Below are 72,089 nucleotides of genomic sequence, written 5' to 3'. Positions count from 1 at the left end.
TACTTTTGATTTTATCTACTCATGTGAGTTTTTTACTTTACTATTAAATTATTCCTTTTTACGGAGTTACGCTATTGTTTCCTTTCTTTCCCAATGTCATTGCCATCTTCCGAGTATTGATTGATTGTTGCCTGGGGTCAAGAGTAGATTTTCATTCACATCAGGCTGACACTCTGAGGGGGATACGAGTTTGGTGCTCGTGGATTGACGCCCACTTTCATTCATTTTAAGTGAGTGTACCATCTTTGGACCTACTCCTATCCATCATTGGAGTTCCCTCACAGTGTCACGCTATATGCACTTTTTGTGTTTATGTTTTTTCCATGATACATATATCGGCTACTGAGACCATCTCAGCAATAGAGGGGAGATTTCCTGTCAGTTTTCATATGCATCTAGATCCGTGGCATTGTAGCTGTTTGGTTACAACAGCAGTGAGGTGAGCTGCTAGTGCACATAGAGGTGAACATCACTGAAGAATTCATATAGCAGGCTGCATCTTTGGTGGACGTGTTTCATTCAGACACTGATTGTTGGATCATCTCTTCTTCGTTGTGTTTTCTTTTCTGGGACATTATTTATGATATTTTTTTGTTTGTGTTTTTTTACACGTGTGTGATTGTGCTCATACTACATATTTAGATTTTTTATGTATTAGTCTACATGCACTGAGTTTTTACTGCTACATTTAGCAGTATCCTAGTTTTCTTTTCACTGTACTGCCTCCACTCCATGCCCCCCTCCCTCCCCCCTTTTCCACACATCATCCACCCCATCTACCCCCACACCCCCCACTTCCTTACAGCGCAGTCTCCATTATTTTTAAATATACGTAGATTGGTTACTGACCTTCGAGCTCCTAACACTTTATCATTCCCCAGAGCTGTTGTGACTAGGGATGTCCCGATACCGATACTAGTATCGGTATCGGGACCGATACCGAGCATTTCCCCGAGTACTTGTACTCGGGGAAATGCTCCCGATGCTTCACCCGATACTTGGGCAGGCAGGCAGGGGAGTTGCAAATCTTCTCTCCCCCCGTGCTGTTGACTTCCCCTGTCCGTGCTGCTCTCTCACCTCCCCCTGTCCGTTAGTGCCGTTCTCTCTCCTCCCCCCGTCCGTCCGTGCCGCTCTCTCTCCTTCCCTTCCCCCGTCCGTGTCGTTCTCTCCCCGCCCCCCCGTCCGTCCGTGCAGTTCTTTCCTCCTCCCCCCCCCGTCCGTCCGTGCAGTTCTTTCCTCCTTCCCCCCCGTCCGTCCGTGCAGTTCTTTCCTCCTTCCCCCCCCCCTGTCCGTCCGTGCAGTTCTTTCCTCCTTCCCCCCCGTCCGTCCGTGCAGTTCTTTCCTCCTTCCCCCCCCCCCGTCCGTCCGTGCAGTTCTTTCCTCCTTCCCCCCCCGTCCGTCCGTGCAGTTCTTTCCTCCTTCCCCCCCCCGTCCGTCCGTGCAGTTCTTTCCTCCTTCCCCCCCCGTCTGTCCGTGCAGTTCTTTCCTCCTTCCCCCCCCCCGTCCGTCCGTGCAGTTCTTTCCTCCTTCCCCCCCGTCCGTCCGTGCAGTTCTTTCCTCCTTCCCCCCCCCGTCCGTCCGTGCAGTTCTTTCCTCCTTCCCCCCCGTCTGTCCGTGCAGTTCTTTCCTCCTTCTCCCCCCCCCCTCCGTCCGTGCAGTTCTTTCCTCCTTCCCCCCCGTCTGTCCGTGCAGTTCTTTCCTCCTTCCCCCCCCCCCTGTCCGTCCGTGCAGTTCTTTCCTCCTTCCCCCCCCCCCCGTCCGTCCGTGCAGTTCTTTCCTCCTTCCCCCCCCCCCCCGTCCGTCCGTGCAGTTCTTTCCTCCTTCCCCCCCCCCGTCCGTCCGTGCAGTTCTTTCCTCCTTCCCCCCCCCGTCCGTCCGTGCAGTTCTTTCCTCCTTCCCCCCCGTCTGTCCGTGCAGTTCTTTCCTCCTTCCCCCCCCCCGTCCGTCCGTGCAGTTCTTTCCTCCTTCCCCCCCCGTCCGTCCGTGCAGTTCTTTCCTCCTCCCCCCCCCCGTCCGTCCGTGCAGTTCTTTCCTCCTTCCCCCCCGTCTGTCCGTGCAGTTCTTTCCTCCTTCTCCCCCCCCCCTCCGTCCGTGCAGTTCTTTCCTCCTTCCCCCCCGTCTGTCCGTGCAGTTCTTTCCTCCTTCTCCCCCCCCCCTCCGTCCGTGCAGTTCTTTCCTCCTTCCCCCCCGTCTGTCCGTGCAGTTCTTTCCTCCTTCCCCCCCCCCTGTCCGTCCGTGCAGTTCTTTCCTCCTTCCCCCCCCCCCCGTCCGTCCGTGCAGTTCTTTCCTCCTTCCCCCCCCCGTCCGTCCGTGCAGTTCTTTCCTCCTTCCCCCCCGTCTGTCCGTGCAGTTCTTTCCTCCTTCTCCCCCCCCCCTCCGTCCGTGCAGTTCTTTCCTCCTCCCCCCCCGTCTGTCCGTGCAGTTCTTTCCTCCTTCCCCCCCCCCCCCTCCGTCCGTGCAGTTCTTTCCTCCTTCCCCCCCGTCTGTCCGTGCAGTTCTTTCCTCCTTCCCCCCCCCCTGTCCGTCCGTGCAGTTCTTTCCTCCTTCCCCCCCCCCCGTCCGTCCGTGCAGTTCTTTCCTCCTTCCCCCCCGTCTGTCCGTGCAGTTCTTTCCTCCTTCCCCCCCCCGTCCGTCCGTGCAGTTCTTTCCTCCTTCTCCCCCCCCCCGTCTGTCCGTGCAGTTCTTTCCTCCTTCCCCCCCCGTCTGTCCGTGCAGTTCTTTCCTCCTTCCCCCCCCGTCCGTCCGTGCAGTTCTTTCCTCCTTCCCCCCCCCGTCCGTCCGTGCAGTTCTTTCCTCCTTCCCCCCCGTCCGTCCGTGCAGTTCTTTCCTCCTTCCCCCCCCCCCGTCCGTCCGTGCAGTTCTTTCCTCCTTCCCCCCCCCCCGTCTGTCCGTGCAGTTCTTTCCTCCTTCCCCCCCCCCCCCGTCCGTCCGTGCAGTTCTTTCCTCCTTCCCCCCCGTCCGTCCGTGCAGTTCTTTCCTCCTTCCCCCCCCCCCGTCCGTCCGTGCAGTTCTTTCCTCCTTCCCCCCCCCCCGTCTGTCCGTGCAGTTCTTTCCTCCTTCCCCCCCCCCTGTCCGTCCGTGCAGTTCTTTCCTCCTTCCCCCCCCCCCGTCCGTCCGTGCAGTTCTTTCCTCCTTCCCCCCCCCCCGTCCGTCCGTGCCGTTTCTTTCCTCCTTCCCCCCCCCGTCCGTCCGTGCAGTTCTTTCCTCCTTCCCCCCCCCCGTCCGTCCGTGCAGTTCTTTCCTCCTTCCCCCCCGTCCGTCCGTGCAGTTCTTTCCTCCTTCCCCCCCCCCGTCCGTCCGTGCAGTTCTTTCCTCCTTCCCCCCCCCCCCGTCCGTCCGTGCAGTTCTTTCCTCCTTCCCCCCCCGTCTGTCCGTGCAGTTCTTTCCTCCTTCCCCCCCCCGTCCGTCCGTGCAGTTCTTTCCTCCTTCCCCCCCGTCTGTCCGTGCAGTTCTTTCCTCCTTCTCCCCCCCCCCTCCGTCCGTGCAGTTCTTTCCTCCTTCTCCCCCCCCCCTCCGTCCGTGCAGTTCTTTCCTCCTTCCCCCCCGTCTGTCCGTGCAGTTCTTTCCTCCTTCTCCCCCCCCCCTCCGTCCGTGCAGTTCTTTCCTCCTTCCCCCCCGTCTGTCCGTGCAGTTCTTTCCTCCTTCTCCCCCCCCCCCTCCGTCCGTGCAGTTCTTTCCTCCTTCCCCCCCCTCCGTCCGTGCAGTTCTTTCCTCCTTCTCCCCCCCCCCTCCGTCCGTGCAGTTCTTTCCTCCTTCCCCCCCGTCTGTCCGTGCAGTTCTTTCCTCCTTCTCCCCCCCCCTCCGTCCGTGCAGATCTCTCCGTCAGTCCGTGCAGTTTTTTTTGCAGTGCCGCTCTCCCCCCTCAATCTGTCAGGGGGAGAGCGGAGGTAGGAGCCGCTAAGCCCGGCTCCTACTTTTTCCGAATGAACAGAGTCGGTGGTCACCGACTCTGTCCATTCATATAACTGAGCATCGTAACCTCCTGTGTTTACGATGCTTCAGTTTATGAATGGAGGAGCTTCCCTCCATTCATTTCAGCTGAAGCAGCTGAGAAAGGGACTGGGGAATCTGTTTCCCTAGTCCCTTTCTCTGTCTTAAAGGGGAGATGGCAGAGGTCTGTTAAGACCCCTGAAATCTCACCAAAGCCCAACAGGGCTGATTAAAATAAATAAATAAATTGCAATAAATATTAAAAAATAAATAAAAATAAAATGTAAATAAATAAATAAATAAATAAAAAACACACTGACAATTCACCCCCCCCCTAAAAAAATAATAAATAAAAAAATCACTGTAAAAAAATAAAAAAAAATAGTGAAAAAAAAAAATACTGCCACTGTCACATGACATTTAAAAAAAAGTATCGGTATTCGGTATCGGCGAGTACTTGAAAAAAAGTATCGGTACTTGTACTCGGTCTCAAAAAAGTGGTATCGGGACAACCCTAGTTGTGACCCTTGATGTCCATAAGGCATTTGATTCAGTAGAATGGCCTTATCTCTTGTATATAATGGAGAAATTTGGATTTGGAAATAATTTTCTCACCTGGCTCTGTATACTGTATAACCAACCTCTAGCCCACATTAGGATTAATGGTATAATTTCGAAACCCTTCAAAATTCACCGGGGCACCAGGCAGAGGTGTCCTTTCTCCCCACTATTATTCGCGCTTGCTATAGAACTCCTGGCCAGACTTCTTAGGTCTTCCATAGATCTGCAAGGTATGTGGATCGGTACATAAGAGGAACGCATATCACTGTATGCAGGCGATATGTTACTTTACCTCTCTAATCCCGGGTCACGATACTTATAATGCTTCAACTAAGTATTAACTTTGGAACTTTTTCTGGGCTCAGGGTGAATTGGACCAAGTCCAGTGTGTTCCCTGTGGATCCCACCATCCCATTTGATCTTCCCTTAGACTGTCCGTTACACATCACTTCAATGTTTAAATACTTGGGAGTTACAGTGCAATTACCTCTCTCCAACTATATGACAAATAACCTTTTACCGTTCATAGCATCCTTTAAATGTAAAATGAAAAGCTGGGTGAATTTGCCATTGATGTTAATGGGTAGAGTAAATCTATTTAAATATATAGAGTAAAAAAGTGATCAGCGCTACAGTAAAAAGGTATATAGCAAAAAAATGGCTAGGAAGCCAACACTCTGTGAGCTAAGTGATAAAGGGATGGGCTCTGGTAGCAAAACCTCCAAAGAAGGTCCAGACAGGTGCCTGTCAAGTGGGCTACAGCAGCCAAATCCTCAGTGATCAAAACCAAGAAAATGAAATAAAAATAAAATAAACAAATGAATAGTGACAGTCTATTATTCCAAAAGGATCATTGTATGGATGAAAATCATAAAATAGGTGTACATGGGTGACATAGATAGCTGCAGAGTCTGTGCGGGTGCTCTGATGAAATGGGTAAAATGCAAAGAATAATAAAATCTTCTAAATGCAGTATCTCCCTCCAACTGTATGAATTAATGAATGAAGAACTTGTATAGCGCGGCACATGCAAACTAAATCGCCTCTGGGCGCTTGTTGTTCCTGTCTCTTTTGGTATCAGAAGAGATGAGTTTTGATCTTTCTCCTGAATGCTAAGTGGTTTTCCTCCAACCAGAGCTGGTTGGTAAAGCGTTCCATAGTCTGGGACCTTGGACAGCGAATCTTCTTTCTCCTTTGGACTTGTAATTGGCTTTTGGGATTTGGAGCAGGTTTTGGTTGGTGGATCGCAAAACGCGATTGGGATTATGAGTTTTTATTTTTTCGCATAGATAATGGGGAGCATTCCCATAGATACATCTATGCGTTAGGCAGAGTGCTTTAAAAGCAATTCTGTCTTTTACTAGCAGCCAGTGAAGGGCTCTCAGTGAAGGTGAGATTAATTCCCAAGGTTTTTTCCCAGTCACTAGTCTGGCGGCCGTATTTTGCACGACTTGTAGACGAGCGATTTGGTACTTTGGGAGACCGAGGTAGAGGGCGTTTCCATAATCCAATCTGGAGTTTACAATCGCTCCCACCACGGTCGCAATGTCTTCTTTGGGAATAAAAGGAGTGAGTTTGCGTAGTAGGCGCAGCAGATAGTGAGATCCGCTGACCACTGACCCTATTTGTGCGTCCAATGTCATGTAGGAGTCAAAGATGACCCCGAGACTTTTGACTTTGGCGCTAGGGGTGATGATTTTACCCAGAATGGGCGGGGGCAACCAAGTTGTTGCAGGTTGATTCGTACGCTTAGCGTGAAACAGGAGAAGTTCTGTTTTCGCTCCGTTGAGTTTAAGATAACTCTTTGTCATCCAGTTCTCTATCAAAGAGAGGCATGTCTCTAGATTGAGGTGGTGATCCTTTTTGTTGCAAATGTGGAAATACAGTTGCGTGTCGTCTGCATATGAGTGATAAAGCAGTTTTTGTCTGCTAATGATTTTAAAAAGAGGGCGAAGATAGATGTTAAACAGCACTGGCGATAGAGGCGATCCTTGAGGGACTCCGTGCGATAACGTGCGTTTCTCGGAAGTGAAAGGTCCCAATTTCACTGTTTGTGATCGGTTTTCCAAAAAAGAGGAGAACCAAGATAGATCACCTTCTGCAACTTTGGCTACGTCCGCTAGCCGAGTCAGTAATAGTTTGTGGTCTACGGTGTCAAAGGCAGCGCTTAGGTCCAGCAGAACCAGGAGACAAGATTCTCCTTCGTCTGCGGCCTCTAGAGTGTCGTCCCATATTTTGAGCAATGCTGTTTCTGTACCGTGTGTGGGGCGGAAACCCGATTGAAATGGATCAAGTAGATTATGGGTATCTAGATGCTGTTGCAGCTGTTGTACCACTACTTTCTCCATGACCTTGGAGAGAATGTTTAGGCCTGTTATGGGACGACGATGAAGTGGGTCCTTGGGGTCTAGGGTGGGTTTCTTCAAGATGGGTTGGACTATGCCCTCTTTTAACTGTGAGGGCACTATGCCTTCCTTGAAAGAGTGGTTTATAAGCTGCGTGATAGGAGGTGCCAGGATGTCGGCGCATTCCTTCAGCAGTTTAGTGGGAATTATATCATTCGGCGCTGTGCTGTTTCGCAGAGTACCAATGATATTTTTTGTGGCCTCGGTGGAGATGGGTTCTAGGGTGAACTTTCCAGATTGTGGTGAATTTCGGTGGATGTTGTGTGAGTAATTGCAGGGGGGGGTGAGGGGGGTATTGTTCTGCTGAATGGTTTCTCGGATTCCCTCAATTTTATTAATGAAGTAATCCGACAATTCATCGCAAAACTCTTGGGTGTCTGAATTGGGGCTTCCAGACAGACGGGATTCATGGTCTGAGTGACCATCTTGAAGAGTTCGCGGGGGCGATTTAGGGCGCTGTTGATAGCCTTTGAAAAATAGTTTTTCTTGGCTTTGAAAATTTCTTTGTGGTATTTTCTTGTTGTGGCCTTGTAGATGATGAGGTTTTCTTCTGAAGAGCTTCTTTTCCAGGCGGCTTCCGCCCTTCTGCGCTCTTGCTTCAATAACGACAGCTGGTTATTAAACCAGCTTGACGTGTTTTTCCGGATGCAGGTTTTCCGTTTTGGCGCTATTAAGTCGGCTGACTGTAATAGGGCTGTGTTAATGGCATCCAGTGTTTCTAAGGCAGTTTGATGAGGTTGAATTATTTTTACTTTTTCACTTAATGTGGTTTTGAAGAGTTCCGAATGGAGCTTCTTCTGACATCTAGTCCAGTGTGTTGTCACTGGTTTTGATGTTTTTGTTAAGGGGGAGATTTTGGAAATTGTGAATCTAATTGCATGGTGATCTGTCCATGGCAACGGTTCATTTTCCAAAATGTTTATTTTCAGATTTTGTCTGAAAATAAGATCGAGCGTGTGACCTGAAGTATGTGTGGGCCCACATACTAATTGCTGTAGCCCTAATCCTTCCAGGTGGTCGATGCAGGCGTCGGCAACGGGGTCTTGTGAGGAGTTGGCCCAAAGGTTGAAATCCCCGAGCAGCAACAGGTGTTTGCTGTTCAGGGTGTAAGTAGAGATGAACTCAGTCAATGATGGCGGAAACTGCGATTTTGGCCCGGGTGGTTTGTAGCAGAGTAGAATACGGACGGTCTCCTGGGGATTTGTTTGCAGTTGCAGAGTAAGGGTTTCCATGAATGGAAGAGGGTTTTGGAGGACTGGTTTAGTGATCGCCAGGTGATTCCTGTGGATCACCGCCAGGCCTCCTCCTCTTTGCCCTATTCTGTTTTCGGTTATGATACGATAATTTTCTGGCACCAGTTCTCTGAGAATGGTGTTACAGTCGGCTGTGAGCCAGCTCTCTGTAATGAAGAGGCAGTCTAAATCGTGTTGTAAAATGAAATCATGGATTTCTAGTCGGTGTTTTACTGCCGATCTTGTATTGATTAAAGCACATAATATGTGCTTAGGCTCGGGTAAATGGCTGAGATTCTTGGGAATCGATCGTCGATCGATCATCAGTAATCAATCAATTCTTAGGGCTTTTTTGGTGATGGCTGGTAGTATTGCGGCAAAACGCCTCAGACCCCATATGGTTTCAGCAGAATATTGCCGATTAACCATGGTCGCCAACCCTAGGGGGGGGGGGAGGGGGGGTTTTGGGTGATTGAGGGAAGATTAACTTAATCCTCCCTCCTGGCTTGGTCCAGAGGAAGGCAAAAAACCCTGGCCCAGCTGTGCCAATATGCTGTGGCCGGGGGAAAAATTCCTTCCTGACCCCTTAAAAGGCGATCGGGCAGAGCCCTGGATCAAGTGCAGATTGAATTATGGGGGGGGGGGGGGTGAGGGGTTCTCTTTGTGGCTGGGTGTACCAAGATGGCCGCTGAACCGACAGCAGGGTCCAGGTTTGGGGCTAACTTTTACTGGATATGGTTCTGCTATAACACTCCCGGTTGTTGTAGGTATCCTTTAGGGGTAAGGGGGGGGTGGAGGGGAGATACTGAGCAGTTGGTGGAAGATTGCAGGGTGTGGGAGGCGGCGCGCCGCTAGGCCTCAAGTGAAGCCGCGGTCTTTCCTAGATCGCGGCTGCCGCGATTTTTCACAGGCCGGTGCGGATGTCCGGAGAGACGCTGAAAAGCGGCCGGCGGTTGAAGCGGGCAGTTATTGGGGGGGATGCCTTGATGAAAAAGTGGTGGTGTGAAAGAGGGTGTGAGGAGAAGAGGAGAGCCGAACTATATGGGTTGCTGCAGTGGCTTGTCCTGAAAAGGACGGCCGCCGGCGATCCCAGTAGATGGCCCCGAGAGCAAGGGCTTACCTGTAGGCTCCCTATGGAGGGAAAGAAGGAGGGAGCCTGGGGACGTCAGGGTAAGCCGGGGGAAGCCAGGTAGTAGGTCTGCGGCGAAGATCTGACAAGCAGAGGCCGGGGAGAGCAAACAGCAGTGACAGGGAGGAGGATCAGGCTGAGCTGGAGGTGGAAACCCTGCCTGTCTGGCTCCAGGAGCCGTACGTCCTACTGCTAGGATCCGCACGCCGATTACTACTGGAGCTCAGTTCTAGCCCTGGGGAGGAGTCACTCTTTCAGACTCAATCCTGGAGAGCAGGAGAACATGAACCAGACTTAGACTGGGTCGTACTTTTTTTAACCATTCATCCAATGGTTAAATCGCATAAAGGGCAAGTGGTTTCCTTCTCTGTCGGATTCACTTCACTGGTCCTGGTGTTGAATAAATCCCGCTGGTGTCCTCAGTGGATGATCCGTCCTCGGGAAGGTGGACCTCGGATCTGTTGTTCTCAAGTGAAATGGAGGAATAATACCGCAATCGTGAAGCACGTTCCGATAAAGGTACGATTTATTGTGCAGAAAATGCAGTACAAAGTTTTAAAATCAGCGCTCTGAGACGAGCGCGGCGTAGCAGTAAGCCGGCTTGTGTCCGCTGGCCTCCGGTTGGTTGCCTGTATCACGTGGTCCTTGTTGTCCTATGTCGTTACGTCACAGTCACGTGACTTCTTCAGGACAACACTTGAGAACAACAGATCCGAGGTCCACCTTCCCGAGGACGGATCATCCACTGAGGACACCAGCGGGAATTATTCAACACCAGGACCAGTGAAGTGAATCCGACAGAGAAGGAAACCACTTGCCCTTTATGCGATTTAACCATTGGATGAAGGTAAGGGCAATGTGAAACTACAGTTGGAGGGAGATACTGCATTTAGAAGATTTTATTATTCTTTGCATTTTACCCATTCCATCAGAGCACCCGCACAGACTCTGCAGCTATCTATGTCACCCATGTATACCTATTTTATGATTTTCATCCATACAATGATCCTTTTGGAATAATAGACTGTCACTATTCATTTGTTTATTTTATTTTTATTTCATTTTCTTGGTTTTGATCACTGAGGATTTGGCTGCTGTAGCCCACTTGACAGGCACCTGTCTGGACCTTCTTTGGAGGTTTTGCTACCAGAGCCCATCCCTTTATCACTTAGCTCACAGAGTGTTGGCTTCCCAGCCATTTTTTTGCTATATACCTTTTTACTGTAGCGCTGATCACTTTTTTACTCTATATATTTATATGGTTTTTGTGCACCGTTCAGATTTAGCAGCTTAAGTTCTAGAATTGTTCCCTTATTTACGGGGTACACGTTCCACTACTCGCAGTAGCGCAATAGACCTTTCTTCACTAAATCTATTTAAAATTTCTATATATTTTGGCAAACAGCCCGGTGTATATATCCAAGAAAAATTTTCAGGAAATTGATTTGCTTACAGGCTCTGAAAAACAAATGGATAGTGGACATACCAGATCTCACAGAGGAAAACTGAGAAGAATTGCTTACTGTATTTTGTCACTGCAATTTCTGCCAGGGACAGAATGATACAATTACGCATCTTTCATAGAATTTATTACACTCCATTGAGACTCTTCCGTATGCGTAAACTAAATAGTCCCATATGCCATAAATGTCGTAAGGATACGGGTGATCTACTCCACATGCTTTGGAGCTGCGAAACTATACGACCGTTTTGGTCAAGAGTAACCCACTTTATTGCGAATAACTTTAGCCTGCCCAATATTTGCAGTGGTGTATATTGGCGATTTTCGAGGATGTGGAGTTAAGCTAATATCAAAAACAATTCCTACGCTTCTTATTATTTTACGCCAGGAAAACTGTGGTGTTGCAACCGTCCAAGGCCGATCCTAGGCAGGGTGCATAGGGTGCTTTGCACCCAGGTGCCTGCAAAGGTGGGGCGCCAAAGTGGCAGAGTTTTCCCCTCCCTCCTTCTCTCCTTGTTTGTGTCCATCCAGAACTAGTGTTCTGAGCATAGGTGTGTGTGTCTGTCCAGAACTGATGTGTCTCTGACCATCTCCTGTACTATGTCTGCAGTCTCTGACCATCTCCTGTACTGTGTCTGCAGTCTCTGACCATCTCCTGTACTGTGTCTGCAGTCTCTGACCATCTCCTGTACTGTGTCTGCAGTCTCTGAACGCCTCCTATACTATGTCTGTGGTCTCTGACCATCTCCTGTATCATGTCTGCAGTCTCTGACCATCCCCTGTATCATGTCTGTAGTACCGTGTTTCCCCGAAAATAAGACACCGTCTTATATTTATTTTTCCTCCAGAAATCACACTATGGCTTATTTTCGGGGGAGGTCTTATTTTTTTTTACCGGCAAGTATGGTACAACAATCTACATTTATTCAACTATCCCCTGGTGTTTGTGGGGTGAGAGACTGTTGCTGGTCAGTGCTGGGGAGAAGCTTTACTTCTTCCCCTGAGTACAGAGCGTCCTTCTCCTCATTTCACTGAGGAGACTTTTTACTTTCACCTGACAGGGGGAGCCGACCTTACCGTATTAATGGGGCTGCCGACACCTCTCCGGTCACTTAGAGATACCGTGGAGCAGATAAGAAGGGCTGCACGACTTCTTTACAGCTCCTGAGCTCCGCACCAGTACAGTACGCCTATCACGTCCTGTTTTCCCGCCCGCGCCGCTACGCATACGACACGCCATCACTACGTCTTATTTTCGGGGGGATGTCTTATATTTCGATCTTGCGTCGAAATCCCGCTATGGCTTATTTTCGGAGTACGTCTTATTTTCGGGGAAACACTGTATGTCTGGGGGCTCTTACTAACAGACTCTCTAACAGAAGCCCTCTCTGTGTCCATCAGAGAGGCCCCCCCTCCAGGTCCCAATAAAGTACTCTGCTTCTCTTCCTGTATTTGGTTTATAGTTTAGAGATCATGTAAGGATCCCAGGGTAATGAAGACCTCATGGGGGAGCATCTCTGTGGTTGAGTCATTGCCATAGAAACATTTGTAAAGGGGAGGAGTTAGTAAAATGACCACGCCCATGTGGGGGCGTCAGCAATGCAGCTGCTCGGCACAGGACCCGGAAGCTATCAATCACTATATTAGTGGTGTCTACTATAGTCATTTACAGCTTCCAAAGGGATCCCACAGGTATGGCACATACATACTTACACTATTCCAAGCTGAACCAATGTAGCTTTGTACAAATTGCCACACCAAAACCTCAGCTAGCTGTTTGATAAGCTTAAAAATGTACCCATTGATCTCGCCAGAAAACTTGCGAGTGGTTAACTTCCTGTGCTTTCTGTCTGTCTAACTGTTATCAGTTACATTGTTCTCAACTATCACTGAACCATGCCACTATGTTTACCACTTCAGCCCCGGAGGATTTGGCTGCCGAATGACAGGGCCACTTTTTGCGATTCGGCACTGCGTCACTTTAACTGACAATTGCGGTCGTGCGACGTGGCTCCCAAACAAAATTGACGTGCTTTTTTTCCCACAAACAGAGCTTTCTTTTGGTGGTATTTGATCACCTCTGCGATTTTTTATTTTTTGTGCTATAAACAAAAAATAGAGCGACAATTTTGAAAAATAAATAAATAATATTTTTTACTTTTTGCTATAATAAATATCCCCCAAAAATATATAAAAAACGATTTATTTTCTCAGTTTAGGCCGATACATATTCTTCTACATATTTTTGGTAAAAAAAAAAATCGCAATAAGTAATTATTTATTTGCGCAAAAGTTATAGCGTCTACAAAATAGTGGATAATTTTATGGCATTTTTATTAATATTTTTTTTTTACTTGTAATGACGGCGATCAGCGATTTTTATCGTGACTGCGACATTATGGCGGACACATCAGACACCTTTGACGCTATTTTGGGACCATTCACATTTATACAGCGATCAGTGCTATAAAAATGCACTGATTACTGTGTAAATGACACTGGCAGTGAAGGGGTTAATAGGTAGGGGGCGAGGAAGGGGTTAAGTGTGTCATAGGGAGTGATTCTAACTGTGAGGGGGCTGGGCTACCACTGACATGACACTGATCACTGCTCCCGATGACAGGGAGCAGTAGATCACTGTCCCGTCACTAGGCAGAACAGGGAAATACCATGGCCCAGATTCAGCATAGCTTGCGCTATATTTGCGGGGGAGCAGGGCAACGATTTTGCCCTGCGCCCCCGCAAATATTTTGCGCTGCCCTCGATTCAAGGAGCAGTAGCTCCGTGAACTGCGAGGGCGCGCCGGCAAATTTTACCCGGCGTAAGCGCGCGCAAGTTAAATGATCCCGCCGGGGGCGGGAATCATTTAAATTAGGCGCGCTACCACGCCGAGCGTACAGCGCATGCTCCGTCGGGAAACTTTCCCTACGTGCATTGCGGCAAATGACGTCGCAAGGACGTCATTTGCTTCAAAGTGAACGTGAATGGCGTCCAGCGCCATTCACGAAGCACTTACGCAAATTCAAATTTCACGTCGCGGGAGCGGCGGCTATACTTTAGCATTGGCTGCCCCTACTATTAGAAGGGGCAGCCTTGCGCTAAAGTTGCCGTACAGAAACTCCGTACCTGGCTTGCACGGGGCCCGCGCAAGCTTGTGAATCAGTGGTAGTATGCAATTTGAATACTACACGCTGATACACAATGGGAGCGCCCCCTAGCGGCCCCCGCAAGAATGCAGCCTAAAATCTTCGAGGCAAAAGAGCCTTATGCCGCGCAGATTTTAGGCTGCAGCCGGTGTAACGAGGTTCCTGAATCAGGAGCACTCGTTACACCGGAGCAAGTAAGCAATTGCGCTGTGTAACTTATGGTTACACGGGCGCAATTGCTTCTTGAATCTGGGCCCTCGTTTACACTGGCATCCCCCCGTTCTGCCTCTCCGTGACACAATCGCGGGGCACCGGCGGACATTGAGTCCGTGGGTCCCACGGGGACGGAGACCGCGGCGGGCCCACGCCCGCTAGGCGGCAGATTCAATGCAATGTACCTGTAAGTTGCTTTGCCTGCCCGTGCCATTCTGCCGATGTATATCTATGTGAGGCAGTCGGCAAGCGGTTAAAGACAGTAGAAGAAGGTTGGGTTTCTGTGGGCATATCTTTCTATCTTTCTGTTGTCCTGATATAGAAAGATGAGTGTTGTCATCCTGGTACAGGAAATGTGTTACTGGCAGGATCACCAAGGGAAAAAAACATGAAAAAAAGAACACTAATGCAGCCACCACATAAGACCAGTAAGCGGCAATATATTATTTTTTTGTTTTGTTTTGGGGTTTAGATGCACTTTAACAGATGCTTCCTGTAATACATGTTTGTTTGTTTATTTCAGATTTCTTTTTTTTAACAGATAATAAAATTGCAAACTGCTACTGGTTCTTTGGTTTGGTGGTTTCTCCCAGTTTGTTTTCCCAGTCCTCATCAGGTGGTGGCAGGAGGCTGGAGCTGAGAAGGGCATCAGGTAGAATTTTGTCAAGAAGGTAACTCTGCAGAGAGAAGAGACCACAGGTCATGGAGAATGTGAACGGTGGAAAGATGTTACTAGTTACTGATGTTACTTATTATTAAGGAATATTGCCATTAATTATTTTTGGTGAGGCTCAGCAGAAGGGTATGGAATATAAATACATGGTCAAATAGTGGACACCTGACCATCACACCCATTTGAGATTGTTGAACATCTTATTCCAAAACCATGGCCATTAACCACTTAAGACCCGGACCAATATGCAGATTAAGGACCTTGCCCCTTTTTGCGATTCGGCACTGCGTCGCTTTAACTGACAATTGCGCGGTCGTGCGACGTGGCTCCCAAACAAAATTGGCGTATTTTTTTTCTTACGAAGAGAGCTTTCTTTTGGTGGTATTTGATTGCCTCTGCGGTTTTGATTTTTTGCGCTATAAACAAAAATAGAGCGTCAATTTTGAAAAAAAATCAATATTTTTTTACTTTTTACTATAATAAATATCCCCAAAAAATATATATATAAAAAAAAAATTCTCCTCAGTTTAGGCCAATACGTATTCTTCTTCGCAATAAGCGTTTATCGATTGGTTTGTGCAAAATTTATAGCGTTTACAAAATAGGAGATAGTTTTATGCTATTTTTCTTAATAATTTTTTTTTTTTTACTAGTAATGGCGGCGATCAGCGATTTTTTTCGTGACTGCGACATTATGGCGGACACATCGGACACTTTTGACACATTTTTGGGACCATTGTCATTTTCACAGCGAAAAGTGCTATAAAAATGCACTGATAACTGTGAAAATGACAATGGTAGTGAAGGGGTTAACCACTAGGGGGCGCTGTAGGGGTTAAGTGTGACCTCATGTGTGTTTCTAACTGTAGGGGGCGGGGCTGGACTTGTGACATCAGTGATCGTCGTTCCCTATATCAGGGAACAGACGATCACTGACATTGCCACACAGAAGAACAGGGAAGGTGTGTTTACATTTACCTCTCCCCGTTCTTCAGCTCCTGTGACCCGGGTGTCCCGCGGCGATCGGGTCCGCGGGTCTCACGAATGCGCCGCCGGCGGTGCGCGACCCATGGCTGGGCTCTTAAAGGGGACGTATATATACGTCCCTGTGCCCAGCTGTGCCATTCTGCCGACGTATATCGTCGTGCGGCGGTCCTTAAGTGGTTAATATGGAGTTTGTCGCCCTTCATGTCTAGAGCAGCCCCACTCCTCTGGTAAGGATTTCCACAGGATTTTGGAGTGTGTCACAAGGAATTTGTGCCCATTCAGCCAAATAACATTTGTGAGGTCAGGTACTAATGTTGCATGAGAAGACCTGGGGGTAGATTCAGAAAGATCAGCGGATCTTTCTTCCGGCGTAACGTATATCAGATACGTTACGCCGCCGTAACTTTGGGAGCAAGTTCCGTATGCAGAAAGAACTTGCGCCCTTAGTTACGGTGGCGTAACGTATGTGTTGCGGCGTAAGCCCGCCTAATTCAAATGGGGATGTTGGGGGCGTGTTTTATTTAATATTGACTTGACCCCGCGTTTTTGACGTTTTTTGTGAACGGCGCCGTTCGTGAAAAAATCCCAGTGCGAATGCTCGAAATTACGCCGCAAAGCCTCATTGGTATCGACGTGAATGTAACTTACGCAAAGCCCTATTCGCGAACGCCTTACGCAAACAACGTAACATTTTCAAAACTCTGCGCGGGAACGACGTCCATACTTAACATTAGCTACGCCTCATATAGCAGGGGTAACTTTACGCCGGAAAAAGCCGAACGTAAACGACGTAAAAAAATGCACCGGCAGGACGTACGTTTCTGAATCGGCGTAAATACCTATTTAGCATATTCCTCGCGTAACTATACGGAAGCGCCACCTAGCAGCCAGCGTGAATATGCAGCCTAAGATACGACGGTGTAAGACACTTACACCAGTCGGATCTTAGGGATATCTATGCGTAACTGATTCTATAAATCAGTCGCATAGATACGACGGCCCGCACTCAGAGATACGATGGCGTATCAGGAGATACGCCGTCGTATCTCCTATCTGAATCCGGGCCCTGGTTTTCAATCAGAATTGCAATTCATCCCAAAGATGTTCAGTAGGGTTGATGACAGGGCTCTGTGCAGGACACTCAACTTCCTCCACACCAAACTCATTATTCCATGCCTTAATGGGGCTAGCCTTGGGCAAAGTCATGATGGAATGGAAAAGGGTCTTCCTAAATTGTTATCACAGGGTTGGAAGAGAACAATCGTCTTAAATGTCTTTGTATGTTGTAGCATTAACAGAACCCTTCACTAGAAACACTTGAACATAATTTGGGACACATGTTCCTGGCCATATACAGTGCCTTGAAAAAGTATTTATACCCCTTGACATGTTCCACCTAAAAACATAAATGTGTTTTATTGGGATTTTATGTGAGAGATCAACACAAAATGGCACATAATTGTGAAGTGGAAGGAAAATGATAAATGATTTTCCAAATGTATTACAAATAAATATGTGAAAAGTGTGGGGAACATTTGTATTCAGCCCCCCAGAGTCAATACTTTGTAGAACCTCCTTTCACTGCAGTTACAGCTGCAAGTCTTTTTGGGGATGTCTCTACCAGCTTTGCACATCTAGAAAGTGAAATTTTTGCACATTTTCGAAATATCTCAAGCTCTGTCAGATTGGATGGAGAGCGTCTGTGATCAGCAATTTCCAAGTCCTGCCACAGATTCTCAATTGGATTTAGGTCTGGACTGTGACTGGGCCATTCTAACACATGAATATGCTTTGATGTAAACCATTCCATTGTAGCTCTGGCTGTATGTTTAGGGTCGCTGTCTTGCTGGAACGTGAACCTCCGCCCCTAATGCTCTCCTTGCCCGGCCTGTCAGTTTAGGTGGACGGCCATGTCTTGGTAGGTTTGCAGTTGTGCCATATGTAACGGCTACCCAAGTAGTGAGAGGGTATCAGCTGTTGGAGACGTCCTTTGCCCTGGCAAGTTGCGATATGCAAGTACAGCTGGTATAACCTCATCCACGAAATCCAGAGGGAGAGAGAGTCAGGTGCAGCTGTAAAAGGAGCAGAATAATAGTCCCATAGAATGCCCTTTCAAGAACGAGACGGGTCTACGTTTTGAAGGGTCAAGTAGACTGTTTTTAATGGTACATTCCCCTGGTTTATATCTAGTTACAAGCTGTTACAGGAACAATGAAACTCTCTGCCCCCCCCCCTCCTCACACAGTGGGGGGGGGGGGGGGCTTCAATACAGATACTTTAAAATAATGACATCCCCTTGAGTTAATCACTTAATCAGTACCTAGACATTTCGACCCCGAACCACATTTAACATGACCCGATCAGACACATTCCTTTATCAATAGAATTCAATTAACCTTTAGAACAATACACACTCACAGATAATCCCATCAGCATACACCTGACAGGAGACTGCTAACTTGTACAATACACAAAAGAGAGTCAATTAGCTGAAGAAGGGGACATTAGAATTTAGCAGTTAAAGAGTCACTCTACAATTAACCCTTTGTATGCCTCACTGCATGATGATTATAGATGTCCAGGCAGAATACATAGTTCCGTTACACCATACTCTTTGCATTTTTGGATGATGGATTGAATAGAGCTCTGTGAGATGTTCAAAGCCTGGGATATTTTTTTATAACCTAACCCTGCTTTATACTTCTCCACAACTTTATCCCTGACCTGTCTGGTGTGTTCCTTGGCCTTCATGATGTAGTTTGTTCACTAAGGTTCTCTAACAAACCTCCAAGGGCTTCACAAAACAGCTGTATTTATACTGAGATTAAAATGCACAGAGGTGGACTCTATTTATAAATTAGGTGACTTCTGAAGACAATTGGTTCCACTAGATTTTAGTTTGGCGTATCAGAGTAAAGCGGGCTGAACACAAATGCACGCCACACTCAGATATTTATTTGTAACAAATTTTGAAAACCATTTATCATTTTCCTTCAACTTCACAAATATGTGCCACTTTGTGTTGGTCTATCACATAAAACCCCAATGAAATACATTTACGGTTGTAACATGACAAAATGTGGAAGATTTCAAGGGGTATGAATACATTTTCAAGGCACTGTAGTGTAACAGAAACAGGAGGACATGACAGCCTTGCTAGCTGAAGCTTACAAACTATTAGAACCACTGTCAAGTTTTAAAAGCTGTCTGTGTACCAACAGAAGACAAATTCTGTGTACCAAATTCTGTGTACCAACAGAAGAGGAAATTCCCCTAATTTCCTGTTTTGTCCGACACCAATCACCTGGACAGGAAGTAAGGAGGAATGTCCCTGATGGATACCCAGACAGCAACCAAATTCTGATAGAGGTTTCAGGTTCCAACCTACCCCAACTTTCAGCCAAGCATTTATGTGCAACATTACAGATCAAGGTGCACATGGCCTTCCATAGGCTGCAAAGTCCTCTATCGTAACATCATGTGACCATTTTTAAGAGCTCCATAGAGTATTTACAGCAGTCCATACCTGGATGGAGTGGGAGAGACAGCCACTCGTCCTATTGGTCAGCCCGACCGTGTTCAGCGCTTCCCTGGCAAAATCCTCTGCGGTCTTCACAAAGATGCCAGTCTTCATGTTCTCTGTCAAGTTGGTGGAGACCAGCAACGGCATCACACACTGCCAGAAAAACCAAGAGACCCGTGTAAGTGCATTATGATTTCTGCATTCTTTCTTTAAAGGTGAACTATTGCCTATTTTAAGTACAGTATTATTACTGTTACATTTACCCAACTTTCCCATATTTGCATGCTTGCTGTTCCATATTTTACATTTTCTAATTTATATAAAGATTTATATATTCCCCCTCTAGTGGCTATATGAATATCAGGCAGTAGGGTCAGAAACCTGTGACATGGCTCTTGAGCTAAGCACAGACACTCAGGCCCAGATTCACAAAGGAGATATGATGGCGTATCTCCAGATACGCCGTCGTATCTCTGAGTTGTGCCGTCGTATCTATGCGCCTGATTCTTAGGCCCGTACACACGAGGGGATCTCCGCTGGAAATGGTCCGCCGGACCGTTTCCAGCTGAGAGATTCCTCCTCCGGATTTGGATCCGATGGCGTGTACTCACCATCGGATCAAAATCCGCGCGGAATTCATCCGCAGTACCTCCACGCATGCGTCGAATCATTACGACGCATGCGAGGGAGGGAAGCGGACCGATTGATCCGGTGAGTCTGTACAGACCACCGGATCAATCTGCTGGACCCGATTCAAGCGGATAAATTTCTTAGCATGCTAAGACATTTATATCCGTTTGAAATCGATCGGGCCGAGAAATGTCCGCGGATAAATATCCGCTAGGCCGTACAGACGACCGGATTTATCCGCTGGAACTGATCCGCGGATAAATTCCAGCGGATAGATCCGGTGGTGTGTACGAGGCCTTAGAATCAGTTACGCATAGATTTTTATTAGATCCGACCGGCGTAAGTCTCTTACGCCGTTGGATCGTAACTGCATATTTACGCTGGCCGCTAGGGGCGTGTACGCTGATTTACGCCTAGAAATATGTAAATCAGCTAGATACGCGAATTCACGAATGTACGCCCGGCCGACACAGTACAGATACGCCGTTTACGTTAGGCTTTTCCCAGCGTAAAGTTACCCCTGCTATATGGTGGCGTACATGCGGCGTACCAATGTTAAGTATGGACGTCGTTCCCGCGTCGAAGTTTGAATATTTTACGTCGTTTGCGTAAGTCGTCCATGAATGGGGCTGGACGTCATTTACGTTCACGTCAAAACCAATACGTCCTTGCGGCGTATTTGGAGCAATGCACACTGGGATATGTCCACGGACGGCGCATGCGCCGTTCTTGAAAAACGTCAATCACGTTGGGTCATGGTAATTTTACATAACACACGCCCCCCTGTTCCAAATTTGAATTAGGCGGGCTTATGCCGGCCTATTTACTCTACGCCGCCGCAACTTACGGAGCAAGAATACAGCACTTGCCCGTCTAAGTTGCGGAGGCGTAACATAAATCGGATATGTTACGCCCGTGCAAAGATACGCCGATCTACGAGAATCTGGCCCTCAGACTCTATACCAGATCCTTCAGGTTGAGTATGGTTTTTAAAGGAAAAATCCCATAGTGAGCATACCAGACCATTAGGTGAGCATGCAGCCTGGAAGGCGGGAAAGGAAAGGAGGGACCAGCATGCAGCCCTTGTAGGGATTTTGATTATACTAGCATGCTTTAGTCGGTTTGCAGGATTGAGAACTGCAAAAAAGAAGAAATTAAGTCTTCCTTAAAGCGGGGGTTCACCCTATAAACGCAAAAAAAATTTTTTTTTCTTATACCATAAAATCAGGCATTGTAGCGCGAGCTACAGTATGCCTGTCCCGATTTTTTTATCCCCGTACTCACCGTGTACTCGTACATCGAAGATACCGACTCCCCTCGGGGAATGGGCGTGCCTATGGAGACGGAGGATGATTGACGGCCGGCTCTGGCGCGTCACGCTTCTCCGGAAATAGCCGAAATAGGCTTGGCTCTTCACGGCGCCTGCGCATAGCCTGTGCGCAGGCGCCGTGAAGAGCCGAGACCTACTCCGGCTGTCTTCGGGGAGAGTGACGTGCCAGGGCCGGCCGGCAATCATCCTCCCTCTCCATAGGCACGCCCATTCCCCGCGGGAGCCGAAATCTTTAATGTACAAGTACACAGTGAGTACGGGGGTAAAAAAATCGGGACAGGCATACTGTAGCTCGCGCTACAATGCCTGTCTCGATGGTAAAATGATGTAAGTGAGGGTGAACTACCGCTTTGAATATTAGTATCCAAGAAAATGGATGGTTCCCATTGGTATAGAATGCCCTCTCTCCTTCATAAATTATATACTTCAGTATCAAATGGATGTTGGCATGGCCTGGTTGATGAGAGTTTTTTCCTGTATATCTGGTGGCAATGCTCGATACTTCAAGTATGTTGGCAGAGGGTACACCAGATTGTACGCAAAGGTTACCATCTGTACTCCACTGCCTTGCAATATCTACTTTCTGTACATGGATTTGGCCAGAATCATTGGCCTTCTCAATGGTGAGAAGTACAGGTGAATACTTATCCATCATGCAATACTATCAGGTAGGTGTCTAATTAGTCCCAAATTAATTCTGCAGAAGAGCAATGACCACAAACCTACAACCAGAGCAAGAAGTCTTCGAAGAGATGGTATGGACCCCAGGGACTCGGGAGCCCTAATTTCAATGTTATTAAGCCTATCCGGAATTGCAATGACCCCAACATGCAGTCAAAGTCATAAGGTACAATCCTAAGTGAAGAACAAGCAGTCCCAAAAGAGACAGACAGTCCCAGAAAACTCTGATCCCAATATCATTGAGTCTGCCTAGAATTACATAAAGACACAGGAGCCACTGGGACATCCTAAATCCACAGATCTGTTGTTAGTTCTAGATGTTTGCAACAACCTACCTGGCAAGTTCCTTTAAAAACCTGTGAACCTTGGAGAACAGATGATGCTTTTAAAGGGAATGGTTAAACATGCTCAGTATTTGAGCAACATTGACGGTTTCCCTATTTTTATTAACAGGAAGGTGGTAAATCTCATCTCTGGACAAATGTGCCATCACTTCTTACTATATGGCAAGTCAGATGGGTAGACTAAGACATGCCTTTTTATACATGAACTCTGCAGAGCAGTAGTTTTTTTTCCTCGTGTCTATTTTCTTTCTATAGGCACTTCATTGTTTGTTGTGTCTCCCACATGGCTTCTCACTGTAGCGCCTGGTTACTTCCAAGGTAACCGGTGCTATTGAAATTCAATTTATTGAAATTATTGAAATCAGAGTATAAGTGACTCTGATTCCAATTGCAACCATTTGATTAGGGTCTCTGTTTCAGCTGGCTGTGCTGTGGTCTCACTCTGTCGTGCTGGGGTGTTTCCCACCCCGGTGCGGTAGGTGGCAGCAGTGGAGTTGAGGTATGGGTGTTCTATCCCAGCGACCAATCAGGAGGTTTTGGGCATGCTGGGAGAGGGTACTTATGGAGCAGACGCCATTTTGTGTGGTCTTCTTCCAGTGTGGCGCTCACCTTTTGGGTGGCCACATCACGGCGCTCCGGCGTCATGGCCTACCTGGCCGGAGTATTGGTGCTATGCAGTGTTCCTGGTTCCAGGCCTATGTTGGTCCGGAGCAATTGAGCAGGACGGGGACCCAGTGGTCGACTGGGTTCCCACTTTGAAGATCCCAAGCGAGTTTAGCTGTTCGGTGGGGAGTCCATCTGAGGAGCGCCAATGAGAGGCTGGCGGTCCAACAGGATTCTGACGAACCATCATGGATCGAGGTGACCGGACACTGAAGGATTGACTCCTCTTTCAGTCGGTACCTGTGGCGACGTTAAGAAAAGAGGTCCCATTCTGACATTCATCTAAAAGGGCCTGTGGCAGAGGTTCCATTCTGACATTCATCTAAAAGGGCCTGTGGCAGAGGCTTTGTTCTAAAGAGGTTTGAGCGGGGTTCCCGCTGCTAGGTCAGTGAGAGAGACCTATCCGGACACGCTAGGCCCACTCAGGCAGGAGTGGTGTAAGAAAAGCTGCTGTGCATAGGCATAGGGGGGGACCACCAGCCCTCCTGTAGGGGGCCCAGGCAAACAGGGGGGCCCTGACAGCAAAGGGAATCATTGTGATCGGATGGAGGGGCAATTACAGAATTACTTCCCCTGCACCCATCCCCCTCCCTGTTCTGCCTTCTTTTGATCCCCCCTCTGTGTCCCCTGTCACTGTGCTGCCCCCCCCCCCCCCCCCCCACGGCACTGCTGGCTTACCTGTCTCATATAAAATAACAAATTATAAAATAAAATACATTTTAATATATTTGAACATTCTTTAAAAAATTATATAAAAAAAAAGTTTAAAGATTTTTAAAAACTATTTTAAAAAGGGCAAATTCACACAGGTTCTCTGTTATGTTTGTGTCCGCTAATAATGATTTTAGTGTATTTCGTTTGTGAAAATATTGTTTTGATATATTTTGGGGGGGCCCTGTCAGGTAGGCTGTACGGGGCCCCGTGATTTCTAACAGCAGCCCTGTGCATAGGAACAGGACTGTTCCAGATACTACGCATGAATCTGCTGTTCTTCTTTTCATCTCTATCCCTTCCATCACCTGTTTACTGTTTTTACCCCGCTGGGTAATAAAAAGCACATAAAAATACATTTATTCGTGGACATTCCTTTACTGCTGCTGTGTGCACCATTCACCCCTAGACACTCGGAAAGAGCCATGAGGTAAATCTGCCATCCCATTCAATAACCAGCGGCTCCTTCGGGGGTGAGCGCTACATCACAAACTACAAACAGGACTTCTTATGGCTTTCTTTCAACAATGTCTTTCTTCTTGTCACTCTTCCATAAAGGCCACATTTGTGGAGAACACGACTAATAGTTGTCCTGTGGACAGATTCTCCCACCTGAGCTGTGCATCTCTGCAGCTCCTCCAGAGTTACCATGGGCCTCTTGGCTGCTTCTCTGATGAATGCTCTCTTTCCATTTTCGGATGATGAATTGAACAGTGCTCTGTGAGATGTTCAAAGCTTGGGATTTTTTTTTCATAACCTAATCCTGTTTTAAACTTCTCCACAACTTTATCCCTGACCTGTCTGGTGTGTTCCTTGGCCTTCATGATGCTGTTTGTTCACCAAGACTCTCTAAAAAACCTCTGAGGGCTTCACAGAGAAGTTTTATTTATCAAATTAGACACATGTGGACTCTATCTACTAATTAGGTGACTTCTGAAGACAATTGGTTCCACTCGATTTTAGTTAGGGGTATCAGAGTAAGAGTCGGTTCACACTAGGGCGACACGACTTCCAGCGCGACTTTCAGAGGCGACTCCGACACGACTTGAGCATGAACCACAGGGCGATCTGGGGCGATTTACAACACGACTTGAAGTCGTCTCCAGGACAGGAGACTTTCCAGTGGCCAATCAAACAACAATCAGCTCTAGGGGAGGGAGGGGGAGGGAGAGGTTTGCCTGAGAAATGTATGTTATCTTCCTGGAAAGTCGCTTCAGTTAAGACAGTGATCCGACTTCTGAGGCGACTTCCATTGAAATCAATGGGTACAAATCGCCTACAAGTCGGATTGAAGTAGTACAGGAACTTCTTCTGAAGTCGGAGCGACTTGAGTCGTGTGTATTAACACCGCTCCCATTCACTTACATTGTTTTTCTCTACAGCGCGACTTGGGATGACTTGAGGCGACATGAAGTCGGATCGCAAGTCGCCCCAGTGTGAACCGACTCTAAAGGAGGATGAATAGAAATGCACACCACACTTTTCAGATATTTATTTGTAAAAAAAATCAAAACCATTTATCATTTTGACTTCAACTCCACAATTACATGCCATTTTGTGTTGGTTTATCACATACAATGCCAACAACATACATTTACGTTTTTAGTTGTTAAAATTTGGAACATGTCAAGGGGTGTGAATACTTTTTCAAGGCACTGTAGGTATTGATGTCAGACATGCAAGAGCTCCACCTACCTGTACCGTCACTCCTTTACGCTGACATTCTGCATTCAGAGCACGGGAGAAGTAATCAACAAAACCCTACAAGAGAGGAGAATCGGACCAATATTATATAATGTGTATAGGGAGGGCAAGGCTCCAGGGTTATGGAATGCAATGATATCCAGTGACATCAAGTTCTACAAAAGCCATTGAGCTACATGCCATTTGTAATTGCTCAGGAAGATAGCAATGTTAATTATCCCCCAAGTGACCCCTTTTTGGAAAGTAGACAGTCCAAGGTATTTAGTAAGAGGCATGGATAGTTTTTTTGAAGTTTTAATCTTTTTGTCATAATTTTGGGAAAATTAATTTTAAAAAAAACTTTTTATTTTTTACATACCGTCACCAGTGAAGTACAGCTTCATCATATAAGTGGTGTAATGGTGGTCAGGGACACTGATTGGTGACAATTTGAAAAAAATAAAATACGGTATTTATCGGCGTATACGTGCACTTTTTTGCCCTGAAAATCAGGGCAAAATCGTGGGTGCGCGATATATGCCGATACCCGCTTTCCCGCGCCGAGTTTGAACACTGCGCCGGCATATACCGAGCGCAGTACACTCGTGTATAGTCGGACAGGCTCGGCTCCTCTCGCGCTCACGTCCTGGACGTACAGGATGTGAGCGCGAGAGTAGCCGAGCCTGCCCGACTATACACGAGTGTACTGCGCTCGGTATATGCCGGCGCAGTATTCAAACTCGGCGCGGGAAAGCGGGGATCGAGCGGGGAGGACGCCGCAGAAGGACGCCGGACCCGACGAAGAGGACAGCCGAAGCCGCAGACGGACGCTGGACCCGACGAGGCCGCTCATGGACGCCGCGCAAGACACCAAAACTGTAAGTACTAAAATGTTTTTTTACAGGGATGTCGGGTCCACTTTAGGGGTGTACGCTATACGCCGGAGCATTTCGATTACATTTTATTCTTTTTTTTTTAATGATTTTTTTAAACACACTGACACACTGTGACCATAGCAATATAATGTTACCATAGCAACCCTGTAATAATCTGGGGAAGTGATCAGGATTTTTTTTGTATACGCATTAGGATTTAGAATTTCATTGCTATAAGCAAGCATTTTACTGAATGAATCCAATTGATTCATTGTGTTTTGTTGTGATTAGCCAGAGCTAATCACATGGTACAGATGGGCTGTGATTGGCCCTGTTTGTACCATGTGATCACACTGACCAATCACAGCTAGCAACAAAAGTGTAAACACTGGATGGCATGAAAGGAAGCCATCCATTGTTTACAAGTGTCATGTGACCTGCTGTGATTGGTTTGCAGCGATCACATAGTACCAGCAGTGAGCTGGTACACTGATCAGTCATCGGCTGTGTCCGATAGACACAGCCGGTGACAGATCGCGCAGCAGCGCGGCCTGGGAGGACGTCATATGATGTCCACCCGGATCCAAGTCCCACCTGGCCGTCATTTTGCTATAGGCCAGGAACTGGTTAAAAATCTGCCAAATGACCCTACATCAGAATCAGTAAACTGTTCAGCAAAAAAAAAAGAAAGCAGTGTTGGATTACCTTGGTACAGCTGTACACAGTCTTATATGGATATGGACGAGCTCCAGCCTCAGAAGACAGGTTTATTATCAGACCTTTCTTCCTAGAGAACCCCAAAACACACAACAGGGTTAACTAATGTAAACTACCACACAGTTCCATACTTTTAACCTCCTCCCGCCCACCGTATAGTAAAATGATGGCGGAGGATCCATCAGTGATGCCAATCAGTGTTGCATTTTAGTGCCTGCTCATGACTAGTGTAGTCCAGATATGACACAATAACCTTCGACCGTTGAGACCCCATGTACTCCACCCCTTAATTGTCCCCCACTTACTATATAGTAAAGAGACCACACCTTTGCTTTGGAGTAAACTGGCCACAACAGCCTATTTTATTAAAACATAATTGCAATAAAAACTCCAACTTAAATGAAACAGTAAATATCCAACATCAATGACATACAATAAACCCCCACTCTGTTGGTCCTTTCTGGCAGCACACCCATTCTCCACCATTTTACCATATACCAGATGAACAATGCACTGCGAGCAAACATTAAACTTTTAGGCCTCCAGTCCGTGTAGTACGCTCGGAGACAACCCCCGCCCGCAGTGCAAACGTTACAGTATCCCAACTAACCTTTCGCTGGGATACACTTAAGGGGCCCATCATATTGATGAGCCCCCCACCCCCGTTTTCACACGTTTTCTACTGCCACCATAAAAGACCAACAGAACTAACCGCCACAGCCCGAAAGGATGACACCTCCACCTTTAAGGGCCCCCACCCAACCTCAACGCTCTCTGAATCCCTTCTTGAATCCCCATCGACCACAGCGCAATCCCCACATCCGTCAGATGAACCCCGTCCCTCCTCAGATACATGCCTACATTAGTCTCCAATTCCTGGTGGCGTACCACTAGCCCCCCAAGGCGTGCCAAAAATTTACCCACCACCCGGTTAACCCGAGTCCTGGCTCTGTTGAGCCTTGTAACTGACCGAGCCTTGCGCCACTGTGTGCGGGCGACAATTTCCGACCACACCAGCACCGTCCCCGGAAAGGCCGCTCGCAGCCGCTCAAAGTCCGCTTTGATGTCCGTAATCAGAGCCCTGATTTTACGCACACCAAAATCATTCCCCCCCGCGTGTATAACCAGAACATCGGGGGGCCTGTCCAGTCGGGCGTACCTCTCGACCTCCGGTAGCACCCTACCCCACATCATCCCAGGTATCCCCAGCCACCTCAAAACCGCTTCCTTCCTGGAAATACCCAGCTGCCTGCCTTCCGGCTTCTCATCAGCCCTTCTTGCCCCCCAGCAAACGTACGAATGTCCGAAAAATCCAGACGAGGCGTGTAGTCCCTCCATCTGAAATGAAATAAACAATCCACAATGCTCACCAACGAACACCAACCCTAGGAAAAAGCCCCCCCCTTTTACATCACTCCCTTCCCCATTAACCAACCACCAACTGAGGCCGCACGTATGACCGGAACCTCCGTGATTCCCACCTCCCGATCTTCCGTACTGCCGCCTCGTTCATCCCGCACCTGGCAGCTTCGGTAGCCGCCCCGATACGGAAGGAGTGAGACGAAAACTCGGACTTGTCCAAGCCCATTTCTTGTAAGCAACTGCGAAAAACCGCCACAAATTGGAACTTTGACAAGAAAGACCCATCTTCGTGCCGAAGCAACGGCCCGCCCCCTTCCGGCCTGACCCCCAAAAATGCCTTGACCGATGCCACCGGACATACTCTGGCCCCCGGCAGGGAAAAAAGAACCACGTCCACCCCCCTGCCCCTCTGGTCGGTTTTTGATCTGCGCAGTCGAATACCCACCTTATCCTCCAAAATCCACACATCCTCCCTCATCAGCCCCCCAGCCCTCATGCGGGAAGGGCTAACCAATTCACTGATGCGGAACGCGCCGTAAAATGCCAGCGAGAAAGCCGCCGCGAATAACAGGCATTCATACTGCCCCGTGCACACCCCGTCCAAGGCCCCCCTGATACCTACCAAATTGGCAAAAGAGACCGGCCTCCTGGCATCCTGCACCTTACGACCTTTCCTGTAGCCCTTCACTGCCTGTCTGACCCAGAAGTCCTTGGTCCAATCCACCCCCCCCATCAGTTTAAAAAAGAACGCTAAACCTGCCAACTTTTTCTCAATGGAGGACACGGACACGCCTAGCTCCATGTTCCTGGATACAAAATAAATTACCTGCAACCGCTCCTCTGGCCCCCCGCTAACGACCCCAGCTTCGGCACCCAACTCCAACCATTCCTTCCATACCTTGGCGTAGGCCGACCATGTGGCCGTGCTAACGGACCGCTTAATCCACGAGGCGGCTAATCCAGCGCCAGCTCCCAAATCCAGCCTGGGCACGGGACCCCGACAGCCTCCGCGGCCGGGGCCAGCTCTCTGAACTTGTCCCACTGAAAACGAGACAATGAATCAGCCAGCGTGTTCTCGACGCCCGGGATATGCACGGCATAAATGAAAATGTTCAGTTGCAAACACCTCAACACTAAATGCCGCATGAGCCGAATGACCGGCTGTGACGACGCGGACATGCGGTTCACTACCTGGACCACTCCCATGTTGTCACAGTTCAGCCGGAGTTTTAGGTTGCTGCAGGCCTCCCCCCAAAGCTCAATGGCCAACACCACTGGAAAAAGTTCCAGCAGCACCAGGTTCCGGAGAAAGCCTGCCTCCACCCAAGACCTCGGCCAAGGCTCTGCGCTCCACTGCCCCTTGAAGAAAGCCCCATAGCCCGTGGACCCCGCCGCGTCCGTTACCAGTTCCACGTCGAAGTTACTCACCGGACTGGACAGCCACATCGACCTGCCATTGTAGGATGTCAGGAACTCATACCATACCTTCAAGTCCTCCCGATGCTCCTTAGACAAACGAATGAAATGATTGGGGGCCTTAGCCCCCGCCGTAGCCGCCGACAGCCGCCGGCAAAATATTCTGCCCATGGGAATGATCCTACAGGCAAAATTAAGTTTTCCCAGCAGTGACTGTAAAGTCCTCAGCTGCACCTTCCGCAAGCCCTGAAACTCTCTAACTTCCGCTTTCAAGGCCTCGAGCTTATCCCTGGGAAGACGGCACTCCATTACTTCCGAATCGATCACTATACCCAGAAAAACTAATCTCCGTCGTGGGGCCTTCCGTCTTGTCAGCCGCCAAGGGCACGCCAAAACGTCCCGCAATGTGCTGCAACGTTGACAGTAGAGTCGCACACACACCAGAGGAAGGCGGCCCCACGCAGAGGTAGTCATCCAGATAGTGAATGATCGAGTCCAGGCCCGACACATCCCTGACCACCCATTCCAAAAAGGAACTGAATGTCTCAAACAGTGCGCAGGAAATGGAGCAGCCCATGGGTAGGCACTGGTCAACATAATATTGGCCCTGCCAGCAACATCCCAACAGCCTAAAACAGTCAGGATGCACCGGCAACAACCGGAAGGCGGATTCGATGTCCGCCTTTGCCATTAAGGCCCCCCGTCCGTACCTCCGCACCCACCGTACCGCCGCATCAAACGACGTGTAGGACACCGTGCAAGCCTCCGGATCGATAAAATCGTTGACCGAACCCCCTTTTGGGAATGACAGGTGGTGAATAAGACGGAATTTGTTCGGTTCCTTCTTAGGCACCACCCCCAACGGAGACACCACCAGCTCCGGCAAGGGCGGGGCCGCAAACGGCCCGCCCATCCGTCCTAGTGCCACTTCCTTGCCCAACTTTTCCCCCACCACCCCCGGATTAAGGAGAGCCGATTTCAAATTTCGTGCCACCGCCGGCACCACCGCCAGCGAACACGGTATCTTGAAACCGTCCCTGAACCCCGAGGACAATAGTTCTGCCGCTGCCTTGTCCGGGTACCTACTTAGGAAAGGTAGCATCCTTTCCCCCTTCACCGGAGTCGTCCCTTTTTTGAGCAGCGTCACCGGCACGCTTTCCCTTTTTAAAACACTTGGCCGCGGGGTGGGAGCCCCCACACCCTGAGCACTCGTGTTTGAATTTACATGATCCTCCGAATTTGCAGGCGTTCTCATTGAACTGCCAGCAAACTCCCCACTTCTTACCGGCCGACGGTCCTGAGGAGGATGTACCCCCGGCCCCCCCCGTGAAAAGACTGCGCCGGGGCCTTAGCCGCCGACATGAGCCGCATCCAGAGGCTGATATCTTTCTGATCCCAGCGCAGAGAGGGCCTAACTGCCCGCCGTTGCCGAAACTGCTCATCGTACCTGAGCCAAGCCGACCCCCCGTACACCCGATGCGCCTCCCCAATTGAATCCATGTACCCGAACAACGCCGAGCAATGTTCTGGGTTCTTTTCACCAACGACGCTAGCCATAATGGCGAACGCCTGGAGCCAGTTCACGAAAGTGCGCGGAATCAACCTATAACGCCTCTTCTCCTCATCCTCCTTTTTAGAATCATCCGGCTTCACCCTATCGAGGTTGAATTTCTCCAACGGCAACAGGGAGAATATCTCTACATATTCGCTCTTGTAAATTTTTTCCTTCACCTCCTGCTTTAAATGACCCCCCAGCGGACACTCGTAGCATATATAAACCTCGCCCCTTGCCGCATCCGCAATACGTACCAGATCGGAACGAGTCACCACCTCCGGGGCCCCCCCTGACTTGTCTTTTCCCGTCCCCACCTGTCCTGCCACCGGGGCCACCGGGGGAAGCTGCGAAGACGCAACCCCCCCTCCGGCCGGAGCATCACCCCCAGTCGCGCCCACAGCCACAGGTGCCCACGGAGCCACCTGTGGCGAAGGGCCCTGTACAGCAGCCACCCGGCCCAAAAGCTCCTTGAGGCCTCCCACCAATTCCGTCAACAGGGCGTCAGCCCCAGAGGCGGCAGGCGCAACGCCCGCCACCACCGGTGCAGCCACCGCCACTGGCGGCGGAGGTGCTGGAACCCCCCCCCCTCCCCACTCCCAACAATTCACACAATGCGTCAGCTAAAGAGGATACATGTAATGTAGTGGACTTACCAGGCCTGCCGGGAGACGCCCCCGCTGCCGTAGACTGGATTTCCACCGCTGACTCCCTCTCCGGTTCACCATCTTCGTCTTCCGATGGCACACCTTCCGACCTGTCCTCCCCGACTGGGATCGGTGCGGCCGACAGTCCCCCAGGAGAAGATGACCTGGAGGCCCCGGAGTCCCCCCTCCGTTCCGGCCGGCCTTTTGCTGTTCCTCTGCCCCGCGTTGCTGCAGCAGGCAGACCACCCGACGATGACTCCGCGTTGCCTGATGCCCCCCGCTCCGAGCCCCGCCCACCCGCGGAACCGCCGGCCCCACGTGTAGAGGGCCCCGCAGCCGTGCCAGGTGGGTCTGAGGCCTTCTTTTTCCCCTTTGAAGCCCCCGTTCCTGCCGCAGAAGGAGAAGGTGTCCCCCCCCCACCGCCCGCATCTGGGGAAGCGGCGCCGGTACGGCCCGTGGCCCCGCCCACCGACGGAGGTCGGCGGCGTGCGTCCTGCTCCGTCCCCCCCGTCACGCTTCTGGTCACCCGCTTCGGCGGGGGGGCCGACCGCCCCCCCGGGGGGCTCCGAGCCCCCCTTGCAGTCCTGGATGAGGGCCCCGGGGAATAGCGGGCCGGAGGCCGCGACCTCCGCCCGCGTGGGGTCAACTCACCGCCGCCCGATCCTCCCGATCCGCCCGCCTGGTCCGCGACCCATTCTGCAGCGCGCCTCTCTAGCCAGTCTGTGCCCCGATGAGCTGCCTCGGCCCGCAAGCGTGCGAGCACGAGGTCGACGGACGCCATTTTGTGTGTATGAGAGCAGGAGGAAAAGCTGCTTCCTCGTTGCTCTCCTGACTGCAAGTGCCCGCCTGGCCCCGCCCCACCCTTTTATAGGGTAACTCCCCTGCTACTCCCAGCCAATCCTGCTCCTCCTCTGAACTTGATTCTTCTAACTCCCCCGCCCCTCTCTACACCAATCCTGCTCTTCCTACCTCCTACCCCCTTAGCTTAACCCTTCCTGTGTCACTAGACACTCTGTCATGCCCGGCCCTCTGCTAGTCTTTGCTGTCTTTTGCTCCGGGCCTCCCTTCAGTGCTGCCCATCAGTCAGAGGTGTATTTAGGTTTTATGCTGCCCTAGGCCTGACTAAACTCATGCGCCCCCTAATTTAAATATGACCCACCCCTTCCTGTTTAAGACACGCCCTATCATATGTAAACCACACCCCTTCTACTTTAGGCTCCACCTTTTCCTGTTAGAGCTCCATCTCCTCCTCTCTGTACATTAGCACACTCACGCACCATTCACTCCATACTTACATCAATCAATCCAGTTGGCTCCTGTCTAAATTGTTGCCCTTACCATGTGTATGTATGAATGCGAGTTAGGGACTTTAGATTGTAAGCTCCTTGAGGGCAGGGACTGATGTGACCTCTGTACCCTCCTCATACCTCTGTATCCTCCCCGCCCCCGGTCTGATTGGCCAGACCGGGTGCATGTCATACCAGAGGCGGAGCCCGCCTCTGGTATGACATGCACCCGGTCTGGCCAATGACTGTCCGTTTAATGCGGGCGTCACTGCGTCAGTCGCTCCCTCCCCCTGGCCAAGTACCACGCTACAGGCCGCCGCGCCGGGGGCTAAATTTATGAGGGAGCTGGAAGGCGACCGCAGGAGCCAATTAAATAAAAGGACAGATCAGGGGTCCTTTTTTTTTCATGCGGGGGGCGGCTTTGGTGCCCGGCCGTGCCGCCCCCCGCAAAGTGCCGCCCTAGGCCTTGTCGGCCTAGGCCAAGATACATCCCTGCCATCAGTGCCGCCCCTCAGTGCCGCATATCAATGCCACCTATCAGTGCTCATCAGTGCCGCATATCAGGGCCATCTATCAGTGCCCATCAGTGTGGCTAATCAGTGCCAACTATCAGTGCCGCCTATCAATGCCACCTATCAGTGCTCATCAGTGCCGCATATCAGGGCCATCTATCAGTGCCCATCAGTGTGGCTAATCAGTGCCAACTATCAGTGCCGCCTATCAGTGCCCATCAGTGCAGAATATTAGTGCCTCCTCATCAGTGCCACATAATCAATGCCCTTCAGTGCCGCCTCATCAGTGGCCATCAGTGCACATCAGTGAAGGAGAGAAATTACCTATTTACAACATTTTTTGACAAAAATGAAGAAAGTTTTTTTTACATTTTCGGTCTATTTTCATATTTTTTGCAAAAAAACACCAAAAGAAAAGCTCTATTTGTGTAAAAAAAAAAAAGATTTAATTTCATTTGCATACAGCGCTGCATGACTGCGCAATTGTCATTCAAACTGTGACAGCGCTGAAAGCTGAAAATTTGCCTGGGCAGGAGGGGGGTGAAAGTGCCCGGTATTGAAGGAGTTTAAAGACCCCCCCCCCAATAACAAATATCTTCTCATTCCACAGCCTTCAATGGCTTTCTTCCAAGCAACCCTTCTCTAAGTTTTAGATATCCAAAAATGTCCAAAATTGTTAACTGTTCCAACTGGGGACAATGAGGAAAGCAAAGGACAGTCAACGCATTTCAGGGAGCACAAATCCCCCTTCATCAGGGCTGAGGAAGAAGAAGGAGGTTAAAAATATAAAAATTAAGCAAAATTACTGCTAGTATATAGACATAAAGAAAAAGGAATGGTAAACAAATGGTGACAATGACCAATAAAAAATAAAATGTTGATCAGATAAAAATGTATACACCTAGGAGCCAGTGCTATGATTAGACTTCGGAAACATTTAACCAATATCACCAAGTTACTCATTCACTCCCTTGTTATCCTGCCTTGAGTATTGCAACTCCCTTCTCATAGGCCTACTTCTACACAGGCTATGGGCCCTTCAGTCTGAGGGGCTGGCAAACATCAGATGTTTTTTCACCTCAATGCATAGAATGCATCAAGGTGAAAAAACATGTACCTTTACAACCCCTTTAAATACACAGGCCCTTAGCAGAAGTGTAAAAACATGTTCTGGTCTATAGGAGTGTACTAGTGACCAGGGGCGTAACTAGAAATCACAGGGCCCCATAGCAAAATGTTGTATGGGGCCCCCCAGAGCCGCTCTAGTGTCAATGCAGCGTGACCTGTGCCCCATACAGCGTGACCTGTGCCCCATACAGCGTGACCTGTGCCCCATACAGCGTGACCTGTGCCCCATACAGCGTGACCTGTGCCCCATACAGCGCGACCTGTGCCCCATACAGCGCGACCTGTGCCCCATACAGCGTGACCTGTGACCCATGCAGCGTGACCTGTGCCCAATGCAGCGTGACCTGTGCCCAATGCAGCGTGACCTGTGCCCCATACAGCGTGACCTGTGCCCCATACAGCGTGACCTGTGCCCCATACAGCGTGGCCCGTGCCCCATACAGCGTGGCCCGTGCCCCATACAGCCTGGCCTGCCTGTGCCCCATACAGCCTGGCCTGCCTGTGCCCAATACAGCCTGGCCTGCCTGTGCCCAATACAGCCTGGCCTGCCTGTGCCCAATACAGCCTGGCCTGCCTGTGCCCAATACAGCATTGCCTGTGCCCAATGCGGCATGACCTGTGCCCAATACAGCGTTGCCTGTGCCCAATACAGCCTGGCCTGCCTGTGCCCAGTACAGTCTGAACTGCCTGTGCCCAATACAGCATTGCCTGTGCCCAATACAGCCTGGCCTGCCTGTGCCCAATACAGCCTCACTTGTGCAGAGGAAAAGGCAAGCCGGCCAGATCAGCAGAGAGCGGGATTGCCCGCTGTAATAGCTTTCATTTGAATTTCCCGTCTTCCCGGGGCTCATCGTCACATAGCCCCACCTCTTAGCCCAACGCATTTGATGACGTCACATGTCCGACACTGGACCGGCGTTCTGTCGATCAAAGGTGCCGGACCAAGAGGTGGAGCTATGTGACATGAGCCCCGGGAACACTGGAAGTTCTAATGAAAGCTATTACAGCGGGCAATTCCGCTCTCTGCTGATACAGACAGCTCGCCTCTTCCTCTCCTCTCTCTTCCCCTGGCTGGAAGACCATGCCGGCGATGCTCTTATCCTCACCGGGCCCAGTGTTGCCAACCCCCCCAAGTGAAATTTACTGGCAAGTTCCCGCGCCGAACGTTCTGCGCATGCTCCGTGTTAAAATTTCCCGACGTGCTTTGCGCGAAATTACGGCGCCCCAATGTTTTTTTTGAACGGCGACGTGCGTTGCGGCGTTTCGTATTCCCGGACGTCTTACGCAAAAAAAAAAACGAAATTCGACGCGGGAACGAGGGCCATACTTTAACATGGCTGATCTAAAGATAAGCCATGTTAAAGCAGGTGTAACTTTGCGACGGGAAAAAACGACTAGCGTCGTCGTACGAGATTGCGACGAACGCGCGGATCTTCGTGGAATCGCCACCTAGCGGCCGGCCTAGAATTGCATCCTAAGATCCGACGGTGTAAGTCAATTACACCTGTCGGATCTTTTGGCTATCTATGCGTAACTGATTCTATGAATCAGCCGCATAGTTAGGACGGGCGGATCACAGAGATACGACGGCGTATCTCTTCTGTGAATCTGGCCCATAGTATTTAGTCACTAAATTAAGACACTAAACTACAACGGCAAGCATGGCTGGTGCAAAACTATTTTGCACCCGAGGCGAGACCAGCTACTTGCGCGCCTCCCCCTTTAAAAAAAAATAATCAACATTAATTCAATAATTTTAGCGCCAGAACTCCTGGTGGAAGGATGGAAACAGGTGGACAGGAGTGCAGCAAGTTGGAGGGAGGATGGAGCCAGGTGGACAAGAGAGGGGGGGTCAGCCAGGTAAGGGGATGGAGCCAGGTGGACAGGAGAGGGATGTGTAGCCAGATGGAGGGATGGAGCCAGGTGGATAGGAGGGGGGTGTAGCCAGGTGGAGGGATGGAGGCAGGTGGATAGGAGGGGGGTGTAGCCAAGCAAAAGGGATGGAGCCAGGTGGATAGGAGGGGGTGTAGCCAGGTGGATAGGAGGGGGTGTAGCCAGGTGGATAGGAGGGGGTGTAGCCAGGTGGAGGGATGGAGACAGGTGGATAGGAGGGGGTGTAGCCAGGTGGATAGGAGGGGGCTGTAGCCAGGTGGAAGGATGGAGACAGGTGGATAGGAGGGGGGTGTAGCCAAGCAAAAGGGATGGAGCCAGGTGGATAGGAGGGGGTGTAGCCAGGTGGATAGGAGGGGGTGTAGCCAGGTGGAGGGATGGAGCCAGGTGGATAGGAGGGGGTGTAGCCAGGTGGAGGGATGGAGCCAGGTCGATAGGAGGGGGTGTAGCCAGGTGGATAGGAGGGGGTGTAGCCAGGTGGAGGGATGGAGACAGGTGGATAGGAGGGGGTGTAGCCAGGTGGATAGGAGGGGGTGTAGCCAGGTGGAGGGATGGAGCCAGGTGGATAGGAGGGGGTGTAGCCAGGTGGAGGGATGGAGCCAGGTGGATAGGAGGGGGGTGTAGCCAGGTGGAGGGATGGAGCCAGGTGGAAAGGAGCGGGTGTAGCCAGGTGGAGGGATGGAGCCAGGTGTACAGGAGAGGGATGTGTAGTCAGATGGAGGGAGGGAGCCAGGTGGATAGGAGGGGGTGTAGCCAGGTGGAGAGATGGAGCCAGGTGGATAGGAGGGGGTGTAGCCAGGTGGAGGGATGGGGCCAGGTGGATAGGAGGGGGTGCAGCCAGGCGAAAGGGATGGAGCAAGGTGGATAGGAGGGGGGTGTAGCCAGGCGAAAGGGATGGAGCCAGGTGGATAGGAGGGGGGTGTAGCCAGGCAAAAGGGATGGAGCCAGGTGGATAGGAGGGGGGTGTAGCCAGGTGAAAGGGATGGAGCCAGGTGGATAGGAGGGGGGTGTAGCCAGGTGAAAGGGATGGAGCCAGGTGGATAGGAGGGGGGTGTAGCCAGGCGAAAGGGATGGAGCCAGGTGGATAAGAGGGGGGTGCAGCCAGGTTGAGGGATGGAGCCAGGTGTATAAGAGGGGGGTGTAGCCAGGTGGATAGGAGGGGGTGGAGCCAGACGAAAGGAATGGAGAGCCAGGTGGATAGGAGGGGCTGCAGCCAGGTGTATAAAAGGGGGGGTGTAGCCAGGTGGATAGGAGGGGCTGCAGCCAGGTGTATGAGGGGGGTGTAGCCAGGTGGATAGGAGGAGCTGCAGCCAGGTGTATAAGAGGGGGGGTGTAGCCAGGTGGATAGGAGGGGCTGCAGCCAGGTGTATAAAAGGGGGGGTGTAGCCAGGTGGATAGGAGGGGCTGCAGCCAGGTGTATAAGAGGGGGGGTGTAGCCAGGTGGATAGGAGGAGCTGCAGCCAGGTGTATAAGAGGGGGGGTGTAGCCAGGTGGATAGGAGGGGCTGCAGCCAGGTGTATAAAAGGGGGGTGTAGCCAGGTGGATAGGAGGGGCTGCAGCCAGGTGTATAAGGGGGGGTGTAGCCAGGTGGATAGGAGGGGCTGCAGCCAGGTGGAGGGAGTCACACATCAGTGATAAGGTCTGACTAGAACTTGGAATCCTTCACCCCCAGCGCTTCCCCGACCACCTCTTACCTTGTACACTTCTCTTCAGATCAGCTCCCTCCACATGGCAGCGGGCAGCAGTCGGTGTCACAAGTCCCAGGATTAGCAGATGAGATCTCTCACAGGCTGTGAGTCACAGCTCATGCAGGGAGACCTCCTCCAGCTTGTCCCCCGTCCGATCAGCTGATCTGTTGGTTCCACCCCCGGGCTTCGGCAGACGACCGCGGAGAGGCTGGGAAAGCAGGGCAGGTTGCAGGACCCAGCGTGTGTCCTATGGCTAGTCCATCTCTGTGCACAATGTCCCTCATCCTGCTCCTCCAATGGCTGCACGCCTGCACATCACCCAGGGAGGGAGGCGGGGCGGGCAGAGAGCTAACACCCACAGCTGCTGGACATTGACATGGTCACTCTCTGGGGGAGGGGGGGTCTGCCTGCTCCTTCTCCCAGCCAGCCAGATGGAGCTGCGGGAGCCGTTTCCCACTACACTCCGCACCGCACCAGCCACCACCTGCCAGGTCCGGCCCGGCCCGGCCCTGATCCTCACTCAGCTGCGGGCCCCATAGCGCCCGCGTGGGTCGCTATGGCGGTAGTTCCGCCACTGCTAGTGACATGTCCAGGATTCACCCGGACAGTCTGGGTTTTGAATCATGTGTCCGGGTTTCAGTCCGCCTGAAACCCGGACACATCATTGAAACGGGGCTGTGGCTTCACAAGCAACTGCAACTGAGATAGTCGCACAGAAATCTGTCGGTGACTGGGATCTGTGGGTGGCTGTCTGGGGGCAAGTTCCACATCACTTAAGGGCAGGGCGATGATGTAAGTAAGAGCAATTTGGCTACACCCACCGTTCACCGTGGCGCGATATGAGCGCCGCATTATTACTCTCCCTGGAGCACACAAAATTGTGCCAGATCTTTTATAATCCTTTAATGTTTACTATGAAAAGATATATTGGTTCTGTGTCGCTAAAGCAGGGGTGCCCAACTGCTGGCCCGCGGGCCACATCCCTTCCGATATGGCCCGCCATGTCCTGCTCTGAGATGGCGGGTCGGCAAGCCCAGATCGCAGGTTCCCGACCCGCCATCTCCTAGCATTAGTGCGAAGAATGGGGTCATGTGCAGCGGCCGCGGCTGGCCTATTCGTGATCGCGGTGGGACTGGGCCTATTTGTGATCGCGGTGGGGCTGGCCTATACGCAATCGCAGTGGGGCTGGCCTATTCGTGATCGCGGCGGGGCCACGGGGCTGGCCTATCAGTGATCACGGTGGGGCTGGCCTCTCCGTGATCGCGGCCAGCCTGGAGTCCCGCCTCCACCGCATTGTGAACACCGCTGCCTTCACCTCCTCCAGGCTCCCCCTCTCCTCTGGACTCATGAAAGCTACAAGCTGCAGGTGAGGGGGTGGATACAGTCTGGGGAGAGAGGGAACAGCCAGCCAGAGTTAGAGTCAGTATAAATAAAAAAAAATGTCTGGTGTCAGTATAAGGCCTTGTACACACGGCCGAACATGTCTGCTGAAACTGGTCCGCGGACCAGTTTCCGCGGACATGTTCGGTCGTCTGTACGGCCGACCGGACAATTTTCCGGCGGATCGGACAGGTTTCCAGAAGACAAATGTTTCTTGGCATGCTAAGAAACATGTCCGCTGGAAACCTGTCCGTCGGACATGTTCGGTCGTCTGTACGACTCACCGGACATGTCCGCTCGGCCGAAAGCCCTCGCATGCGTCGAAGTGATTAGACGCATGCGTGGAAGCATTGACCTTCCAGGGTCGCGCACGTCGTCGTGGCGACGGCGCGGCCACGTCACTGCGTATCCTGTCTGCAGGGATTTCGGTTTGATGGTGTGTACAACCATCAGACCGAAATCTCAGAGCGGACATGTCCGATGAAAACGGTCCGCGGACCGTTTTCATCGGACATGTCCCCTCGTGTGTACGAGGCCTAAGTGTAGTGTAGTAGTCAGTGTAGTGGACAGTGCAGTGTAGTGGTCAGTGTAGTGTAGTGGTCAGTGCAGTGAAGTGGACAGTGTAGTGGTCAGTGCAGTGTAGTGCAGTGGTCAGTGTAGTTTAGTGGTCAGTGCAGTGGTCAGTGTAGCGTAGTGGTCAGTTCAGTGCAGTGTAGTGTTCAGTGCAGTGAAGTGGACAATGTAGTGGTCAGTGTAGTGTAGTGGTCAGTGTAGTGTAGTGGTCAGTGTAGTGTAGTGGTCAGTGCAATGTAGGTGACAGTGTAGTGGTCAGTGTAGTGTGGTGGGTAGTGTAGTGGACAGTGTAGGAATCAGGTAGTGTAGTGGTCAGGATAGTGGACAGGTAGGTCAGTGTAGTGGCAAGTATAGGAAGCAGGTAGGTTAGTGCAGTGGTCAGTGTAAGGGTCAGGTAGGTTAGTGTAGAAATCAAGTAGGTTAGTGTAGTGGTCAGGTAGGTCAGTGTAGGTAGGTTAGTGTAGTGGTCAGTGTGGGAATCAGGCTGGTCAGTACTATGGTAGGAAGGGAAGGGACTCTGGGAGTGCTAAAACTCCACAGGTTAGGGGGCGCAAATTACTTGCCTTGCCCCGGGAGCTGACAACCCACGCTACGCCACTGACGCTCATTGTGGCCCGCGACCGGTTACTAAGTCAATAAAGTGGCCCTCGCTCCTCAAAAGGTTGGGCACCCCTGCGCTAAAATGTTTGGGTTTGGCTTGAAGAAAAGGGTGTACAGAGGTGACAACTGAACTGCCTTAATAGTTTCACGGTTGGACGTACCTTAAAAACATTCCTGGAAGCACAATTCTGGTCATCTAAAAAAAGGAAAACGAGAACAACTCAAATACTGCAAACTAATACATTTCACAATTTAATCATAGGGGCCCTTTTATAAAGCAATGGCCTTACGAAAGAAGTCACGTTTATAAAGCACAAAGCAGTCAGTGATTTAAAAATGTGCTTAGCACTCCAGTTACTTACACAGGATTGTCAAAAGTATTGGGACACCTGCCTTTACACACACATGGGGCCAGATCCACAAAGATCTTCCTATCTTTAGGCAGGCGTAGCGTATCTAAGATACACTACGCCGCCGTAACTTAGAGCGTAGTTTCCGTATCCTGAAAGAATTTGCGCCGTAAGTTACAGCGGCGTAGTGCAACTGTGTCGGCGTAAGGGCGCGCAATTCAAATGGATAAGATGTAGGCGTGTTTTATGTTAATTCTACTTGACCCTACGTAAATGACGTTTTTTTTAACGGCGCATGCGCCGTCCGTGGGGCTATCCCAGTGCGCATGCTCGAAATCACGTCCCAAATAGTCAATGCTTTCGACGTGAACGTAATTTACGCAAAGCCCTATTCGCGAACTTTTTACGCAAACAACGGAAAATTCTACGCTGTCCCGACGTCCATACTTAACATTGCGTACGCCTCATAGACCCAGAGGTAACGTTACGCCGAAAAAAGCCTTACGGAAACTACGTAAAAAAATGCGCCGGGCAGACGTACGTTTGAGGATTGGCGTATCTAGCTAATTTGCATACTCTACGTGGAAATCAACGGAAGCGCCACCTAGCGGCCAGCGTAAATATGCACCTAAGATCCGACGGCGTACTAAGACGTACGTCAGTCGGATCGAGCCCACATTCAGTCGTATCTTGTTTTGTGGATACAAAACAAAGATATGACAGGGCATCTTAGAACTTACGCGGCGTATCAATAGATACGCCGGCGTAAGTCCTTTTTGGATCTGGGCCATGAACTTTAATGGCGTCTTAGTCCGTAGGGTTCAACATTGAGTTGGCCCCTCCCTTTGCCGCTAGAACAGCTTCACCTCTTCTGGGAAGGCCGTCCACAAGGTTTAGGAGTGTGTCTATGGGAATGTTTGACCATTCTTCCAGAAATGCATTTGTGAGGACAGCCACTGAACAAGAAGGCCTGGCTCCCAGTCTCCGCTCTAATTCATCCCAAAGGTGTTCTATCGGGTTGAGGTCAGGACTCTGTGCAGGCCAGTCAAGTCCTCCACCCCAAACTCGCTCATCCATGTCTTTGTGCACTTTGCTTTGTGCACTGGTCCAAATCATTTGGTGGAGGGTGGATTATAGTGTGGGGTTGTTTTTCAGGGGTTGAGCTTGGCCCCTTAGTTCCAGTGAAGGGAACTCTTAAGATGTCAGCATACCAAGACATTAGCAGCAGCAGTAACACTAGAACAAATTATCTGAGTTTCCATTGATTCCTATGGGGAAACTCGCTTTGATATACGAGTGCTTTGGATTACAAGCGTGCTTCTGGAACAAATTATGCTCGTAATCCAAGGTACTACTGTACTTTAGAGTGGATGTAAATCCTCACATATACGCAGTGAAGTGAACAGCACAGTGGTGTAGTGGTTAGCACTTTCACATAGCAGCAAAAAGGGTCGCTGGTTCGTATCCCGACCACGAAACCATCTGCCTGGAGTTTGCATGTTCTCCCTGTGCCTGTGTGGGTTTCCTCCAGGACCTCCGGTTTCCTCCCACACTCTAAAGACATGCTGGTAGGTTAATCAGATCCTGTCTAAAATTGCCCCTAGTATATGTATGAATGTGTGTTAGGGACCTTAGGCTGTAAGCTCCTTGAGGGTAGGGACTGATCTGAATGTACAATGCACCCCTTAAAAAATTCCACTCGCCTGCTCGCATTTTGCGAGTGAATTTTGAGGGCTGGGGTGTGGGCTGCCTGGGAGCGTGGGGGGCGATCGTGGGGGAAGAGAGAGGAGAGCTGCTGCCGTCTGGTTCAGCCGTCATTAACCACTAGCCGACCAGCCACCGTCATTATACGGCGGCAGGTCGGCTCTCCTGGGCGAAAGCCCGTAGCTATACGTCCTATCGTATAGCCGCCACTAGGGGGCGCGTGCGCGCCGCCGGAGGCGCGCGCGCGCGCCCCCCGCTCGCCCCGACTCCCGTGCGTGTGCCCGGCGGGCGCGATCGCCGCCGGGCACACGCGATCGCTCGTTACAGAGCGGGGACCGGGAGCTGTGTGTGTAAACACACAGCTCTCGGTCCTGTCAGCGGGGGAAATGCTGATTTTCTGTTCATACAATGTATGAACAGCGATCAGTCATTTCCCCTAGTGAGGCCACCCCCCCCCACAGTAAGAACACACCCAGGCATACTTAACCCCTTCCCCGCCCCCTAGTGTTAACCCCTTCACTGCCAGTGGCATTTTTATAGTAATCTAATGCATTTTTATAGCACTGATCGCTATAAAAATGCCAATGGTCCCAAAAATTTGTCAAAAGTGTCCGAAGTGTCCGCCATAATGTCGCAGTAACGAAAAAAAATCGCTGATCGCCACCATTACTAGTAAAAAAAATATATTAATAAAAATGCCATAAAAATACCCCCTATTTTGTAAACGCTATAACTTTTGCGCAAACCAATCAATAAACGCTTATTGCGATTTTTTTTACGAAAAATATGTAGAAGAATACGTATCGGCCTAAACTAAGGAAAACAATTTTTTTTTATATATATTTTTGGGGGATATTTATTACAGAAAAATGTAAAAAATATTATTTTTTTTCAAAATTGTCGCTCTATTTTTGTTTATGGCGCAAAAAATAAAAACCGCAGAGGTGATCAAATACCACCAAAAGAAAGCTCTATTTGTGGGAAAAAAAGGACGCCAAATTTGTTTGGGAGCCACGTCGCACGACCGCGCAATTGTCAGTTAAAGCGTCGCAGTCCCGAATCGCAAAAAGTGCTCTGGTCTTTGACCAGCAATATGGTCCGGGGGGTAAGTAGTTAAATGGCGGCCCGCGGTCCGAGCGATGCTCCTGTCCGGACCGTCAGGCCGCCAGTGTGTTGCCGTATTTAGCAGGAACAGTGATGCCGCGTGTGCGCCCTGTCCCTGGTTGCTGGGACACCATCGCGTGTGCGACCCACCCTCTGCTGATTACCGCGGCTCTCACTCGCTCATGGCTCTTTCTCCCGGCTGGGCCACGAGTTGAGGAATGATGTGCGCACCCCGCCCCTCTTCTGCTCAGGTCTCCCGGCTCTCCTCCCACTTTACTACTTTGCAGCTTCCACACCCTGCAGCTTACCACTGAGTAGACTCCTAGCATGGGCACACTCCCTGGCATGGGCACACTCCCTGGTATTTTGTGCAGACTCCCTGGCATTATGTGCAGACTCCCTGCCATTATGTGCAGACTCCCTGCCATTATGTGCAGCACATTTGGGGACACAAGGCTACACATTGCTGCATTTGGCTGGCACAGGCTGCATTGGGGACACATTGCTGCATTTGGTGGGCACGGGCTGCATTGGGGACACATTGCTACATTTGGTGGGCACGGGCTGCATTGGGGACACATTGCTGCATTTGGTGGGCACGGGCTGCATTGGGGACACATTGCTGCATTTGGGGGGCACGGGCTGCATTGGGGACACATTGCTACATTTGGTGGGCACGGGCTGCATTGGGGACACATTGCTGCATTTGGTGGGCACAGGCTGCATTGGGGACACATTGCTACATTTGGCGGGCACAGGCTGCATTGGGGACACATTGCTGCATTTGGCGGGCACAGGTTGCATTGGGGACACATTGCTACATTTGGCGGGCACAGGCTGCATTGGGGACACATTGCTACATTTGGCGGGCACAGGCTGCATTGGGGACACATTGCTGCATTTGGCGGGCACAGGTTGCATTGGGGACACATTGCTACATTTGGCGGGCACAGGCTGCATTGGGGACACATTGCTACATTTGGCGGGCACAGGCTGCATTGGGGACACATTGCTGCATTTGGCGGGCACAGGTTGCATTGGGGACACATTGCTGCATTTGGCGGGCACAGGCTGCATTGGGGACACATTGCTGCATTTGGCGGGCACAGGCTGCATTGGGGACACATTGCTGCATTTGCCGGGCACAGGCTGCATTGGGGACACATTGCTACATTTGGCGGGCACGGGCTGCATTGGGGACACATTGCTGCATTTGGCGGGCACGGGCTGCATTGGGGACACATTGCTGCATTTGGCGGGCACAGGCTGCATTGGGGACACATTGCTGCATTTGGCGGGCACAGGTTGCATTGGGGACACATTGCTACATTTGGCGGGCACAGGCTGCATTGGGGACACATTGCTACATTTGGCGGGCACAGGCTGCATTGGGGACACATTGCTGCATTTGGCGGGCACAGGCTGCATTGGGGACAGATTGCTGCATTTGGGGACACATTGCTGTATTTGGTGGGCACAGGCTGCATTGGGGACACATTGCTGCATTTGGCGGGCACAGGCTGCATTGGGGACACATTGCTGCATTTGGCGGGCACGGGCTGCATTGGGGACACATTGCTGCATTTGGCGGGCACAGGCTGCATTGGGGACACATTGCTGCATTTGGCGGGCACGGGCTGCATTTGGCGGGCACGGGCTGCATTGGGGACACATTGCTGCATTTGGCGGGCACAGGCTGCATTGGGGACACATTGCTGCATTTGGCGGGCACGGGCTGCATTTGGCGGGCACGGGCTGCATTGGGGACACATTGCTGCATTTGGCGGGCACAGGCTGCATTGGGGACACATTGCTGCATTTGGCGGGCACGGGCTGCATTTGGCGGGCACGGGCTGCATTGGGGACACATTGCTGCATTTGGCGGGCACGGGCTGCATTTGGCGGGCACGGGCTGCATTGGGGACACATTGCTACATTTGGCGGGCACGGGCTGCATTTGGCGGGCACGGGCTGCATTTGGCGGGCACGGGCTGCATTGGGGACACATTGCTACATTTGGCGGGCACGGGCAGGCTGCGGTTTTGGACATTGATAAAGTCCCTGTTGATATTTTTTTTTTTATAACTTATTTTGCATAAACCATTTAAGTGTAATTTAATGAGATCATTTATGAGGGTGTGTTTAGGGGCGGGGCATGATAGGGGTTGGGCGTGGCAACTGGTGGCACGTAACCCTTGAGGTCTGGCTAGTAGCTCAGGATTTGATTTTTTGAGCCCTGTACAATATATATGAAAAGCGCTGTGTAAATTAATGGCGCTATATAAGTAGCCAAAATAAATAATACATAAACAGCCTCATATGATACACAGAGATGAAACAAATCTCCCTACAAGTTGTATCTGTTTATCTGCAGTCTTCTCTTCTCTACATCCGTTCAAAGTCCAGAATTTATAAAGCTTTTCTGAGATGTCTGAAAAGAGGGTACGGAGAGCTGAAATTACACTCTGCAGAGCTCAGTGAAAAGAGCTCTGAGAGCCAATTGGAGGGAGCTGAGGCCGTCAGTTAGCTGGGGGTCCCCCTCCCCTGTCACCATTTTTCTCTTAGTGTCAGGAAAACGTTGTCAGAAGTGATTCATGCCGATAGCTGTGGAACCGTGCTCTGGAGTGAGACAAGTACACACTTATAGAGGGATATGCATTGTTCATATTTCATGTCTGAGGTTTACAAGCACTATAATTGTTTTTTTTTTTTTAAATAAAGATATTTTAAGAGGCCAAACAAAATAGACATTTTATGACACAGAAATTATTTTATTTTTTTTGGTTTTACCATGACATTTGATTATTATTTTTTTCTTTAAATATTTTTTTTTTTCCTAAGAAGTGAAAATCCACCTTTTTGGCTTTGTAGGCTTTAGGGCAGGGGTGTCCAAACTTTTTTCAAAGAGGGCCACATTTGATGAAGTGAACATGCTCGAGGGCCGACTACTTGGCCTGACATTCTTTGAACCATTAAAATTTGATCCAAGTGTGTTCGTGCGCGCACTAATACATGGCCCAACGAGAATTCTCTTGCCTTTGTGGCTGTGTGTGGTGAAGAGATGAGCTTGGGCGTGTTGGTTGGATATACTTTATATATTTCTTTTGTGGCCCCAACAAATCCCGAGCGCTGCTCAGGACTAAGGATGAGCTTGGGCGTGTAATTTGGATATACCGTATTTATTGGCGGATAACACGCACAGGCTTACCATTGCCATGAATGCAGCCTCACCATTGCCATGAATGCAGCCTCACCATTGCCATGAATGCAGCCTCACCATTGCCATGAATGCAGCCTCACCATTGCCATCCGTGCAGCCTGATCGATGCCCATCTGCAGCCTCGGAGGGGACAGGAAGGGGAGGGACAAGTGCCCGTCAGATTACAAACAGGAGAATTTCTTGTTTACTCTGTGGCCTCTTTAATACAAAGTCCCGCCTCCTATGATAAACAGAACAATAATCCAATGGCATCCCAGGAAACAGGACTTCCTATTACAGACGCCGCTGAGTAAATGGGAGATTCTCTTCATGTAATCCGACGGCGCACATCCTGTCCCCTCCGAGGCAGCTCCGATAAATACAGTATATATCTTTTGTGGCCCCCAGGGCACAGGGCACATGTGAGGCTGCAATGGCTATATATATATATCCAAATCCCCAGGGGGGGGCCATATTAAATCATCAGGGGGGCCGCAATTGGCAACCGGGCCGGACTTTGGACATGCCTGCTTTAGGGTTTGTTCACCCATGCAGCTAGGGGGCAGTAAAACCAGGCGGTTGAACACAGACTCATCTGAACCAGGGCTGTGCCCATGCTGTGGGTGCGATGCTGTGCTTACCGCCAACCATGCAAGTCTATGGAAGTCCGCGCCACACCTGCGTGTAATGCTTGTAATTGGGGAGTGGTAGTATGACAAACTCCTTCTGCAAAATCATACACCGCAGATGACTTTTCAGAGGGATAGCACATGTGAACGAGCCCTTGGACAGAAGCCTACTGTGGCTAGTAGTAAATCCTTCCCTAGCAAAAGCTTTTCAGACCCCTCACCTGGAGTACCGATAGCATGTTGCAGTTAACGATGTCACTCAGTTTCTAATAAAAAAACAAAAACAGAGAAGCGACTATTAAATCATTTGAAATACACAACTGCATTCTATTGGAGAAACGGGACAAAAGGATGGTTTCAACTTTAAACTTTATTTTTTTTTTTTAACATATGAGAACAGTTGTTGCACCTATGTCTACAGTATAACCACTTAAGACCCGGACCAAAATGCAGCTAAAGGACCTTGCCCCTTTTTGCGATTCGGGACTGCGTCGCTTTAACAGACAATTGCGCGGTCGTGCGACGTGGCTCCCAAACAAAATTGGCGTCCTTTTTTTCCCACAAATAGAGCTTTCTTTTGGTGGTATTTGATCACCTCCACGGTTTGTTTTTTTTGCGCTATAAACAAAAATAGAGCGACAATTTTGAAAAAAATTCAATATTTTTTTACATTTTTGCTGTAATAAATATCCCCCAAAAATATTTAAAAAAAAATGTTTTTCCTCAGTTTAGGCCGATACGTATTCTTCTACCTATTTTTGGTAAAAAAAAAAAATCGCAATAAGCGTTTATCGGTTGGTTTGCGCAAAATTTATAGCGTTTACAAAATAGGGGATAGTTTTATTGCATTTTTATTAATTATTTTTTTTACTACTAATGGCGGCGATCAGCGTTTTTTTTCGTGACTGCAACATTATGGCGGACACTTCGGACAATTTTGACACATTTTTGGGACCATTGTCATTTTCACAGCAAAAAATGCATTTAAAATGCATTGTTTATTGTGAAAATGACAATTGCAGTTTGGGAGTTAACCACAGGGGGCGCTGAAGGGGTTATGTGTGACCTGAAGTGTTTTACAACTGTAGGGGTGTGTGGCTGTAGGTGTGACGTCATTGATTGTGTCCCCCTATAAAAGGGATGACATGATCGATGACAGCGCCACAGTGAAGAACGGGGAAGCCGTGTTTACACACAGCTCTCCCCGTTCTTCAGCTCCGGGGACCGATCGCGGGACTCCAGCGGCGATCGGGTCCGCTGGTCCCACGGTCCCGGAGCTTCGGACCGGGTTGCGGGCGCGCGCCCGCTACCCACAGCTGGACAATAGCACAGCACGTACCTGTACGTGCATGTGCCCAGCTGTGCCATTCTGCCGACGTAAATGTGCAGGAGGCGGTCCTTAAGTGGATAATAAACAGCATGCTAACAGTACTGCTACTCTACTTCTTTTTTTTGACTGGAATATAGTAGTACTTTGTACCACCACCTCCAGCTTTGGCCCTGTGGGCACCGCTTACCAACTTGTCACTGCTAAACACAGAAGCCGGCAGGGGAAGTTTTCTGCACCACTTGCCTCCTCTGCTGGCTTCTGTGTTTACCAGCGACATTGACAGTGCCTCTTAAAACAGCCGGGGAGGAGGCCACCAGCCTTGGGGCAGTGGCTCCTCCTGCAAACCTCTCACAGGGGACTTCTCCCTGCCACTCTTAGGTAAATATTAGCTGTATAGTACTGGCCATCAAGGAAGGGGGAAAAGTGTGCTGTAGAAGGAGGGCTCTGCATTGGGAAGGGAGTATTGTGGGAGCAGCTATGTACAGGAGAGGGGGAGGAGGGGGAGAAGAGCTGTGTATTGTGGAGGGGGAGAAGAGCTGTGTACTGGGAAGGGGGAGATAAGTATTGGAGGATTGAAGGTTTGGGGAGAACATTGGGTTGTACACTAGCCTGTGTTACCCATTCCTAAGCCATGTGCCTTGTGCAATATGCACACCTGAGCATGTCACTATGTGCACTCCTGAGCCCTGCACCCTGTGCAGTGTGCACTCCTAAGCCCCCCACTCTGTGCAGTGTGCACTCCTGAGCCCCGCATCCTGTGCAGTGTGCACTCCTGAGCCCCACACCCTGTGTAGTGTTCACACCTGAGCCCCACACCCTATGCAGTATGCACTCCTAAGCTCCGCACCCTGTGCAGTGTGCACTCCTGAGCCCCACACCCTGTGCAGTGTGTACACCTGAGCCCTGCACCCTGTGCAGTGTGCACTCCTGAGCCCCGCACCCTGTAAAATACACACTCCTGAGCCCCGCAACCTATGCAATACACACTCTTGAGCCCCGCACCCTGTGCAGTATGTACTCCTGAGCCCTGGACTCTGTGCAATACTCGTTCCTTAACCTGAACCATGTGCAATATACACTCCTGATCCCTGTACCCAGTGCAATACACACTCCTGAGACCTGCATCCTGAAGGTGGAGCTTGGCAGGGGTATGTGTGTGTACCCATAACTATTCTTTGAGAAATTATTTTTTATTTTTGGTGATTCCATTGATTCATGAGAATTGGTTATTGAATAAAAAAAAGCCACTTTAAAATATGTTTTGCCTCGATTTTCTAACTTTTTCTGCACGCCGTGTCATCCTCCCCACTCCAAATCTTGCTTTTCAGGAGCGTCCTCTAGTGGCTGTCTGTATTGCACACAGAGCAGTCAGCATTCTTGCAGAAGACTATTGCAAGACTATGAAGTGCAATGTAAGCAGAGGTGGAGAGTGTATTTTATTGGAGATTGCGTGTACCCGAGGCTGTGCAGGCTTTGCTCAGTGACATATTGAACTGTTGTGCCCGGAGTCGTCACTCACCTTGCCTAAATCGGGGGTGCCGAGAAATGGTGTTGATTTGCGGGCAAATGTTATCCCGACATTATTCACTACAAGAGAAAGTCAGATTATTACAGGGAAACTACAATGCATTTTAGTCAGTTCTATTTACTTATTTATTTTACTTTTTATTTTTACACTGTCCCTTTAAAAAAAAAATGGTATCACTTTTATTGCTGTCACAACAAGGAATGTAAACATCCCTATGACAGTAATAGGCAGGGACAGGTACTCCTTATGGAGATGTAACGGAATGGCCCGTGACACCCAGAGACCTTTTAAGGATGTGGGGTACTCCTGTGCCAGCGTCACTAATGACTCTTGGGTCTAGGGTCATCCTATGCCCCTTTTGGGCATAGGATGACTGATAAATGATAATTCATGTTTTGCAGGATATCTTGGAATATTACAGTTTGCTTAATGCTGTCCACAACAGGTCAATAGGATGTCTCCTTCCATGCTTAACCTAGGCTGTTGAGATGCTAATTAAGTCTGTAAAGATCAGATGTCTAGCTTTTAGGCGTTAATTCAGCCTGGCTTCTAAGACCTTTCATTATGTATGCTAATAACACTGTTTTGTGTGAAAAGTATAAGATGTGGAATGTGACTTGTCAAGCTGTATGCAGAGACAGGCTGTCTGGATAATGGTTAGTAATTAGGTCATGTTAATTATGTCAGACCGATGCCAAAACGTCTGATATAGGAATGTGTATTATGCAGGTGAATCACTTATTGTTGGAGACTGAACGGCTGGGGGATAATTAACTCCTCTGAATGTCATTATCTAAAAGAATGTGATTGAAGGCCCATTGTGTGATGTTTTGGGAGTGGAGAGTTTCATTGTCCCTGTAACATGCCTGTAACTGCATAAAAAGCTAATAGTGTACCATTAAAGTTCAGTCATTCATTTTGAAACCAGAAACAGAGCTGTGTCTCGTCTTACTGGGAAATGAAATGGGTCCTGTCTGCTGGATTGTACATTGTCGGATAACCTGTCGTGGTTTATGGAATGGAATATCGTAAACGGTGGTGACCGTTACAGGAGGGATCTGGGATCTATAAGACCCTCAAACCCCTCCTCTGTGCTTGAAAGCCTTTAAAATGCCAAGATTGGCGTTTTTGAATACTTAATTTTTTAACTGGTGCCGGAAGTGATGTCATGATGTCACTGTCATAATGTCCATACCCAAGACCCAATAAAAGCCAATTTCGGTTTTGTTCTGGTCTCAGGCCTGCTGGCGGAAGTGCTGCTCAGATTTCCTGTGGGACGGGAGAGCCTGGATGAGCGGCGGAAGGTGATGGGAGGGGGAACGTCCCACTGTTTGTAATTACAACCAAGCGGCCAGTTGTCATTGCAAGAGAGCCGACCTACGACTCTAAAAAAACAGTACTGGAGTGATGCCTGCGATTGCATCATTCAAATGACGTGCAGGTACATGATTTGGCGGCAAGTGGATAATCTGCTGTTGAAGAGTTTGCAATATAGTGTATGTAAGTCCAAAAGCAAAATGGTGATACATGGTGGTGGGAGTGTCATGGTCTGGGGCTGCATGAGTGCTGCCGGCACTGGGGAGCTACAGTTCATTGAGGGAACCATGAATGCCAACATGTACTGTGACATACTGAAGCAGAGCATGATCCCCTCCCTTCTGAGACTGGACTGCAGGGCAGTATTCCAACATGATAACGACCCCAAACACACCTCCAAGATGACCACTGCCTTGCTAAAGAAGCTGATGGTAAAGGTGATGGACTGACCAAGCATGTCTCCAGACCTAAACCCTATTGAGCATCTGTGGGGCTCCTCAAACAGAAGGTGGAGAAGCGTAAGGTCTCTAACATCCACCAGCTCTGTGATGTCATCATGGAGAAGAGGACTCCAGTGGTAACCTGTGAAGCTCTGGTGATCTCCATGCCCAAGAGGGTTAAGGCAGTGCTGGAAAATAATGGCGGCCACACAAAATATTGACACTTTGGGCCCAATTTGGACATTTTCACTTGGGGGTGTACTCACTTTTTTTTGCCGGCGGTTTAGACATTAATGGCTGTGTGTTGTGTTATTTTGAGGGGACAGCACATTTGCACTGTTATACAAGCTGTACACTCACTACACAACATTGTAGCAACGTGTCATTTCTTCACTGTTGTCACATGAAGAGATAGAAGACAATATTTACAAAAATGTGAGGGGTGTACTCACTTTTGTGAGATACTGTATTCTGCTACATATTTTTGGTAAAAAAAAAAACTCCCAATAAGCGTATATTGATTGGTTTGCGCAAATGTTATAGCGTCTACAAACTATGGGATATGTACTGGAATTTTTTATTTATTTATTTATTTTTTATACTAGTACTATACTAGTGGGACTGTGATATTGCGGCAGACAGACACTAATTGACACTTTTTGGTGACCAGTGACACTAATACAGTGATCGGTGCAAAAAATATGCACTGTCACTGTACTAATGACACTGGCTGGGAAGGGGTTAAACATCTAGGGCGATCAAAGGGTTAAATGTGTGCCTAACCAGTGTTTATGTGTACACAGTGTGCTGATTTTACAAAGGGATGTGATGGATTTTATGCCAAGAAAATCCATTACATCCCCGCTGACAGGACAGAGCTCTGCCTTGTTTATATAGGCAGAGCTCTGTCTCCCCTTGCCAATCAGCAGGTGCTGGCGGAAATCCCTTGGCCAGCACCCGCTGAGCGGCATGTGCTGTGTCAAATCACAGCACAGCTGCGGCACCGGCGGCGCACGGGTGCGCCCTACCCAGAAGTGCCGGATCACATACCCAGTACATGATCTGGCATAGGAGAGCCGCTCTGCTGCCATATAACTAAGTTATGCAGTCGGCAAGAGGATAAACAAGACCAAAGCAGAAATGTAAAAACTGCTCTGCTCCATAAGGGGTGTCTGTTTGAGCCCTCCAGAGACCGCCATTACCCAGCACTCCAATGTCCAGGTCCTTCAAACACTCCTCAATGTTGGAGTAGATCTCCAGTCCTTTCGTAAAATCAGCCTGGATGATTCGGGTCTTTTGCTGAGTCTGACGCTCTGTGGATGTAATGTGCAACTGTTAGTCATGGGTAAAAAAATAAGCATAAAAAAAATGTATCCTAGGCAAATGAAATGGAATGCATCAAGATCTTACAATCATAGAAACAGATAGCTAGATTCATAAAGAGTTACGCCGGCGTATCAGTAGATACGCCGTCGTAACTCTGAATCTACGCCGTCGTAAATTTAAGCGTATTCTGGAAACCAGATACGCTTAAATTAAGCTAAGATACGAGCGGCGTAAGTCTCCTACGCCGTCGTATCTTAGGGTGTATATTTACGCTGGCCGCTAGGTGCCGCTTCCGTCGATTTCAGCGTAGAATATGCAAATGAGCAAGATACGCCGATTCACGAACGTACGTGCGCCCGTCGCAATTAGTTACGCCGTTTACGTAAGAGATACGTCGGCGTAAAGATAAAGCTGCTCCCTAGGTGGCGCAGCCCATGCAAGGTATGGACGTCGGAACAGGCCTATCTTTTTACGTCGTTTGCGTAAGTCGTACGTGAATAGGGCTGTGCTTAAGTTACGTCACGTCGTAGGCAGTGTTCGACGTATCTTAGGCATTCTATCCGAAGCATGCGCACTGGGATTCTTTCACGAACGGCGAATGCTTAAAAAACGTCAATCACGTCGGGTCACCAGTCATTAACATAAAACACGCCCCGTTGTTCCACATTTGAATTAGGCACGCTTAGGCCGGCCCATTTACGCTATGCCGCCGTAACTTAGGAGACAAGTGCTTTGTGAATACAGCACTTGCCTCTCTGACTTACGGCGGCATAGCGTAAATGCGATACGCTACGCCGCCTCAACATTAAGCCGGTCTATATGAATCTGGCTAAGAGTGACGGCAGCAAAAAACTAAAACAAGTGGTTGAGTCTGCTCAACTTTTAGATTTTTTTACCTCTTTTGTTCGAATATAGACAGGTCTTTTTTTCTCAGAGTAGGCGCAAGAACTCCTTCCTTCTGAGTCACCCTTAGTTTTTGCCCCCTACCCACCTCTGAGCACCATCCCTAGGTTCCATCCCCTACCCACCTCCCAGTATCACCCCTTTTAGAGAATACAGAACCAACTACTACTAAGTAATTTGTATGGAATTTGTTAATGATAACAAGGAAGACGGTAAAATAGATCCTCCCCAGCAACAATAGATCCCCCACACAACAATAAACTAATGCTGTGTACACACGATTTTTCGGCATGAAAAACAACAACAAAAAATTCGAACACGCTGCATTTTTTCACGTCGTTTTTCAAAATGTTGTTTTACGTGTTGTAAAAAATGATCGTGTGTGGGCAAAAACGACGTTTTAAACCTGCGCATGCCCAGACGCAAGTTATGAGACAGGAGCACTCGTTCAGGTAAAACTACCGTTCATAATGGAGTAAGCACATTCATCACGCTGTAACAGACAAAATAGCGCGAATCGACTTTTACTAACAAGGAATCAGCTAAAAGCAGCCCAAAGGAGAATAGAACTTCCCCTTTAGAGTGCCGTCGTACGTGTTGTACGTCACCGCGCTTTGTTCATAATTTTTCAAAAACGATGGTGTGTGGCCAACATCGTTTTTAATGATGAAGTTGGAAAAACGTCGTTTTTTGGACATGCTGAAAAACGTCAGGTTTTTTTTCATGCCGAAAAACGATTGTGTGTACGCGGCATTACCCCCCCACTGCAGCAACAATAGATCCCCAGCTTCAGCAGACCCTCCAGCAGCCAGAAACAATAAACCTCTCCCATAACAGTAGATCCCTCCCATCAACTATTCACCTCCCTAGCAACATAAAATCCCCCACCAACAATAGACCTATGCAAAAAATAAATCCCCACCAGCGACAACAAATCCCCCAGCAGCCAGCATCAATAGACCCACCATCACACCCCATAACCCCTTCTCTGGAGGTGCCAGAACTGTATGGAAAGCAAACAATATTGTATGTGTATAAAAAAGTAGTGTCCGTCTATAACAGTGGTTCTCAATCTGGGGTCGGGACCCCCTTGGGGGTCGAATGACAATTTGACAGGGGTCACCAAATCCTGGGCTGTTCCTGAAGCTTGCCCTCCCAGCCTTTTTGCAGCCGCCCATTCAGTTCACGGCATAGCTGGGGGGGCAGAGAATAGAGGTCAGCTGACTGTTGAGGAATGTAAAGTGGGAGGGGCTGGAGGAGACCCTATCTCCTGATTTCGGCATAGGTGTCACTGCTGCGAGACACTACAAAGTCGGAGACACAGTGGGGGTTATTTACGAAAGGCAAATCCACTTTGCACTACAAGTGCACTTGGAAGTGCAGTCGCTGTAGATCTGAGGGGGACATGCAAGGAAAATAAAAAACAGCATTTGAGCTTGCACATGATTGGATGATAAAATCAGCAGAGCTTCCCCTCATTTCAGATCTACCCCTCAGATTTACAGCAACTGCAGTTCCAAGTGCACTTTCAGGGCAATTTCAAGTGCGCTTTGCACTTGTAGTTTGCACTTGTAGTGCAAAGTGGATTTGCCTTGCGTAAAAAAAAAAAACATGGAGTAACACTACCTGTGATTATAGTTGCCATTAAAAGTTCCCACTACAGTTCTCTGGTCAGCAGATGACCTTGATCAAGAGCACCTAAGTTGGCTGATCAGAACTCCCCGCCAGCACTGCCACTTATCCCATCCCCCACCAGTTCTGCTACTCATCCCAACTCCCCGCCAGCACTGCCACTCATCCCATTCCCCCCCACCCCCCAAACAAGAAGTACAAGACGGAATAAAAATAGAGAATACATGTAAGGGGGAGGAAAACAGGGGGAGGAACAAAGAAAAAGGGAGAAAAAGAATACGAGAAAGAACAAGAAAGACGGCTAGAGAGAGGGATGGGGAAAAAAACAGGAAATTACGATAGAGAGAGAAATTAGAGAAAGAAAGGAGAAAAAAGTGGTACATCCTAAAATGTACCATAAGGGTTTTTTATACTGTATGAGTGAAAGCTCAGGGAGTGCTAAAAAAAAAAAAATTGTCATTTGAAAAAATGACAAGAAAATAGGCCTTTAAGAAGCATGGGCGGAAGTGACGTGACTTCTGCCCTGCTATGCTATGGAAACGGGTGGGTGCCACCTTGCCCTCACTCGTATCCCAGCCAGTCAGGACAAAGGACGCGATCGCCTCCGCTGCTGCCGATGGCTCCGGTAAGCGGTGGAGGGCGCCCCTCTCCCGCCGCCAATAACGGTGATCTTGTGGCGAAGACCACCGTTATTGTTTGCAGGACCGATCACAGGAAAGATGGATACCGAGATATCCATGTTTAAAATGATGACGTATATATACGTGAGCGGGTCCTTAAAGCGGAGGTTCACCCTTAGAGAGCACTTTTTCCCCTTAGATTCCTGCTCGTTTTGTCTAGGGGAATCGGCTATTTATTTTAAAATATGAGCAGTACTTACCCGTTTACGAGACGCATCCTCTCCGTCGCTTCCGGGTATGGGCTTCGGGAATGGGCGTTCCTTCTTGATTGACAGTCTTCCGAGAGGCTTCCGACGGTCGCATCCATCGCGTCACTCGTAGCCGAAAGAAGCCGAACGTCGGTGCGCAGGCGCAGTATAGAGCCGCACCGACGTTCGGCTTCTTTCGGCTACGAGTGACGCGACGGATGCGACCGTCGGAAGCCTCTCGGAAGGCTGTCACTCAAGAAGGAACGCCCGCTCCCGAAGACCCATACCCGGAAGCGACGGAAGAAGATGCAGCTCGAAAACGGGTAAGTACTGCTCATATTTTAATACAAATAGCCGATTCCCCTAGACCGAACGAGCAGGAAGCTAAGGGGATAAAAAATTTTTTTTTTTACAAATGGGTGAACTCCCGCTTTAAGTGATTAATGCAACATTGTGAATACTACGTGAAAGGAACGTGACCAGTTAGATGATCCAGTAGAAAGTCTGTGTCACAATACAAATAGATAAGTGATGAATCCAGTAAACTCAGTGTCAAGTAAACAATCAATGTATACAAACTACATTAGTATAAACCTTCATACATAACGTAATGGATGGAGCATAATTAAACGAGAAAGAAACATGACCACATAAAAATAAAAATAGAAATAAAATTAAACAGTGATCCAGTAGAACAGTCCGTTGCACTGTACAAAGTGGTGGAAAGTGATGCCGCGTACACACGATCGTTTTTCGGCATGAAAAAAAAACGATGTTTTTCGGGCATGTAGAAAAAACTACGTTTTTCCAACTTCATCATTAAAACGACGTTGCCCACACACCATCGTTTTAAAAAAATGCTCTAGCAAAGCACGGTGACGTACAACACGTACGGCGCACTATAAAGGGGAAGTTCCATTCACCTTTGGGCTGCTTTAGCTGATTTTGTGTTTAGTAAAAGACGATTTGCGCTTTTCTGTCTGTTACAGCGTGATGAATGTGCTTACTCCATTATGAACGGTAGTTTTACCAGAACGAGCGCTCCCGTCTCATAACTTGCTTCTGAGCATGCGCTGGTTTTTCACGTCGTTTTAGCCCACACACGATCATTTTTTCCAACCCGAAAAACGACATTGTTTAAAACGTCGTTAAAAAATGCAGCATGTTCGGAAAAAAAAATTGTCGCTTTTCAGTACCCGAAAAATGATGTGAAGCCCACACACCGTCATTTTAAATGACATTTTTTAAAAACTTTGTTTTTTTCATGCCGAAATACGATCGTGTGTACGCGGCATGAGTCCAACAAAAATCCAACAATAAATACAACGTGATGAATACTATGTGAAAAAAAACGTGACCGGTTAGATGATCTCTGAGCTGAAAGCTTCTCTGTCATACAGCCCAGAGCCTGCACTGACAATTCCCCCTCGTTCCTCCCTCGGAGTCTGATGGATGGGAGAGGAGAGAGCTGATCTGTGCCTTCTCCTCCCTCCCCTCTCCTCCTGTGTGCACCACACAGGAGGAGGGAGAAGGAAGGGGGAACGAGGGAGGAGGGAGGGGGTACTGTCAATGCAGGTTCTGGGCTGTATGAGAGAGAAGCTCTCAGCTCAGAGCCCTGCGGCCAGCAACCCCACTGGGGCTCCCAGACAGTGGCAAAATGCCAGGGCCTTGTCGCAAATGCGACCTTTGTGACCCTGGTAGTTCCGCCACTGCAGAAACCCCTGCTTGGGAATCTAGGATGGAACTTTAATTTTGTTTAATAAAAGTGGGCTGCTGTGCCCTTAAACACAATCCTGACTTACATGGACTCACTTTAAAACTGCTGAACACCATTGAGATAACTAACCCCCATATCACAACCAAAAATGTTCTTTTTAGGAACATTTATACAATTATCTAATGGCTAGCGGAGTCACGTCAACATAAATTTTTGACCATAAGTGTCAAGAAAATTCAAAGGAGCAGGAAGGAAAGATTTTCTTGAACATAATTCAAGTGATGAATGGGGTTTTAATTTGAGAACAATTTTTCAAATTGTAATAATACTTCTGGAATTCCATTCAAATTGCAGGTCTGGGTGAAATTTTACAAAATGTCAAAATGAATTAATTAACTCAATAAAGACATAAAAGAATGTACAGAGGAACGCGGTTTCAGAATTTCTTTAGCAACGTTTGAATGAAAACCTGTTTGTGTATAATCAGCTTGACTGGGGACTCTACCCAGGGCCGGCCTTTGCGTTGTGCGGGTTGTGCGACCGCACAGAGCGCCATGAACTAGAAAGGCGCCGTGCGGCCGTCACAGCTCGCAGTCCATTTACCGTCCGTGATCGTGAATGATGTGTGCGGCCGGGGATGTGTCCGGGTTACTGCTCAGCAGGCAGCCAGCACGTCTGCACGGCACCCCGGCGCTGCAGGGCTGCGCGGACGCGCCCGAAGTGTCTGACACTGCTCCCCTTGGCACGCACGCCCTCCCTTCTCCGCGTCTCAGGTCAGGTGGTACTGTCTTGGGCTGGGTAGCGCGGCGCCGTTGTGTGCATGCGTAAGGCATGCAGTTCAAATTATAATGGCGGGACCAGAACAGGACGGGACTGACAGACTGCCGCCTTACACACTTGATTAAGAAAAGTAAAGGTAAGGCCGCCGGTCCCCTCCACCTTATCTAGCAGGCTGACAGGTGTCATCCCTCCTCCCACCTCACCTGTACTCCAATGAGGAGGGCGGGCACCAGAGCCAGTTTATAAAAAACGTTAAAAAAAAAAAAAATTCAAAATTGGTCTTTTGTTGAGGAAAAAAAAACCGCAGAGGTGATCAAAAACCAACGCGCAGTTGTCAGCTTAAAGTGGAGGTTCACCTAAAAATAAACTTTTAACATTGCATTTATGAGATTAATGACAATTAGAATCGGCTGTTTTTTTTTTTTAAATACGTCCGTACATACCGTTTCCTATATGTGTTCTCACCGCCGCTTCCGGGTATGATGGTCGGAGCTGGGCGTTCCTAATTGATTGACAGGCATCCGACCGCCGCATACATCGCGTCACGAGATGCCGAAAGAAGCTGAACGTCGGTGCGCAGGCGCCGTATAGAGCCGCACCGACGTTCAGCTTCTTTCGGCATCTCGTGACGCGCTGTATGCGTCCGTCGGATGCCTGTCAATCAATTAGGAACGCCCAGTCCCGACCATCATACCCGGAAGCGGCGGTGAGAACACATATAGGAAACGGTATGTACGGACGTATTTTTTAAAAAAAAACAGCCGATTCTAATTGTCATTAATCTCATAAATGCAATGTTAAAAGTTTATTTTTAGGTGAACCTCCACTTTAAGTGCACATATACAAAATGGCCTGTCATGAAGGGGGGGGGGGGGTAAATCACTGATTAACCACGTGACCTCTGGAAGATTTACCCCCCCTTCATGACAGGCCATTTTTTGCGATGTGCACTGCGTAACTTAAGCTGACAACCGCAGGGTCATGCAACGCTGTACACAAATAAAATTTGTAAAAAAAAATTCCTCTGTGGTATTTGATCACCTCTGCGTTATTTTATTTTTTCCGTGTTTTTTTATTTTTTTATAGTTTTTTTTTTTTTTTTTGACAAAAGACCAAATTTAAAAAAAAAAAAAAAAAATGACTTTCGGCTATATAACTTATCCAATTTATTTTTTTTACGTTTTTTTCATAAATTTAGGCCAGGTGTCTCCAAACTTTCTAAACATAGGCCTGGTTTATTGTGCTTCAGGAGGGCCAGACTGTGGCCATTTGGAGTACAAAAGGTCCTGATGTCAGTGGGGAAAAAACAATGCTCCATCTTTGGTGTCAATGGGAGAAATTGTGCCCCATAATTGGTGTCATTAAGAGATATTGTGTCCCATCATTGATGTCAATAGGAGTAATGGTTGCCCTATAATCGGTGTTGTCAGGAGAAATTGTGTCCCGTCATTGGTGTCATTGAGAGAAATTGTGTCACATCATTGGAGTCATTGGGAGAAATTGTGCCCCATTATCGGTGTCATTGGATGAATTGTGCCCACAAACTATTGGATATATTTATGGATTTTTTTTTTTTTCTAGTAATGGCGGAGATCAGTGACTTATAGCGGGGCTGATATTTTTTGCGACTTACAATCTGACACTTTGTGGGAACCAGTGACGCAGTAAACTATGCCACATTTTTTCGTGTCGGGGGGCGCCACAGGATTAGCTCGCACAGGGCGCCTGAACACCTAAGGCCGGCCCTGACTCTACCATGGAGAGGACCGACACAAACAACCCTTACCGATCTCTCTCGACACTTTCTCAAGCTTTTCCAGTGTCCGGCTGATGAGGACCACATTGAAGCCCCTCCTGGCTAGCTACAGAAGGAAAGAAAATAATATTATAGGAGTACAACATCAGGAAGGAGGGAAGGATAGAGGAACAAATCGTTACCTCTTCTGCGTAGGCTTTTCCGATGCCGTCTGTAGCTCCCGTTATCACTGTAGATGGCAAACAGCAATTTATTTATTTATTTACAGGTAGAAACAAACACGACAATTTTAATCTAAAAAAATAAAATAAAAAAAGACTTAACCACTTTGGCCCAGATTCACATACATCGGCGCATATTTATGCCGCCGTAGCGTATCTCTTTTACGCTACGCGGGCGCAGCGCACAGATGCAAGCACAGTATTCACAAAGCACTTGCCCCATTTTTTTTTATTTGTTGCCAACCGTCTCATAGCAGATTTACAGTTACAGGGTGACTGCGCTGCACAGGATCACGTATATATACTGTATATGTAATCCTGCATTTCTGGGTATCGAGCGTGCATGCGCGACCGCCGGAGGCGCGCTCCCGCTGTGCTTGTGCTCCCTGGTACCCGGCGGTCTTTCTGTACACAGGCAGAATGGCAGTCTGCTTATGTAAACCATGCAGAAAACTGTTCTGTCAGGAGGGAAGCCATGGATCCTGTGTTTCCTGCAGGGACACGGATCTATGCCTTCCATTAGTAAAAGGACCGCCCCCACAGTAGTAAACCACTGGCTAGGCACACAGTTAATCCTTTTATCGCCCCTGATGTTTAACACCTTCCCAGCCAGTGTCATGAGTACAGTGACAGTGCGTATTTTTATCACTGATCACTGTATTAGTGTCAATGGTTCCCAAAAAAGTGTCAGTTAGTATCCGATTTGTCCACCGCAATATCGCCGTCCCGCTATTAGTTGCTCATTACCGCCATTACTAGTATAAAAACGGAAAATTTATTATCAAATACTTACCGTAATTTTCCTTTCCTGATAGACTCCATGGCAGAGTACGTATAGGACCCCATATCCAATAAATTTGAGCTTACCCCCTCAGACAGTGTTCCGTAACTAGCCGACTCTCAGTCCCACTTTTAAAATCGTGTTCATGGGTGGGAACTCCGTCTGTCATGGAGTCTATCAGGAAAGGACAATTACGGTAAGTATTTGATAATACATTTTCCGTTTTCCTGACAGCCTCCATGGCAGACTACGTGTGGGAAATAACTAGCCAATCCACACGGGAGGGTATGCTGAACAAAAAACATTTTAATCTCTCCGGTCAACTGACAGGATTCTTAGACCAAAATTAACAGAAGAAAGGGAAGCAGCCTCATGAGGTCGCCATGCCTCTGGTGGAATGAGCCGTCACCGCCTCTGGAGGAGCCAAGCCCTTTGCCCTGTAAGCTTGTTGAATAGCTTGAACAATCCACGCCGCTATTGTTCTTGAAGAAGCACGTTTTCCTCTATTGCTGCCAGAGTGTAATAAGAACAGATGATTGGAACGTCTGAAAGATGAAGTGACTCTTAAGTATTCTCCCAGAGTTTCACCCACATCCAAAGGATGTACTTCTGTGGATTCTGGAGACTTGAAAGTAGGAAGCACTATCTCCTGGTTTTCGTGAAACACGGAGGTAACTTTTGGCTTGGACCCAAGCATGGGAATAAGGACCACCCGGTCTGGAAAGAAAGTCAGAAAAGGTTCCTGACACCCCAAAAAGCTTATCTCTGACACTCTTTTAGACAAAGTGATGGCCACTAGGAAGGCCAGTTTTACTGCCAAGTCCTTAATTTAAAGATCTTTGTTGTTGAGAGTTGATAATACATTAAGGACGAGTGGAAGATCCCATTTGGGGAATCTAGGTTTCCTCTGAGGCCTGAGTCTTGATGCCCCACGAAAGAACTGTCGTATCAGTGGGTGAGTTGCCCATGATGTACCTGAGAATGCTGACAAAGCTGAAACCTGCACCCTGAGAGAACTAACAGATAACGGAAGGTCTAGGCCAGACTGGAGAAAACTGAGGATGTCTTGGACCCCAGGCTCTCTACATGATCTTCCTGCAGAAGTAGAGAAGTTAACGAACTTAGTCCAAATTCTACTATAGACTCTGTTGGTATTAGGCTTTCTGGAACTCATGAGGGTGGAAATAACTCTCGAAGCACACCCGAGAGACTCTAGCCTCTCCCTTTCAAGAACCAGACCATCAGTCTCAGTATCGCTGGACAGGGGTGCAGGGTCGCCCCCTGAGAAAGAAGGTCCGGTCTGAGAGGGAGAGGCAACGGGTCCCGGAAGCTCATCTGGATCAGGAGGGGAAACCACGGCCTGCTCGGCCAGTAGGGTGCTATTGTCACCACTTCGATCGTCTCCAATTGAAGCCTCTGAAGGAATTTTAGAATGATCGGAGGTGGAGGAAAGGCATACGCTCTGCCGAAGTTCCACTGACTCGTTAAGGCGTCTACTCCGAAGGCCTGACTGCAACGGATTTGAGTGTAGTACTTGTTGAGTTTGTGGTTGCAGGGAGATGCAAACAGATCCACCTCGAGATCGATCCCCAATGACAGGATCCACTTGAAGGTCTGTGGATGCAGTGACCATTCGTTGTTGTCTAGACTGTTGCGAGACAAGAAGTCCGCTTGAGTGTTCTGCTCCCCTGGAATGAAGACGGCTGACAAATTGAGCAGGTTCTTTTGAGCCCAGGTCAAGATGGGCTCGACCTCTTGGAGAAGAGCGGAACTCCGAGTGCCTCCTTGTCTCTTCACATACGCCACAGCCGTGGTGTTGTCCATCCTGAGTAAGACGGATTTCCCTTTCAGGAGATGAGAGAAAGATTGAAGGGCACACCATGCCGCACGAAGCTCCAGAACATTTGACCCTGGAATGTGAAGCCGAGCATCCCATTTTCCTTGCGCCAGTTCTTGACCACAATGGGCCCCCCAGCCCGCATTGCTGGCATCGGAAGTAACAGTCACCCATTGGATGGGAACAAGAGAGTGGCATGTCAACAGGTTTTTGCGTTGGAGCCACCAAAGGAGACTGTTCTTCATCAACTGAGTGATCCGGATCCACTGACTCATGTCTTCCAACCTCCATTGGTGAAGGAAGCATGCTTGGAAGGGACAAAGTCTCCACATTGCCCATTTGACCATAGGGGCTGTGGCCACCATTGTGCCGATTATCTTCAGGCACTGCGAAGCTCTCAGGTGTGAAGAATCCAGGGCTAGGGAGATCCTTTCCCGAATGACCGGTATCTTTTCCTCTGGAAGAGAGATAGTGTTCACTATAGTGTTGAACTGAGCTCCGAGATAAATTAGCCACTGGGTCGGTTCTAGTTGGCTTTTCTCTCGGTTTAGGAGCCATCCGAATTCCAAAAGTGTGGAAATTACTTGATCCTTGTGGACTAGAAGTAGTTGCCTGTCTTGAGATAGAACTAGCAGGTCGTCCAGGTAGTGGTACAGTCATACCCCTTTTGTTCTGATAAGGGACACTACTGCCAACAGGACTTTGGAAAAAACTCTTGGAGAGGTCGACAGTCCGAACGGAAGGCATACAAACTGTAGGTGCTCTTGACCGACCTGGAACCGAAGGTATTTGTGGAAAACTTCCGCCACTGGAAAATGGAAATATGCGCCCTTTAAGTCTATGGAAATTAACCAGTCGCCGGGATGGACTATCTTCTGGATGGTCGAAAGTGACTCCATTTTGAATTTCTCGTGCCTTATGAACTTGTTGAGGAACGTAAGGTCTATCACTGGGCGCCAAGAGCCGTTCTTTTTTTGCACCAGAAAAAGAGGGGAGTATACTCCCTGGGATTCCTCTTCCTTTGGAACGGGCACCTCTGCTCCTTGATTTTTCAGAATATTCACGTAAGACAGTAGAACTTGCCGTTTCTCTTCCGATCTTGATAGTGTCGTGGACATTGGTCTGTGGGGAGGAATTTTGATGAAGGACCAAGTGTGGCCTGTGGAGACCATTTTGATGGTCCAATAATCCGAGATTGAGGCCACCCAGACGTACCGGAAACAATGTAAGCGAGCCCCTACCCGACCCGCCTGGGCGGGCCCAATCTCAAAAAGATTTTGTTGGCTCGTGTCCACCAGATGTTTGTTTCTTGGCGGACTTTTGAAAGGAAGATTGTCCTCGATTCCAGTTCCAGTTTCTCCTGAAATCCCGGCCTGGTCTATAGGAGCGTGCATCCCTCGAGCGCTCTGTACTGCGCCTACGTCGAGGTCGTCTCTGGTTAAATGGACACCTGTCCTGGGGGAGGAACCCCGACTTCCCACCTGTGGCCTTAGAAATGGCATTATCCAATTTGTTACCGAACAATGATGACCCTTCAAAGGGAATTTTACACCATGCCTGCTTAGAGGCTGGGTCAGCAAGCCAGGGACGCAACAACAAAGCCCGCTTGGCCGTGACTGAAGACAACATTGCTCTGGCCATCAGGCGAATAAGGTCAATCGATGCCTCCCCCAAAAAGGCAACAGCCAATTTAAGCTCTTCAACTGCCGATCCTTGAGCTAGATCTTCTGATACTCCTTTCAGAACTGAGTCCACATTTTCAACCCAGGCTTCCATAGCTTTGGACGTGACTGCCAGTGCCAAGGTTGGTTTGCAGGATACGCAAAAAAATAAATAAATATCAAATTCAAGATAATTGGTCAAAATTAGAGCAAGGAAAAAAAAGCATACATATATTTTTTTTTTTAAATGTTTTTTAGCCTCTCCCCCTTTAAAGAAAAAAAGTATTAGCAGTGGCTGCCATAGCCTGCCTACCTTGCCCTGATATGTGCCACGCTCCAGGACGCTTCCGCAGTAGCCCACAGGCATCCCACCTGTTTGGGGCTTCTTGCGGTTTAAATTTGGTGCCAGAATGATGTCACGGCCAGTCCTCTGATGCGCGCCTGCGCCAAAGGGACCAGCCATACTGCGCGTGTGCGTCCTCGGGCCCCGCGCCACACCGCGCATGCGCGAAAACCAAGCCTCGGTTTCGCCGCGGCCTCGCGCATGCGCAGACAAGCGCTGCACGGGAAACCCGGAAGAGATGCGGCGTCTTGGAACGCAGGAAGCGTTCCACATGCAATGAGACGCTAATACAGGCTGGAGGAGCACAAAGACCACAAATATAAACAATCTGCCATGGATGATAGTAAATAATCTTCAGACCTTGCCAGCCGAACCTGTAGCGTCCATCCTGGTACATAGGGGCCACCACCTTCCACCATCATAAGGGTATCAGGCCCTGAAAACCACTCGCCCGCCCATGGCTGGACTCTGGGTGCACCGCAATAAATGGTACCAATGGAACAGACATCCTGAATTGTGCGATGTGGGATCCATGAGAGGAGGACAAAAAAGAAACACTGTCTGAGGGGGTAAGCTCAAATTTATTGGATATGGGGTCCTATAGCAGTGGAGAGGGGAGGGGTTAACCCACACGTAGTCTGCCATGAAGGCTGTCAGGAAAATAAAAATGCCATAAAAATATCCCATCGTTTGTAGACGCTATAACTTTTGCGCAAACCAATCAACGCATAAATATGTAGCAGAATACATATTGGCCTAAATTTAATTTTTTTTTTGTATATGTTTTATAACAGAAAGTAAAATGTGTTTTTTTCAAATTGGCTTTTTTTGTTTATAACGCAAAAATAAAAAAATATGCAGACGTGATTAAATACAAGCAAAAGAAAGCTCTATTTGTGGGGAGAAAAATTACATACATTTAATTTGGGTACAGCGTTGGATGACCACGCAATTGTCAGTTAAAGTAACTCAGTGTCGTATCGCAAAAAATGGCGAAATTCTGCGCAGCGCAGCCGCCCTGTAGCAGTGAATCTGCTATGGGGCAAATGGCAAGTGTAATTTTTTGTAAAATGCAATATGGCAGCCTGGAGGTGTTCTGTATACAGATGGTGTACAGAAAGCACCCCATAAATTTAATTTCCTGCTTGTTTGATTGGCTCACTGATTTTCCCAGATGTCTGCACTAATAGACAAGTCAGATTTTGGGCATCGCCTGCATTAATATACAAGTAAGAATTTGGGCATCCCCTGCAACAAAAATTGTATTTTTGGTGAGATCCTCCCAAAGGTAAATCACATCTAAAAGGGATGCAGGCCCTGCCACTTTCCTCATTAGAGCCCCGAAGGTGCAGCAGCTGTTTGATAATTATAAAATCACTCCCACTCCCAATAATTTGGCACATGGACACAGGCAAACAGATATTTTTTCAAAATAACAAAAGGTTATGTATGTATCTGCAACAAAGTTTGGTAAATTCCTTGAAATTTTTTTCCTCAACAAAAGTGGAGTTAATCTTTAAAGTGGGGGTTCACCATAAAAAAAAAAAAAAAAAATTCTACCATGCCATCCAGCATACTAGCGCGAGCTACAGTATGCCTTTATTTTATTTTTTTGCGCCGTACTCACAGTTTAATCCCATAGTTTAGTTTCAGACTCCCCGCGAGGAGCAGGCGTTCCTATGCAGAGGGGAACATGATTGGCGGCCGGCTATGGCGCGTCACGCTTCCCGAAAGTAGCTGAAATAGGACTTGGCTCCTCACGGCGCCTGCGCAGTCAGCTCCTAGTCTGTGCGCAGGCGCCGTATAGCGCCGTGAAGAGCCAAGTCCTTCTCCGGCTATTTTCGGGAAGCGTGACGCGCCATAGCCGGCCGTCAATCATGTTCCCCTCTGCATAGGAACGCCCATTCCCCGGGTGGAGTCTGAAACTTAACTACGGGATTAAACTGTGAGTACGGTGCAAAAAAATAAAATAAAGGCATACTGTAGCTCACGCTAGTATGCTGGATTTCATGGTAGAAACTTGTTTTTTAGGGTGAACCACCGCTTTAAGAGATTGTAGGGGTATTACATTTTTTTTTAAATATGTAGTGCTTGTGTGAATGCCAAGGATCAAAGACCTTCTGCAAATGTTAAACGTTAATAAAATTGTTGGCACATAGAAAAAGACACTTACCTGCCCACCCCCCGTACTTCTTGAGGTCCTTCCTCCACCATCGAGAAAGGACGTGGACTCTGAACCCCTTTAGCAGCTTGCAGGACTGTGTGAGGACCAGATGGGACAGAGTCAGGAAGCCCAGCAGGGCCAGTCCCTGGTAGAGCATGGAGTCCTTCATTTCAGCTGTCCTGTCGGTGAGGTTGTGGTTGCCTCTCCCAGGTGATAATATCTTCTTACTCTCAGGTCTCGTGCACGGTGTCACATCCAGACTGTCCTCTAGTACAGAGGCAGATGATAGATAGTTAAACATTTCAATTATGAATGGGTAAAAAATTAACAGAAGCAAAGCAAAATTCAGCTGGATAACGGTGAAAAAACGCCAACATTCTTATTGGGTGATTAGGTGCCCACCAAAGTGTTACAATGTCCGACCAGATTTTTTTTATGCCCACCTTTGGGTCTACATCCCAGATCTGAGGGTTGCTGGTTGAGCTCCCTGTATTTAAGTGATTTTCCAAAGCAAAGTAAAATAATTTTTTTTGTTTCTCCTTATAGTTACAAAGTTAGTTTGAAAAAAGTGCAACCAATAGGGAGAACAAAAAAACACCATACACTCTATCCTATACCCACAGATGATCCAGAGAAAGGCAAAAAAAAAGTCACAGTTTGCTCCCGAAGGCAAATTGGATATATGAAAGCAGCTAAAATAAAATGTCAAAAACGATGTGATAAAAATAAGTAACACTCCAGTAATACACATCTCTGATCACCAACTAAACACCAACAAAAGGGCAGATCCACAGAGATCTGCACCCGCGCAGCGTATCAGAGATACGCTACGCCGCCGTACCTTACCTGGCTTTAAATCGAATCCTTAAAGATTTAGCGCCGTAAGTTACGGCGGCGCAGTCTATCTCTGGCGGCGGAATTCAAATTGGCGATTAGGGGGCGTGTTTCATTTAAATGAAGCGCGTCCCCGCGCCGAATGAACTGCGCATGCACCATCCCGAAATTTCCCGCCGTGCATTGCGCTAAATGACGTCGCTAGGACGTCATTTTTTTTAACATAGAATTACGTCCATCCCGATTCACGGACGACTTACGCAAAAAAATATTAAAAATTCAAATTAAACGCAGGAACGACGGCCATACAACATGGCAAGTCTAACTATACGCCGCAAAACACCAGCTTTAACTATACGCCGGAAAAAGCCGCCTAGAGACGACATAAAAGAATGCGACCGCCGCGCGTACCTTCGTGGATCGTCGGAAATAGCTAATTTGCATACACGACGCGGAAGTATTGCATCTACGATCCGAAGGCGTACGAAGCCGTACGCCTGTCGGATCTAACCCAGATGCCGTCGTATCTTGGTTTGAGGATTCAAACTAAAGATACAACGCGGGTAATTTGAAAGTACGCCAGTGTATCATTAGATACACCGGCGTATTTCCTCTGTGGATCTGCCCCATAATGTTCATTCTTGCACCGCATAAAATAAAAATGAAGATATAGAACTAAACAGAACCAGCAATGTGTAACATCGATATATAAATAAATCCAAAGGGCCACAAAGCAGTGTGCATGTGTCTTCATTGCAAATATTGCTTCTCTATCACGCGTGTGGTTGAACTTATTCCAAAGTGTGTGCCAACAGAGAACTCATCAAAACAATATGGCCTTGACCATTTATGACAGGAAGACTTACTTTGAAATCTAAAAAAAGGGGGGAAATTTTGGGACTTTGAATGAGGTTGCAGACATGGTGTGAGTATTAGGGAGGTACATATTTATTAAACATAAAAATTGCATGACATATCTCAAAGTACAGGAACCACATGGATGAAAAAATCATTAAGTGTAAATGTCATTTCATAATGCAAGTGCAAAACAAAGCAGAAAGGGTACAACAGTGCATAACCTGACGCCAGCCAGTGGTCTGAATTGATCGATGGATACAGTGTATACATTAGCATATGTACAGATGTAGTAGTGAACAGCATAAGCGAGAAATATAAAAGTTGTTTAAAACAAGTAAAACCATCCAAAATGTTGTATTGTAGTATTCATCAATATTAGTGATATTCTAGGGACATATATCCGCATATCTCGTGCCCGACGCGTTTCGTGTCCATGACACTCATCAGGGGCTGATGCAAGGAATATCTATGAAGTAAATAGTATAAGTATAATTAAGGGGTCTGATCGTAAAAATAAATAACAGTAATAATAAAGGATGAAAAACCAGAAGGTCCATCTTCAGTACTTACATATAAACTGGGAGATGACTGTGGTAAGTGTGTATTTAGTGGCCCTTAATACACACTTACCACAGTCATCTCCCAGTTTATATGTAAGTACTGAAGATGGACCTTCTGGTTTTTCATCCTTTATTATTACTGTTATTTATTTTTACGATCAGACCCCTTAATTATACTTATACTATTTACTTCATAGATATTCCTTGCATCAGCCCCTGATGAGTGTCATGGACACGAAACGCGTCGGGCACGAGATATGCGGATATATGTCCCTAGAATATCACTAATATTGATGAATACTACAATACAACATTTTGGATGGTTTTACTTGTTTTAAACAACTTTTATATTTCTCGCTTATGCTGTTCACTACTACATCTGTACATATGCTAATGTATACACTGTATCCATCGATCAATTCAGACCACTGGCTGGCGTCAGGTTATGCACTGTTGTACCCTTTCTGCTTTGTTTTGCACTTGCATTATGAAATGACATTTACACTTAATGATTGTTTCATCCATGTGGTTCCTGTACTTTGAGATATGTCATGCAATTTTTATGTTTAATAAATATGTACCTCCCTAATACTCACACCATGTCTGCAACCTCATTCAAAGTCCCAAAATTTCCCCCCTTTTTTTAAATACTGAATCAGGGATGGAGGTGCACCACATATGTGCCTCATTTAAAGTCCCAAACTCCCCCCCTCTTGATACTTTGAAATCTATGACATGATGCATTTGAGAATTTTTGTGTACATGCTGAGCTTGGAAGGTTATATACTGTTATTGCAGTGGGCCCCAATCTTTTTGGCACTGGGGACCGGCTGCCTGAAAGAAAATTGTGCCAAGGCGAGGGGCGCGGGGGGGGGGTGGTCTGGTCAGGATGTACGCACATGTGGGGGTAAGCGATTTTTCGCTGGCAATTTATCGGGGCAATATCTGGTGTTCTGCTGTTGGCGCTTCAATCATCATGGCACCATGATTGGTATGGTGTCAGAATGATTGAAGCACTTTATTTGTTATATTACATTGTAATATAAATGAAATAGTTCAACTCACCATAATGCAGAATCAGTGGGAGCCGTGAGCGTGTCACTTGCCATATCGCCTGCCACCAGATGAGGAATGTCACTTGCCACGTCACCTGCCAGTGCCACCAGATGAGGAATGCCACGTCACCTTCCTGTGCCCCCACATGAGGAATGCCACTTGCCATGTCACCTGCCAGTGCCACCAGATGAGGAATGCCACTTGCCACGTCACCTGCCAGTGCCACCAGATGAGGAATGCCACGTCACCTGCCTGTGCCACC

The 72,089-nt window shown here is 48.7% G+C and overlaps 1 protein-coding gene across 1 annotated transcript; it reads right to left on the bottom strand.

Annotated features, from left to right (window-relative positions):
* Nucleotides 1-14,606: 14,606 nt before the first annotated feature.
* Nucleotides 14,607-68,955, bottom strand: LOC120933572 (very-long-chain 3-oxoacyl-CoA reductase-B-like). Its single transcript, XM_040346843.1, has 11 exons — nt 68,529-68,955; nt 61,695-61,741; nt 61,543-61,618; nt 53,733-53,843; nt 50,765-50,832; nt 48,137-48,181; nt 41,091-41,125; nt 26,884-26,965; nt 25,316-25,381; nt 19,265-19,414; nt 14,607-14,755 (listed from the first exon to the last, which is right to left on the bottom strand). Exons 1-11 carry the CDS (start codon nt 68,818-68,820, stop codon nt 14,639-14,641), a joined length of 1,089 nt encoding a protein of 362 aa, XP_040202777.1. The 5' UTR covers nt 68,821-68,955; the 3' UTR covers nt 14,607-14,638.
* Between the last annotated feature and the right edge of the window lie 3,134 nt (nt 68,956-72,089).

Source organism: Rana temporaria, chromosome 3, assembly GCF_905171775.1.
Source record: "Rana temporaria chromosome 3, aRanTem1.1, whole genome shotgun sequence".
Taxonomy (NCBI): Eukaryota; Metazoa; Chordata; class Amphibia; order Anura; family Ranidae; genus Rana; species Rana temporaria.
The sequence above is the reverse complement of the archived record's forward strand: the minus strand, read 5'-3'. Positions and strand labels throughout refer to the sequence as shown.

Coding starts and splice junctions, on each gene's coding strand:
- LOC120933572 (XM_040346843.1), bottom strand. CDS start 68,820: ATGTTTAACTATCTATCATCTGCCTCTGTACTAGAGGACAGTCTGGAT. Junction 48,182..50,764: donor GCACCCCCGATTTAGGCAAG/GTGAGTGACGAC, acceptor TTTTTTTATTAG/AAACTGAGTGACATCGTTAA. Junction 41,126..48,136: donor ACATGCTATCGGTACTCCAG/GTGAGGGGTCTG, acceptor TCCTTTTTTTAG/ATGACCAGAATTGTGCTTCC.